Source organism: Saccoglossus kowalevskii, chromosome 6 (genome assembly GCF_978046115.1).
Source record: "Saccoglossus kowalevskii chromosome 6, keSacKowa6.1, whole genome shotgun sequence".
Classification (NCBI taxonomy): Eukaryota; Metazoa; Hemichordata; class Enteropneusta; family Harrimaniidae; genus Saccoglossus; species Saccoglossus kowalevskii.
The window spans coordinates 25,698,884-25,764,963 of record NC_140646.1 but is presented as its reverse complement, the minus strand read 5'-3'; the positions used below and the strand labels follow the sequence as shown (position 1 = coordinate 25,764,963).

General features: G+C 36.9%; 3 protein-coding genes and 2 long non-coding RNA genes across 6 annotated transcripts; 2 read left to right on the top strand and 3 right to left on the bottom strand.

Annotated features, from left to right (window-relative positions):
- Positions 1–11,734: 11,734 nt before the first annotated feature.
- Positions 11,735–19,560, top strand: LOC146742191 (15-hydroxyprostaglandin dehydrogenase [NAD(+)]-like). Of its 2 annotated transcripts, none has more exons than XM_085500263.1 (8): positions 11,735–11,810; positions 11,895–12,121; positions 13,898–14,024; positions 14,826–14,932; positions 16,515–16,611; positions 16,832–16,911; positions 17,077–17,210; positions 17,716–19,560. In XM_085500263.1, exons 2-8 carry the CDS (start codon positions 12,029–12,031, stop codon positions 17,852–17,854), a joined length of 777 nt encoding a protein of 258 aa, XP_085356389.1. In that variant the 5' UTR covers positions 11,735–11,810; positions 11,895–12,028; the 3' UTR covers positions 17,855–19,560. The 2 variants fall into 2 exon arrangements, with proteins under 2 accessions (XP_085356389.1, XP_085356390.1); XM_085500264.1 differs by having other exon boundaries at positions 11,757–11,815.
- On the bottom strand, positions 19,197–20,095 carry LOC146742190 (uncharacterized). The gene is made up of 2 exons (XR_014929697.1): positions 19,861–20,095; positions 19,197–19,370 (listed from the first exon to the last, which is right to left on the bottom strand). It is a non-coding gene; the product is annotated as an uncharacterized LOC146742190 (long non-coding RNA).
- Positions 20,096–26,283: 6,188 nt separating this feature from the next.
- LOC146742189 (uncharacterized) lies at positions 26,284–26,646 on the bottom strand. Its single transcript, XM_085500826.1, has 2 exons — positions 26,572–26,646; positions 26,284–26,464 (listed from the first exon to the last, which is right to left on the bottom strand). The coding sequence occupies exons 1-2, from the start codon at positions 26,622–26,624 to the stop codon at positions 26,290–26,292; spliced, it is 228 nt and encodes a 75-aa protein (XP_085356952.1). The 5' UTR covers positions 26,625–26,646; the 3' UTR covers positions 26,284–26,289.
- A 30,362-nt stretch (positions 26,647–57,008) lies between these two features.
- LOC146742188 (uncharacterized) lies at positions 57,009–59,372 on the top strand. Its single transcript, XM_085500825.1, has 3 exons — positions 57,009–57,358; positions 57,721–57,870; positions 58,427–59,372. Exons 1-3 carry the CDS (start codon positions 57,142–57,144, stop codon positions 58,798–58,800), a joined length of 741 nt encoding a protein of 246 aa, XP_085356951.1. The 5' UTR covers positions 57,009–57,141; the 3' UTR covers positions 58,801–59,372.
- Positions 59,373–61,940: 2,568 nt separating this feature from the next.
- Positions 61,941–62,225, bottom strand: LOC144343561 (uncharacterized). Its single transcript, XR_014929822.1, has 2 exons — positions 62,143–62,225; positions 61,941–62,029 (listed from the first exon to the last, which is right to left on the bottom strand). It is a non-coding gene; the product is annotated as an uncharacterized LOC144343561 (long non-coding RNA).
- Between the last annotated feature and the right edge of the window lie 3,855 nt (positions 62,226–66,080).

The window sequence follows — 66,080 nt, the reverse complement described above, 5'->3', positions numbered from 1 at the left end:
TTCCAATGATACCATTAAAACAGCTTCATCCACGAGACATTCATAATTATGTATTATTGATGGTTCGGTATTGAACAATATTTTAATCTGATAACACAGATAGAAAGTACATAATCTTTTACTAGGAATGGACATAGTATCCACAATGAACATATCGTAGACCTCTAAGTTTTATGTATTTACATTTCGCATGACGCAGATAACTTGATTCAAATATCCAAAGCTGCTTGACCAGAGCTTATAATAAAGATATATTGATCATTGTGAACATATTGTGCTTTACTGGCGGGTTTCAAATGGATACATGATTTAAACAAAATTCTCTAGAACCAACACCACTGAAACACTTTTTCTTTCAGATAACACTTCACATTATAGATTGGTGATAATAATATAAAAAACAGGCAATTTGCAACTCATTAAGCATAAAAAACTATTGTGGGAGCATCGTGAACATTACAAGATCAAATATTATGTGCCCAACCTGCCACAATGATATGGAAGCCGAAGTTTACCTCTGTCCTCACTGCGATGATTTGTGTTATCCAAATTGCTCTCATGGTGTCGCCTTTGTCACAATATAAATTCACAAACCCCATTTATTTTAATTCTCTCATTAACGGGACATTTTGATTGATGATCAATTTCTTTCGTACTCCCTGCCCAGGAGTTTAATTCAATTACAAGAAACCAATTATGCAATGTCTATGTAAAAATATAAGTTTGTTACATACATAATGTATAGTTTTATGAGCATATTTTATACTTTTTTGGAAAGAATTCAACGTTTCGATTAACCAGCTGCATGTTATAGAATTATATTGTGAACACTAGCGTTGTGTTCGGGGAATTTTGTCTCGCTTGGCTGATAACAGCAAAAGAATACACATTAGTTCATTACAGATAGTCCAGCTTTATTCATTCAAACCGTCAGCTGAGGTCACGACTCGCTGATCATTTCTCTCCTTGTTCTCTTACGAAATCTAAGAAACTCTCTTGTAAAACTCTAAGGCGTGGCATGCAAACAGCCAATCGCTGCAGCCGTTAGCATGATCGAGTGATTTGGGAAGTGATTACCAGGTATGTGTTCCACGGTTAAAGCCTTGCGAAGTTTTCACTACTAAATACAATTGGTAAACAATCTATTTATAACATCCTGTAATGTATGTTTATAATGTATATGCAAGGTGTTGATCCTAAACAATACTGCATCGTCGTGTGAATCATTTATGCGTACGTGACGTCGTTGATAACAATTTAACAAACAATACAAATACTTAAATGCTTGAATAACGCAAACATGAAGTTGTCTTTGATTAGAGATTTCTGTGATTTAGTACATTCACAAGAAATGTACCTGACAGATTGTATACGTTTCTTGCTCAGTTGTTTTTCATATGATAAATCCATAAGAAATCTACATTATATAGTATTCCATATGAAGAAATTGTACGGGTAATATAACAGTCTGAGACCCGTGAGCCGAAGACGTTTACTAAAGCCGTGATTTTAGTCTGAGATACGTGGTGCCGAGGACATTTAGTACAACCAAAACCCTAAAGAAGGGTTAACTACAGGTAACGTAATGTTGCCATAGTTTAAAGGGCGACAATCGTCGTGCCGCGTCCTGTTCGATATGGGACTCATAGCGACGTATACAACGTGTGTAAAATACATTGTTTATTTACAAGAAATTCGAACACGCGCTGCGATAAAATGGATATAATCATTGATAAAATAGACAAGGTATATACGAATTCGCTGCTTTAAAAAATACAGTCAACTCTAACTTATATGCAGAGCCGGCTAAAAAAAAGCAAGACACACACTAAAAGAATACTGTTTATATTGGAATTTAGTTCTCAATTTGTCAAAGGAAAATGTAGTTATTTACAGGCAAATCAGTTTAAACAGCGAAAATCAATATTATTGACTATTTGTTATTTACTATTTATGTCAAACTAATTTAACTTATTTCTGAAATGTCAGGATTAGAAATGTCTACAAATCGAAGAATGTGTTTTATTGACTTCCACGTGACCGCGTTCTATCCAATCAAGTTGAAGATCTTACACCTGGGGTATAATAATCCCGAATTAACTACATTGAAATTCTCATGTCATTTTATTATTAAACTTTCATCAAGGAATGATTAATTTACTAATTTCTTCTACTATGTCATCAAGGACGTGGGTTCAGTTGGATACCACTCGTTTTCCGCTTCTTTTGCAGAAGCCATCAATATTGATATGGATTATTCTTTAACTGAAACCAGGAAAAGATTAACAGCTATGATACAGTTACCGTCTCACGTAGGCTAGTCAGTAGATTGTGAACATTTGTTATGTAAAGCACACCTGGTTGTTTCCAATTGTCCTTCCATAGTTGTAAACAAATATGACCTGCCAATCACATTGATTATATAACAGTATCGCACGGCAATGCACCCCGTTTCTTCCCATGATTCCATGCACACTTCTATTTGCAGGGTTTGGGGGTAATAAGGCCAAAACATAGAATAAAGGATACTGATAATAACATGAGAGTTTTAATGAGACACAACCATTGGATATGTATCGATATCACTTATAACATGACAGTTTCAATGCGATACGGCCATTGCATATATTACGATATCACATATAACATGACAGTTTCAATGCGATACGACCATTGCATATGTTACGATATCACATATAACATGACAGTTATGACGAGATACAACCATTGCATATGTTACGATATCACATATAACATGACAGTTATGACGAGATACAACCATTGGATATGTTACGATATCACATATAACATGACAGTTATGACGAGATACAACCATTGGATATGTTACGATACCACGTATAACATGACAGTTTCAATGCGATACGGCCATTGCATATGTTACGATATCACATATAACATGACAGTTTCAATACGAGACGGCCATTGCATATGTTATGGTATCACATATAACATAACATTTATGACTAGATACAACCATTGGATATGTTACGATACCACATATAACATGACAGTTTCAATGCGATACGGCCATTGCATATGTTACGATATCACATATAACATGACAGTTTCAATGCGATACGGCCATTGCATATGTTACGATATCACATAAAACATGACAGTTATAACGAGATACAACCATTGGATATGTTACGATACCACATATAACATGACAGTTTCAATGCGATACGGCCATTGCATATGCTACGATATCACATATAACATGACAGTTTCAATGCGATACGGCCATTGCATATGTTACGATATTACATATAACATGACAGTTTCAAAGCGATACGGCCATTGCATATGTTACGATATTACATATAACATGACAGTTTCAATGCGATACGGCCATTGCATATGCTACGATATCACATATAACATGACAGTTTCAATGCGATACGGCCATTGCATATATTACGATATTACATATAACATGACAGTTTCAATGCGATACGGCCATTGCATATGCTACGATATCACATATAACATGACAGTTTCAATGCGATACGGCCATTGCATATGCTACGATATTACATATAACATGACAGTTTCAATGCGATACGGCCATTGCATATGCTACGATATCACATATAACATGACAGTTATAACGAGATACAACCATTGCATATGCTACGATATCACATATAACATGACAGTTTCAATGCAATACGGCCATTGCATATGCTACGATATCACATATAACATGACAGTTTCAATGCGATACGGCCATTGCATATGTTACGATATCACATAAAACATGACAGTTATAACGAGATACAACCATTGCATATGCTACGATATCACATATAACATGACAGTTATAACGAGATACAACCATTGCATATGCTACGATATCACATATAACATGACAGTTTCAATGCAATACGGCCATTGCATATGCTACGATATCACATATAACATGACAGTTTCAATGCGATACGGCCATTGCATATGCTATGATATTACATATAACATGACAGTTTCAATGCGATACGGCCATTGCATATGTTACGATATCACATATAACATGACAGTTATAACGAGATACAATCATTGCATATGCTACGATATCACATATAACATGACAGTTTCAATGCGATACGGCCATTGCATATGCTACGATATCACATATAACATGACAGTTATAACGAGATACAACCATTGCATATGCTACGATATCACATATAACATGACAGATTCAATGCGATACGGCCATTGCATATGCTACGATATCACATATAACATGACAGTTTCAATGCGATACGGCCATTGCATATGTTACGATATCACATAAAACATGACAGTTATAACGAGATACAACCATTGGACATGCTACGATATCACATATAACATGACAGTTATAACGAGATACAACCATTGCATATGCTACGATATCACATATAACATGACAGTTATAACGAGATACAACCATTTCATATGCTACGATATCACATATAACATGACAGTTTCAATGCGATACGGCCATTGCATATGTTACGATATCACATATAACATGACAGTTTCAATGCGATACGGCCATTGCATATGTTACGATATTACATATAACATGACAGTTTCAATGCGATACGGCCATTGCATATGTTACGATATTACATATAACATGACAGTTTCAATGCGATACGGCCATTGCATATGTAACGATATTACATATAACATGACAGTTTCAATGCGATACGGCCATTGCATATTCTACGATATCACATATAACATGACAGTTTCAATGCGATACGGCCATTGCATATGTTATTATATTACATATAACATGACAGTTTCAATGCGATACGGCCATTGCATATGCTACGATATCACATATAACATGACAGTTTCAATGCGATACGGCCATTGCATATGTTACGATATTACATATAACATGACAGTTTCAATGTGATACGGCCATTGCATATGTTACGATATTACATATAACATGACAGTTTCAATGCGATACGGCCATTGCATATTCTACGATATCACATATAACATGACAGTTTCAATGCGATACGGCCATTGCATATGTTATTATATTACATATAACATGACAGTTTCAATGCGATACGGCCATTGCATATGCTACGATATCACATATAACATGACAGTTTCAATGCGATACGGCCATTGCATATGTTACGATATTACATATAACATGACAGTTTCAATGCGATACGGCCATTGCATAAGCTACGATATCACATATAACATGACAGTTTCAATGCGATACGGCCATTGCATATGTTACGATATTACATATAACATGACAGTTTCAATGCGATACGGCCATTGCATATGCTACGATATCACATATAACATGACAATTTCAATGCGATACGGCCATTGCATATGCTACGATATCACATATAACATGACAGTTATAACGAGATACAACCATTGCATATGCTACGATATCACATATAACATGACAGTTTCAATGCGATACGGCCATTGCATATGCTACGATATCACATATAACATGACAGTTTCAATGCGATACGGCCATTGCATATGCTACGATATTACATATAACATGACAGTTTCAATGCGATACGGCCATTGCATATGTTACGATATCACATATAACATGACAGTTATGACGAGATACAACCATTGCAAATGTTACGATATCACATATAACATGACAGTTATAACGAGATACAACCATTGGATATGTTACGATACCACATATAACATGACAGTTTCAATGCGATACGGCCATTGCATATGTTACGATATCACATATAACATGACAGTTTCAATACGATACGGCCATTGCATATGTTACGATATCACATATAACATAACAGTTATGACTAGATACAACCATTGGATATGTTACGATACCACATATAACATGACAGTTTCAATGCGATACGGCCATTGCATATGTTACGATATCACATATAACATGACAGTTTCAATGCGATACGGCCATTGCATATGTTACGATATCACATAAAACATGACAGTTATAACGAGATACAACCATTGGATAAGGTACGATACCACATATAACATGACAGTTTCAATGCGATACGGCCATTGCATATGCTACGATATCACATATAACATGACAGTTTCAATGCGATACGGCCATTGCATATGCTACGATATCACATATAACATGACAGTTTCAATGCGATACGGCCATTGCATATGTTACGATATTACATATAACATGACAGTTTCAATGCGATACGGCCATTGCATATGCTACGATATCACATATAACATGACAGTTTCAATGCGATACGGCCATTGCATATGCTATGATATTACATATAACATGACAGTTTCAATGCGATACGGCCATTGCATATGTTACGATATCACATATAACATGACAGTTATAACGAGATACAATCATTGCATATACTACGATATCACATATAACATGACAGTTTCAATGCGATACGGCCATTGCATATGCTACGATATCACATATAACATGACAGTTATAACGAGATACAACCATTGCATATGCTACGATATCACATATAACATGACAGATTCAATGCGATACGGCCATTGCATATGCTACGATATCACATATAACATGACAGTTTCAATGCGATACGGCTATTGCATATGCTACGATATCACATATAACATGACAGTTTCAATGCGATACGGCCATTGCATATGTTACGATATTACATATAACATGACAGTTTCAATGCGATACGGCCATTGCATATGCTACGATATCACATATAACATGACAGTTTCAATGCGATGCGGCCATTGCATATGCTATGATATTACATATAACATGACAGTTTCAATGCGATACGGCCATTGCATATGTTACGATATCACATATAACATGACAGTTATAACGAGATACAATCATTGCATATGCTACGATATCACATATAACATGACAGTTTCAATGCGATACGGCCATTGCATATGCTACGATATCACATATAACATGACAGTTATGACGAGATACAACCATTGCATATGCTACGATATCACATATAACATGACAGATTCAATGCGATACGGCCATTGCATATGCTACGATATCACATATAACATAACAGTTATGACTAGATACAACCATTGGATATGTTACGATACCACATATAACATGACAGTTTCAATGCGATACGGCCATTGCATATGCTACGATATCACATATAACATGACAGTTATAACGAGATACAACCATTGCATATGCTACGATATCACATATAACATGACAGTTTCAATACGATACGGCCATTGCATATGTTACGATATCACATATAACATAACAGTTATGACTAGATACAACCATTGGATATGTTACGATACCACATATAACATGACAGTTTCAATGCGATACGGCCATTGCATATGTTACGATATCACATATAACATGACAGTTTCAATGCGATACGGCCATTGCATATGTTACGATATCACATAAAACATGACAGTTATAACGAGATACAACCATTGGATAAGGTACGATACCACATATAACATGACAGTTTCAATGCGATACGGCCATTGCATATGCTACGATATCACATATAACATGACAGTTTCAATGCGATACGGCCATTGCATATGCTACGATATCACATATAACATGACAGTTTCAATGCGATACGGCCATTGCATATGTTACGATATTACATATAACATGACAGTTTCAATGCGATACGGCCATTGCATATGCTATGATATCACATATAACATGACAGTTTCAATGCGATACGGCCATTGCATATGCTATGATATTACATATAACATGACAGTTTCAATGCGATACGGCCATTGCATATGTTACGATATCACATATAACATGACAGTTATAACGAGATACAATCATTGCATATACTACGATATCACATATAACATGACAGTTTCAATGCGATACGGCCATTGCATATGCTACGATATCACATATAACATGACAGTTATAATGAGATACAACCATTGCATATGCTACGATATCACATATAACATGACAGTTTCAATGCGATACGGCCATTGCATATGCTACGATATCACATATAACATGACAGTTATGACGAGATACAACCATTGCATATGCTACGATATCACATATAACATGACAGATTCAATGCGATACGGCCATTGCATATGCTACGTACGATATCACATATAACATAACAGTTATGACTAGATACAACCATTGGATATGTTACGATACCACATATAACATGACAGTTTCAATGCGATACGGCCATTGCATATGCTACGATATCACATATAACATGACAGTTATAACGAGATACAACCATTGCATATGCTACGATATCACATATAACATGACAGTTTCAATACGATACGGCCATTGCATATGTTACGATATCACATATAACATAACAGTTATGACTAGATACAACCATTGGATATGTTACGATGCCACATATAACATGACAGTTTCAATGCGATACGGCCATTGCATATGTTACGATATCACATATAACATGACAGTTTCAATGCGATACGGCCATTGCATATGTTACGATATCACATAAAACATGACAGTTATAACGAGATACAACCATTGGATAAGGTACGATACCACATATAACATGACAGTTTCAATGCGATACGGCCATTGCCTATGCTACGATATCACATATAACATGACAGTTTCAATGCGATACGGCCATTGCATATGCTACGATATCACATATAACATGACAGTTTCAATGCGATACGGCCATTGCATATGTTACGATATTACATATAACATGACAGTTTCAATGCGATACGGCCATTGCATATGCTATGATATCACATATAACATGACAGTTTCAATGCGATACGGCCATTGCATATGCTATGATATTACATATAACATGACAGTTTCAATGCGATACGGCCATTGCATATGTTACGATATCACATATAACATGACAGTTATAACGAGATACAATCATTGCATATACTACGATATCACATATAACATGACAGTTTCAATGCGATACGGCCATTGCATATGCTACGATATCACATATAACATGACAGTTATAATGAGATACAACCATTGCATATGCTACGATATCACATATAACATGACAGATTCAATGCGATACGGCCATTGCATATGCTACGATATCACATATAACATGACAGTTTCAATGCGATACGGCCATTGCATATGCTATGATATCACATATAACATGACAGTTTCAATGCGATACGGCCATTGCATATGTTACGATATTACATATAACATGACAGTTTCAATGCGATACGGCCATTGCATATGCTACGATATCACATATAACATGACAGTTTCAATGCGATACGGCCATTGCATATGCTATGATATTACATATAACATGACAGTTTCAATGCGATACGGCCATTGCATATGTTACGATATCACATATAACATGACAGTTATAACGAGATACAATCATTGCATATGCTACGATATCACATATAACATGACAGTTTCAATGCGATACGGCCATTGCATATGCTACGATATCACATATAACATGACAGTTATAACGAGATACAACCATTGCATATGCTACGATATCACATATAACATGACAGATTCAATGCGATACGGCCATTGCATATGCTACGATATCACATATAACATGACAGTTTCAATGCGATACGGCCATTGCATATGTTACGATATCACATAAAACATGACAGTTATAACGAGATACAACCATTGGACATGCTACGATATCACATATAACATGACAGTTATAACGAGATACAACCATTGCATATGCTACGATATCACATATAACATGACAGTTATAACGAGATACAACCATTTCATATGCTACGATATCACATATAACATGACAGTTTCAATGCGATACGGCCATTGCATATGTTACGATATCACATATAACATGACAGTTTCAATGCGATACGGCCATTGCATATGTTACGATATTACATATAACATGACAGTTTCAATGCGATACGGCCATTGCATATGTTACGATATTACATATAACATGACAGTTTCAATGCGATACGGCCATTGCATATGTAACGATATTACATATAACATGACAGTTTCAATGCGATACGGCCATTGCATATTCTACGATATCACATATAACATGACAGTTTCAATGCGATACGGCCATTGCATATGTTATTATATTACATATAACATGACAGTTTCAATGCGATACGGCCATTGCATATGCTACGATATCACATATAACATGACAGTTTCAATGCGATACGGCCATTGCATATGTTACGATATTACATATAACATGACAGTTTCAATGCGATACGGCCATTGCATATGCTACGATATCACATATAACATGACAGTTTCAATGCGATACGGCCATTGCATATGTTACGATATTACATATAACATGACAGTTTCAATGCGATACGGCCATTGCATATGCTGCGATATCACATATAACATGACAGTTTCAATGCGATACGGCCATTGCATATGCTACGATATCACATATAACATGACAGTTATAACGAGATACAACCATTGCATATGCTACGATATCACATATAACATGACAGTTTCAATGCGATACGGCCATTGCATATGCTACGATATCACATATAACATGACAGTTTCAATGCGATACGGCCATTGCATATGCTACGATATTACATATAACATGACAGTTTCAATGCGATACGGCCATTGCATATGTTACGATATCACATATAACATGACAGTTATGACGAGATACAACCATTGCATATGTTGCGATATCACATATAACATGACAGTTATAACGAGATACAACCATTGCATATGCTACGATATCACATATAACATGACAGTTTCAATGCGATACGGCCATTGCATATGCTACGATATCACATATAACATGACAGTTTCAATGCGATACGGCCATTGCATATGTTACGATATTACATATAACATGACAGTTTCAATGCGATACGGCCATTGCATATGCTACGATATCACATATAACATGACAGTTTCAATGCGATACGGCCATTGCATATGGTACGATATTACATATAACATGACAGTTTCAATGCGATACGGCCATTGCATATGTTACGATATCACATATAACATGACAGTTTCAATGCGATACGGCCATTGCATATGCTACGATATCACATATAACATGACAGTTATAACGAGATACAACCATTGCATATGCTACGATATCACATATAACATGACAGTGATAACGAGATACAACCATTTCATATGCTACGATATCACATATAACATGACAGTTTCAATGCGATACGGCCATTGCATATGCTACGATATCACATATAACATGACAGTTTCAATGCGATACGGCCATTGCATATGCTACGATATCACATATAACATGACAGTTTCAATGCGATACGGCCATTGCATATGTTACGATATCACATATAACATGACAGTTTCAATGCGATACGGCCATTGCATATGTTACGATATTACATATAACATGACAGTTTCAATGCGATACGGCCATTGCATATGTTACGATGTTACATATAACATGACAGTTTCAATGCTAAAACAGCACTATTTTAATGTTCCTATCGACTCGTACAAAAACGTTCCTTGATATTCTAGCTAAGTACGTATAATAAACGAGAGTTTTATTTCTCTCGACCACGTTGTCATAAACAGAGGGGCTGGACTATTACGTGTCTGTTGGGATAAACGTTAGTGGTAAAGTACCATCGTTTCAAAAATGACCTATTTGAGGGCGCATTTTGCGCATGTGCAGATGACTAATTTATGATTTCCGGTATCATAGAAATTTCCAGTCTCTGATTTTTGTGGAAATTTCTCAAAAGTATGGTAAAATGTTTTGGTGATTTCATCGACAATTTTAATTGATATGTTTTCAATTAATAATTAATATATCGGTTAATTTCAGGCAATGACCTCTCGAGCTGAATACGTCAGATGATCTAATTAGAAGCGTCTATTACTGTCGTTGGATTGGAGATCGTACACCGTATCTAGCTATAACTGTGAATAGTTGGTAACAGATCTATAAGATAACCAATAATGGATTGTCGAGGGAAAGTGGCAGTGATAACCGGAGGAGCAGAAGGCATTGGGAGAGCAGTTGCAAAAGCACTATTGGACAAGGGTGCAAAGGTAAAGTATGACAATCTGAAGGACAGACGCACTATAGACATTTATGGGTTAGGTGCACTGATAGGGATCGTTAACTAGACAATGTACATTTGGGCGTACTGTGTAATTCACCTTTTAGCTCCCGTGTGCGTATCACAAACGGTCGCTTCAACTATGGTTATGGCTATGGCTTCGTCTCACATTTGCCATGAATCCCCCTTAACTCGTTATCATTATGACCTTTAAAAAAAACTACAGCTTTTCTCAACTTAAAATATATTAGTATACTAGTACATAACAGTATTTATGGTAAGTCAGCTGAGATGCATATTGAGGTGCATGCGTACTTTTTTCTCAAATCTTTTATAATTTTTCCTCGAATGATTGAATTGGTTTGTACACTGTCGCTGGGACGATGGTGACTTGTGGGTCGGTTGTAAGAAAGCATACGATGTTGTATTTATGATTTATTTTAATCTGAATAGTTTTTCTCGCCAATGTAGTGTATATACGTAATCATGCACCAACAAAAGTCTAGAATTAGCCATTGTTGTTGCGCCAGGGCTATCTAATAATCAATGCACCAGTACAAAATTGCTCGCGTGTACTCCCAAGTCACGAGAAAAGAGTTGTAGCTATTTTCAGGACTAGCACAAACACTATAAGATCGCATGGAAACTGGGAACTCGATTTCTTCCGTACTTATCGGGTTCGACATTGGTAGGTGGTGACCATTTGGCTTATCAGATACCACCGGTGACACGCCGCTGTTACAATTTAGTACATGGGCTGTATAGAGAATAGTGAAATTACGGTATAAGCATAGACTCATTTTAGGATCTATGGTATAAGTAGTTGTGGAACTAGTTTTCTATGGCGATTATTTGAGTCAATATTTATTTTTTCCTGTGATAAATGATAGTCCATGTACTCATTCACTTATGGGTACTTTTTATTACAGAATTACCTAACACCCTATATTCTTTTATGTCGTATTTTGAATTCCACGTAGGACATGTACACTACCTCCCATCTGTGCATCAAAATGTTAAACACTTGACTTGGTATTAATGGTTCGAAATAGTGATAAACATGCATACAGCTCCAGGAGGATCTTGTTTGCTTTTGCTGCAGTACGCTCGTTATCAATGATATTATTTAATTTGGTCATTACACAAACAACTGCGAAACCTGTTAATACACCCAAAATATCTGCATTCCAATTATCAAAACAATCGAGCTAGTAGTTTTCAAGTAGAAGTAGAAAATAATATAAATTACAAATATATTTGCTAAAAAATAGAGAATTGGCGAAGTCATCACAAAATTTTCTCAAATGAGCAAATCTAATAAATTTCCACCCATGATAGTAAATGTATATTGAGTATCAAAACAACCGAGCTTGTAATTTTCACAGAATACAGAATAATTGTAATAGTTTATTGTCTGTTTTATGTCACTGGCCCACTAAGCACATCATACACACAGGAAATAATACAATAAATACAGGTGAATGAAAACAATTGGATATGTTTTCAGTTGTTCTCGAGAAATCCAGAAATCAAACTAGAACCGATTCATATTTATCAAACATAACTAAGTATGAACAATTTGCAAAAAACAAAAATGTTAGCCTGTATTCGATTCTGGCATTAGAAATTAAAACATTTTCACCATTGCCATTTGATTCATACAAAATCATTAGGACAAAAAAATGGACAGCAAAACTCTTAACTGCATTTAAAAAAACATCAACATTGCAGCCTAACCAATATGACAACTTCTGTTCAATACTAGGGAGTTACACTATTCGATATTAATGGTGATCTTGGTAGGTCCACCTGCAATGAACTACAAGAACAATATGGTATAGGAAGAACGATATTTGTGTACGGGGATGTAACAAAAGAGGAAGATCTGAAAGGTAATGTGTAAGTTTCAAAATATTTCAAATAATGTGGGTGACAATTTGATTATAATAAACATTCTCTCATATGAGTTATAATATGTTCTATAGCGGTGTTTGGAAAATAAGTTCATTTCGTACTAATTAAACATTATGTCAATGAACGCATGGGAGTTGTAAAGTGATAGTTTTACCAGCATTTCCGAATTACCGACAGCAAACGCGAAACAATTTATAAAAGTGTGGGTACAGAAAGGGACAGCTAGAAATAAAAGATTATTTTTGCACAGAAAATGAACTGAAAAAGAGGAGTTACTATGTGTTACGCGGAATATAGCCGTGGCGTAGTTTTTTACCCCGAAATTACCGAAAACATCTGAAAATATTTCGCTATTTCCAAAATGTTCGTTTTCCTTGTGCAGACAAGTATTGTGTGAAAATTATCAGAGGCTAGCACAAGTTCGTTCAAAGGCACTTTTATTTTATCTTTTATCGAGATTTGTTTACGCGGCGACCTGGAAACACGGATGAGCATTTTTGGTTTAAACATTCTGTTCTCAGTTTAACTTCTAGTGTCGCATATCTATGTTCTATTTTGACACGCCTGACGAAAAAACAAAGTGAAAATCGATTCCCAGTTAAATCATTAAAGAGGATGTTATGTCATCACGAATTTATACCAGACGTGTTCCTGTATAAGAATTACAGTTGAATATACATCCTGTGACAAACATATATTTCATTGGGATTACGAATCCTTGTAGTATGACGTATTATCACATACACAACAGGTTGTATTTATGTAATTGTTTATATTAGCTTGTTTTCAGCACACTGTGGATACATTTGGTTGCTTAGATATATTACTCAATAGTGCAGGGATTATAGATGAATTTGACTGGAACAAAATGCTACTGATCAATTTGGTAAGTAAATGAGAAATAACATACCCAACCACAGGTAATTTAACGTAAGTCGTATAAAGAAACTTATCAGTCCGAGATCAAAACAACAATATCCTCAATAAAAGTACATTACACAACATAGTCAAATCAGTAGGGTAAAAAAACACGGACGGTACTAACCATTAAATACTACTAGTAAACACCACAACAGAAATTCTGGCCTCAATAGGTTTAATTTGTGTTTCATTTAACACTTTCATTGCATATAGTTTTATAAATTACTACCGGTAACACCTGAGCGGAGCGGAATGACTACTCAGGGTAGTCACCAATAGCTCAGACGATGTTTACAATTGTTCAACAATGTTTATGTTTATATGGCGAACTCGGTGGTTATTGGCGCTCACATTACCTGCAGCTAACATAGTGATTTTATATAGAAGTTTGAGTTCAAATCAAAACCAAATCGTGGAAGCCGAGTGAATCTGCTTGGGAGGGAATATCGTTTTGGCAAGCCTCGCCAATGCAGATTTTATTCTCTCTGGGAAATAATGGGTGAAAACTCACTTTGTGCGACATATATAGACAACTTAGTGTGCTTGAGTCCATTATTATTATTTTGTATCGTTTTCAATACTAGTGGATTTGCTGCCAATAAAAGGCGGAGATAGTCCACAGTGAACGGAACAGTTTCCCGTGAATTTGAATAATTGTTTTCACAATTTTATATGGCAAACTAAGAACGAAACTAGTTATTTATAATCCATCAAATATTAAAGATATATACATTTCGAGTGGATGAGTGACTGAGTGACTGAGTGACTGATGTGTGGTGTTGAGTAACATTGTAGTGATGCCCGAGCGAACGACACATTCTGACTGGAACGCCGTTTCGGTGTCCGCCGCGGCCTTGTACTACTACCCCAGATCGCTGATGTGGACCGGCTGGATTGACTGTGCGTAGGGGTGTGTACCGGGGAACATGTATCGTTAGCCCCATCCACGAGTGTTTACAAACCATCAAGGTAGATGTTATTGGCAACTGTCCTGTCTGTGTAATAGTTATTTTCAAATTCTACGGGAGGCCGGTGATTTGACGAATACGTTGAAGCCAAACAAAACTTACAGGCGTAGCGAGCGAACGAACATGGCTGGAAATCTAGTGGGTGTTAGTTACCCTAGAAGGAGAACCAACAGAGGTTCTAATCTGGCCGTATAGATAAAAAAGACACCTGAGTACACGTGTACTTTCATTTGTTTATGCAAACTGTACCCCCGGACTGTGACATTTACCAGGAAGTCGACGTTGAGAAAATAAAAGTCACGTAGGTCTTTCGACAATCTCGTTTGGCAAATAGTGTGATACTTCTCACTACAAAAACAGAACGATTTCATCTCTGTACTCGCACTCTGTAGACATACCCCCACTTAGTTTGTCGCATTTTCTTGGATAATTACCCCTGTAAATTCTAGAAGGAAGTTCATCTTTCCATAAACGGGCGGGTTATAGAGACGTCTAGGAATTTATCAAGCGACAAAACATAATTTATAACATAATTTACAGAGTAAAAATAAACGTACATGTCTCTGCACAATGTTACAGCACGGGACTATCATGGCGTCCTACACGAGTGTTCCATATATGGGCAAGATGCACGGTAACCATGGAGGCATTATTATAAATGTATCATCACTTGCAGGTATTTTACTATATTGTTAATCCTATTACAAAAAAACACAAATAAAATAACACCTTTTATTTCATTTAAAGGGCGGTGGTCGTGGCGCCGCGTCCTGTTCGATATGGGACTCATAGCGACGTATACAACGCGTGTAAAATACATTGTTTGTTTACATTAAATTCGAACACGCGCTGCGCCACCCTTCAACTTATAAGGTTGCTCAAACATCCATTTTCAGGTGTTATTGGAGGTAACAGCTGGGCACCTGTTTATACTGCTAGTAAATTTGGTGTGGTTGGATTTTCTAGGGCTGCATGTGTAGGTATTACATTGTATGATACAGTTGAAATCCCAAATAAGGAATGATCACAGTTTTGAATTTGGGTATTTTTGTTTGATATGCAAACAATAGACTCGATATCAATACTGCTAACAAGCAATACGTACACTGATGACCGGTGCTTATAAATCTTCATTTTCCAGAATGAACGCTTGATGGCCGAGAATGGCATTAATATATGCGTAATTTGCCCATGGGTAGTGGAAACTAGAATCAAGGTAATATCACGCCAGCCTGATGATGTCAACTCTATTTATCTTAATAGTCGGACAATAACGTAAGTTAAATCTAGACGATTGTGGTGTTTACGCGACACGCACGTTTTCGTTCATTTTTTTTTTACACAGGATATGTATTTATTCGAATGTGTGACATCAGGGTTTAATTTTAAAGATATTTATTAAGAAACAAAACACTGGGCCTGTTGCCCTAATTCAAATCATCGATCCTCAAAATTCGGCATTTTGGGGGGTCGTAGTTAGGACTACTCCAAATTGTGTTGGATAATTAAAATATTGTTGTGAATTGTATAATGACTGAATTTTTATCAGATCTGATGACATGCGGAAAAATATGATCATTTCACTGTTCATTCATTCGACTCGCTTATGAATATTAATGTTTTAAACTCGTGTGGTGTAAAATACCACATATTATCGCAATGCTACAACCAAGTTGTAAAGTGTACAAAGGTTTTTAATTTCACAAATCACTGTTTTTAATCTCAAAGACAAAGGTGCAGGTCAAATACTATATCTGTTCGAAAATGTGTATTCTTACAGGCCTGCAGAAGTTGCAAATGCAGTTGTTGGAATGATAGAAGACAATTGTAATGGAAGTGTTATGTTGTTGATGCCTGGCAGAGCACCAATTGAGGTTCCCAGGAGAAGACTGAAAAGTTTACTAGAAAACAAATTATAAACAATGTAATCATCAAAACAATTATATGAGGTTAATTGTATGTTAGCGTGTTCTGCCTCGCCTCAGAGAGGCTGTGGCTTCACAGAGACAGAGTACATGCTGCCCTGTATCCGGTTTGCAAAACTGGTTCGCACGTGCTCTTGCTCTTAACACCAAAAACACTCCCCCTAAACAGAACAGGGAGAGGGAGACCTGAATGTTGGCACATCTAACAAATAATAATAAAAAAATAATCTTATAATTTCTTGTACAAGCATTAATACATATTGGAAACATCTTACTCTGATAACACAGATAGAATGTACATAATATTCTACTAGGAATTGACATAGTATTTACGATGAACGTGTTGTAGACATAATATACTTACATTTGACCTAATGCACATAACTTGATCTAAATATCCAATTCTGCTCGACCAGAGCTTACAATGAAGATCCATTGGTCATTGTGAATATAATGTGCTCTACATTATATTCACATAAACGGCATCGTCATATTTAAAGGATATCGAATGGATACATTAAAATTAAACATAACTCTCGACAACCAATATCATTGAAACAGTTTTTCTTTCAGAGAACACTTCACATTGTATATTGAATATAATAATATAAAGCCATGCAATTTGCAATTCATTAGACATAAAAAAAAAACAATTTTGGAAGCATTATGAACATTACAAGATCAAATATGATATACCTAACCTGCCACAATAGTATGGAAGACGAAGTTGACCTTTACGTATCTGTCCTCACTGCGATGATTTGCGTTACTGCGTGTTATCGAAATTGCTTTCACGGTGATGTCTTTGTCATAATATAAATTCACCTACCTCATTTATTTCAATTCTTTCATTTACAAGAAATGTTGATGGATGATCTATTTCTTTCACAATCCCTGCCCCGGTAGATTTTTCCTTCATGAAGCCTTATGAAAAAAACCGCCTGTTTTTTTTCCTTTTCGCTTCATTTTCCCCGTTGCTTTTGGTTATACTCATTGATTCCATCCATGATGGATTTGAATGTACCCAATCTGATTAAAATCTGATGTAGTGTACGGGCTTTAATTATTTTAGCTATGAAGTTATTTTAATTTTATTTTTCATTACTTTTGTTATTAATGCCCTTTTATTTTATTATTTTACTTTGATTTGTTTTTAAATTCCGCCCTACCTACATCTGATCCGACGCCTATGTAAGTCCCGTTCAAATCTCGCGTAAGTAACAGCCAATCACAGACCCCCTTTTATACAGGCTGTCGGTTGCTTATTTTTCAGTGTATACGGGCAATCTTTCTGTACATTATATTTTGCCCACTTGAATAAACCATTAATAGAAAATTGCTAGTATATTTTTATTTACAAAAGAAATTCCACAGCATTTTACAATTTTTGTCATTACATTGAATATTTTTTTCACTTCCAACAAATGTGTACACTTCCAGATACATCTTCGCCAGCCAAGGTTCGTTCATTCAGTCATCGCTTCAATTTTACATCACTGAGCATAATTATCTAGAATGGAAGCAAAAAAATAAGTAAATCGTAATGATTAGAACACTGTAAACAGCTATAGAAAACAATGCAAACTGATTTTAAATTGTATAACGGCCCACGGCATCGACGCAGACAAGTGGAGCAAAATAATATTTCCTGATCAATTGCGATGTGTTCCAAATAAAAAAATATTTTATTCCAGTCCAAATCAGCTCAATTACTTTAATAAAGAGTTATTGTATAATGTACAAAACATTGATACAATTTGATGAATATTTACAGCTACGACTTCAATACCGTAGACGATTTTGGCCCGATCGTCAACAAAACATCACCCATCTCCAGGGCAGGCGACTGGAAAAAGACACCGCTGTTCGGTCGAACCGGTGGAAAACAAAATCGTCACTCCCAGAATAACTATGCAAAATAACGATCTAAAGTCGAACCATTCGAGCCACAATATTAACATAAAAATGACTTTCGTTGCATTTTACAATGATAAACTTACCGAAAAGCCGTGTCATTCTCGGTCGCTAACGTCGGTATAATCCGCCATTTTATTTGAGTCTGTTTGCTACCTGACTCTGCCCGGTGACGTCATCATGTGCGCTATAGAAGGAGGTCTGTGATTCGTTGACTAAAATCGTCGATAGTGGGTCTCGTTGAAATCTCGTTACATAGGCATCGGCTCAGATGTAGGTAGGGCGGAATTAAAAAAAATCACAAAATCAAAATCAAAGTAAAATAATAAAATAAAAGGGCATTAATAACAAATATAATAATAAAGAAAATTAAAATAAGTTTATAGCCAAAATAATTAAAGCCCGTACACTACATCAGATTTTAATCAGATTGGAATGTACCCAGAGTAGTTGAGAACATTTTTTGGGTATCTTCCTAAACTCAACACAAATACAGCTTTCCTATATTTGGATATATTTAGAATGAAACTTTCTTAATTGTTTAATTCAAATAAAAAAAACAATAATGCAATGTTTGTGTAAAAATATAACAAGTCTACGTTTGTTAAATACATAATAATGTATATTTCTTATGAGTATATTTTATACTTTTGTGGAAGGAAGTCAACGTTTCGATTAACCAGCTGCAGGTTAAAACATTATATTGTTGTGAACACCAGCGTTGTGTTCCGGGAATGTTGTCTCGTTTTGCTGATATCACCAACGGAATACAGATAGTTCAGTTTGATTCATCCAAAGCCTCAGCTGAGGTCACGCCTCGCTGATTATCTATCTCCTTCTTTTACAAAATCTTACAAACTCTCTCATAAAACTTAGAACAGTGGACATGAGACAAAGAGCAGTATAGCTAGTTTGATATCCATTAGCCAATGCGCATTAACAGGCGATATAGTCTTCGGAATAGATATCGGTTCAAATATATTAATTTTAGAAATAACTGGGTTTCCGAAAATAACTGAAATTACACCGAATGCGTCATGTGCAGTAAATTTGGACATAATCATAATTTTTTCTCTCGCTTCCTCCCTTAACACTGTATATATTCTAAATTTTAACAACGGATGGTTTGATTGAGACTCGTGGATTACATATGAAGTACAAAGTCAAATTAAATCTTGGTTGAAATAAAAACCTCCACATCGTTACATGTTTCGTAAGACCTCTGTACATAAATGTCTGAGGTGGATGAGTTTCTGAAAATTGAGTATCGTGTTTTCTGGCGATATTCGGGCAAATTAATATTGACAATGTTTCTTTAAAATTCTGCCATATAACACTTCACTACTCGTTCAATCAAATCTATTGAGGTGATACAGCAAGACAGTCTGTTCCGGCGCACTCTCGTAAAATCAGTAGGCCCAACTTTGTACATTATTCGAGCATAATTCAAACCATTTTTACCTTGCCCGTACCATCAAAGATGGAAGGGAAAGGTATATTAAGGGAAAAATTGTGTCCGGCGTTGTCGTTGTTGTTGTCGTTGTCGTTGTCGTTGTCGTCGTCGTTAATAATTGTTATTGTGTGCATAATAACTTTACTAATTCTATTCCAAACTTCATCAAACTTGGTCACCTTATTCATCAGTATAAAGTCTTCCCTGAGTTTGAACAACAGATGTCCTGTATGAAAATATCATGCAAAAATTGAGAAAATCTGATAAAATATTTTGACTGTTTTTACTTGACTGATCACTGGTGATACACATCAAAGGTCACTGATCTCAGTGGAAATATGCATTGTTGTATGCGTTCAATGAAGCAAATGATTTATCTTGTAATACTATCCTTGGTAATGTATCTCAGAATCCCATACTGGGTTTCAAAACCAACTCATGGAGAGATTGCACAGTCTGATACACATTTGCAAACCTACCAATAAAATCTTTACAGAAAACAAGATGTCAGAAAATCAATATAAGCACTCCTATGAACTGGGTGCCAAACTTTGATCAAGATCTGAAGCTAATAGAAAATCTGTTTAGTTCAAAGTTATCAAATCAAAAACAATACATAAAAAATACATAAAAAGCAAAACATTTCATCCACATTTTAAAAAGAAAATTGTTCTAAAATATATGTATTCTGTATTTGACAAACAGTTCATTCGACAAATGAAAACTCACAGGAATATGTTTCAGCTATTAGAACAGAATGATAGAGTTTTTATAATACTGGTTTAAAAACGCACTTCAAAGATTGCAGTGTTTGAAGATGTAGATTTTCAGGAGGCAACAGTACTGTTGACTTCTCCCTCCACTGAACACCAACTAACTAGTTAAGGTGATTTGCATATAAAGCAGAGCTTGCAACATGATAGCTATTCATAAAGGGTGTTTTTTTTACTTTTCATATAATACAGTAGTAGTCACACAATGAGGCAGTTCATATTTGTCTCAGTGAATCATTAATTTTTGACAGACACCTGTACAAAATACTTGGATAAAAGCCAGCTAAGATTTTCTGTTATCTTGCATGTTTTATGAATCTGTTCACGTCTAAATGCAGCACTTTTTTTGCGATAAGGCATTTGTTTTTATACTAAAATATCTGAATTACTTTGAAGCTGGAAATTATGTCCCTTAAAATAATTAAACAAATAAGGCACCAATGTTTTTGTAAGATATTTACATCTTTAAAGGACATTCGGTAGACTGATTCCCCACTGTTGGTTCAACCCCAAAACTTGTTTGTACTCAAAATTAATTATGACAATGCATATTTATATTGAAACAAAATATGTTAAAGGGAATTATATTATATAACAAAGGGCAAGGTCACCAGAGTTCAACTATGTTATTAAATCCACTTGTTACAATAAATAATCTAGTTCTTGATAACACAGCCTCTCCTGATTTATGAAAAATTAGTAATATAACTCACATTTATATAAAAAGATGACAAACTTAGTATTAATATTTTAGTTTCAATTTGCATTTAGAAAAGTTCGTCATTGTATTGTTAATGTTATAATATAATAACATTGTAAAATACAATAACGTTGAGGAGAATAAAAACAATTAGGAGGGATTTAAAAAAAAGGACAATATACCAAATATTTTGTTGATTGATTTTGCTGGATTTGTTTGTATACAGTCAACTCTTAACTTATATGCAGAACCGGCTAAAAAAAGCAAAACACACACTCAAAGGATACTGTTTATTTAGAAAATTTACAGTCAAATTAGTTTGAAAAAATACCTTTTTTCTTAAACAGTGCAAATCAATATTATTTACTATTTATTATTTACCATTTATGTCAAACTAATTTTACTTATTTCTGAAATGTTGGGATTAGAATTACAAAATGTCTATGAATCGAAGAAAACAGTGATAATCCGAGTCAACGTGTATTATTGACTTCCACGTGACCGCGTTCTATCCAATCAATTTGAAGGTCTTGCACCTGAGGTATAATAATCATGAATTAATTACATTGAAATTCTCATGTCATTTCATTATTAGATTTTTATCAAGGAATGATTAATTTACTTATTTCTTCTACTATGTCATCAGGGACGTGGGTTCAGTTGGATATCACTCTTTTTCCGCGTCTTTTGCAGGAGCCAGCAATATTGATTTGGATTATTCTTTAACTGAAATCAGGGAAAAAATTAACTATGACACAGTTACTCGTAACAAGTCTCAAATGTTCAGTTTTCATTGTGAGCTCGAGTGACCCACTGATCATAACATTAAGTTGAATGTGCGGGAAGAGATGATGGTATGTTATTTGGTATGTTATTTCCACGTTAAAGCGGGGGGGGGTCGTCATCTGCGCACGCGCGGCAATTGAGTCCCAAGCGACGATAACAACACATGCTAAAAACGCAAAGGCCCTTGGGTAGACGCTTGTTTGTAAACAATTACACGCTATGGCGATCTGCATGCACAGGTGACGACCCCCCCCACCCCCACCCCCGCTTTAAACCCAATCGGATAGGAAGATATTGAAACTCGTTACTCGATCTTCTACCCCAAAAAATCTAAATATTAAACCTATAGTTTTGCTCGATACAGGCACATTGAGGAGTTTGATAGCGACGCTAATGGCGGTCCGAATCAAACTTTTAAGCATAAGTTCTAACATTTCCCCTAGTTATACAGCATCGAACATTTTTGTCAATCTAGAATCCCTTTGAAGCCATTAGAAATCTGTTTGAACTGGTCGAATATTCCTAAAAAAGGGATGTTTCAAATATCACCATGGTGGTGTTTGTGTTCATTGTGAATAAAATTATATTCCCAATCTAAACCCGAATGTAACAGTGTTACAATACTCTCAGTAATTATCTGAGACAGCTTTTATAGAACAAAAAATAGCACCTGTGGCACAACACCCAACTCACCCACTTATATGGGTTCCAATGATTGAGCATGTACCATGGCTACAGTTGATACATATGCATCTTTTCTTGAAATATATGTGGAAGTATGTTCAGCACCCGTCCACACAATTATTATGATTTTGTACTTTCTGGGTGTTATAGTAAAATCATTCGCAACCCTTACACATTTGCTATCATTCCTTGGTATAGAATTCAACACACAGTGAGACTTTGTAAGGCCATTGCTTGCACATCAAAGTCAGATAAATGACTTGCATGCTATGCTCAAAATCAATAGTGAAGTTGAGGAACGAGCAAATGTGCAAATGACTGTAAAAAGTTGTTTCCCAATCAGAATACGCCCAGTTTAGATGTTGTTAATATGTTCTTAGCAGTAAGAGTCATTACTTTGATTACATACACCATTAACCTTACAAGACGAGACCCCGAGTGGTGGCCAGACATAATAAGGAATTTGATTCGTGATTGATCAGTATATCAGTATATCAGTATATCAGTAAACTTGGTCATGGACACCTGAAAAGTAGAACAAGGTGCCCAACTCATGGACTTGAAATTTGAGGGGGTGGTACCATGGGATATATTTATTTGACTCAAGCAGAAAATTCAAAACTGTATCGATGTGTGACATCATCCTCTGGATCTATAAGCATAAGCAAAATACGTAATGACTGTATCTTGGTGAACTTGGGCGCATATGCGTTTCCATTATTCCTACTGATTCGTGCACTACTGGGGAAAGAAGCAGCTACATCAAACGTGATAATTTCAGTGATGATCCGTAATTGTGAATGTGGTTTCCACTCCAACTGCCACATCTAGTAGCAAAGCTGATATGCTTACCAGATGACAGAACTCGCCTCTCAGGCGTGACTTTGTATGCTCAAATTTCCCATCGAAATCTTTCTATCAATAAGGTGTAAAGTGAGTATCAAATTCATAGAAGGGACAATTTGAAATTTTACATATTGAAGCCTTATTTACAACACCTCCTCCCGTCATCTGCGCATGCGTCAGATGGCCATAGCGTGTCATTGTTTACAAACAAGCGTCTACCCATGAGCCTTTGCGTTTTAGCGTGTGTTGTTATCGTCGCTTGGGACTCAATTCCCGCGCGTGCGTAGGGGACGACCCTTCCGCTATAATTTTTCGCAGTCTATGAAAAACGAATTCTATAAGACCTGGTTTGGTCTGCTGTTGGGTGCAAACCTCTCAATAAACTGGTGATGTAAGTAATGCCCAAGAACTTCATTGATTGGGTGTAATTACGGCTTCACTATGTAATATGTAAAATTATTTGATAATTTGGGTATTTTTTGTATTTGTTATGTGATGTGTCATGGCTGTAAGAATACATAAATGAACATAAAAACTCACTTTTATATATGACTGGACTGGTTTCATGAATACTGTATCAAAGCCCATTGATATTTTTTCTTCTTTTTCAACTAGTATAGAAACACTCTGAAACACTGCACTGTATTGGTTTGGTGTACGATATATAGTCGGATTGTCCCCAACGTGAAGATTACCTAAAAAGTATAAAGACTATTATTATATATACGTATATTTTAATTAATACATAATTTGAAATAATTGAAAATTCTGAAAATTTATTCCTCTATAAGCAATTTAAAGTCGAAGTTTACATGAGCTACATATACAAGGCATGTTATATAGATGTCTGTACCTCCTGGATGGAAGCAAGATTCCCTGAAAAAGAAAAATCCGTCTTCTTTCAGCCAAGATAAAATATTGATAGCTAATTTATAAACATCACCATCTGCCAAATACATCAACAACCAGTTAGAAAATATGAGATCAGCCCTATATAAAAAGGAACACAAAACTGTCAACAAACAAAAGTTATATAATATATTTTTCTTCTCAGTTTTATTAAGTCAACTTTATAAAATAAAGTTGTGTCTACCATCAAATGGTGATATCAAATACATTGTGACATTGACTGTCCACGAAACGATGTCAAAATTAAATTTGCATAAGTCAATAGAGCTTGGAAAAGTGTAAATCATATTACTTTTTAGTGTGACATCGATGCTACATGTGGGATGTGATCCCACTTTTAAATATGACTGAACATAACATTTATTTATTTAGCAACATCTTGCCTTGACTCGGAGAGTTCCAAGTTGGTGACATCATTCAGTATGAAATCTATATGTTTGTGGTGACCATTCAACTGTTTGTTCTTCTCAAGAAATGTGTCCACGAACTCAACAGCTGTAACATGTCTAGCTGTCCGCGCAAATACACCGGTAAAACGGCTGAAATTAAAGTACAATGTTAAAAAAAATGATAAATGAATGCAATAATTGGGTTTGAGTATAATATGTCTGACATCAGTTTATTTGTGTAAATAAATGATACTTACCCAATACCAGCGCCTAATTCAACCACATCCATGCCAACACATGGTGGTAACATGGAGAGTATTTCAGGTTGTTCGTCCACTGTTAAAACATTAGCTTCTGTGTCCAACATCATATTTTCCAAGGTTGGGTCATTGCTGTGGTTTGCCCAGTACTTTCTCATTTGCAGACGAGTATTATCAACTGTATCAGATCCTGAAGATTCTATAATGAGTAATAAAGTGTCATTGCATTTCATATCTTCCTTCGTGCAACTTTTCAACTATGTCCAAAATTTCGAGTTACTAAAACTAAAATCTGATATAATTGTCATGTTCATAACTTGTATGACGAGAAACAAAATATTATACATTAATGTTTTTAAAAAAACGCTCTCAGTCACGGATTCTGAATACTAATCAGAGATGTTGTAGTCATTCGTGCTGCACCTGGCGGCGTCACTAACGGATATTTGCCTAGCAACACAAAAAGCATCTATATGCACTACCAATTACTTCATTTGTTTAGGATTCCAAGTATTTTTTGTTTATCTTATAATGGGATTGTAAGTTATACGCAGATTGTCACTGTTCAAGAACTACGAAGTCCCCAAAATATTACATTATCCATTCAACATACATTATGCCTGTGGACTCGCGTTACATAGTGGTGTAGTGAATGTGAAGACACATTGAAATTGGCGTGAAATTCACATTTTCATGAGAACTAGATAAATCTGTATTTTGAGAACTATATAGCCCATATGTACTCAGGAGGAAGTTTCTTGCTGTTGAAAGGGCATTCACCTTTCCTTCACCATATTTCTCTATAAGAAAAGTGTAAAAATATTCCTATGTGTAAAAAAGAATATAAACCAAACGCAGAATCTTTGTATGTTTTATTGAAGGTTGTTTTTTTATTCCACATTTATCCAATAAATTAATTATTTGAGTGACAGTGTATTCGAATTAAAAACCAAGTCATTTTAGACCGCCAATAAGCCCTGTGTGTATTCTATTTACTTACAGGGCGGCAGTCGTCGCGCCGCTTCCTGTTCGATATGAGACTCATAGCGACGTATACAATGCGTGTAAAATACATTGTTTAAATGTTGTGGTAAATGTGTTCATGTGGGATACATTCAGTACAACACTCTTGCCAAAACGTTGTATCATAGTACACACATCGGTTTCACCCAGAATGTAATCGTACAGACCTCCGACAAATAAATGTGTGTGTATGTTTATTGACACTAATTATTAGTTCAACAAATCAAAATAGTCACAGTTTAGTGTAGAAAAAAATAGAATTTCAGGTATGGATTATAAACGATTACGATTATGTGTACATATTAAATCGTAGTAAGTGAATTTTCAAGTAAGTCTCATGTATTCTCTTGTTGATCTTTTCTTGGTGTGTTTGTTTATGCTGCCTTAGTTGTCGAATGTCCACAGCGATTATAACATAATTTTCACATCTGTAATTAAAGTAGTAATATTTACGCGTTTCATAAGAACTTTATTTTACTTTCTAAAAAAATTCTGGTGCAGCATTAATGTGCTCAATGATGTGTGTTCTCATTTCCGAAGTGTTTATAACTGGTACGACAGCTGGGAAATGTACTGATTATCTGATTGAAATTTACAGCTCTGAGTGACAGTAGTAGGGCGTCAGGAATTAGGCATGTCTAACTATTGAGAATAATTATTAGCAATTTAATGTTGACTGACTGTGTATTGCGCATGCGTGGTAATATCCAACGCATAAAACATGTTTTGTGAAGAGATCTTCTAAATCAGTCAATTGCTGTGAGAAACTTCGATCTACAGACGTAGAATGGAAAACGCCAAGATGCAGTTTACAATTGCAAGTCACACAGAATAAAGACGAGTGTGCACTCTCGCTAATTATACATAAGACATGTATAAATAGCAAATATTAATTATTATTTTATGTTGTCAAAGTGAATTTTCATCTCCGTGTTAACGAACTGGGAACTATAAATAAATAAATAATTTGTTGTCCATGTATAGTTTGCTTTGAGTTGTTATCTACAAGTCGAATATGTATATGACCTTTGACTTCAAAGTAAGGATGGCAATGAAATACTGAAATAGCGCTTTTGCCGTATACTGGTATCCTCGGGGGCGGACATCCGGGCGTTTCTCACCGCTTGGCAACCCTGGCGGTGAAAATAAAGGCCAAAAACTCGCAGAAAACGGTACTTTGGGATGGTTGTTGAGACCCCCCTGAACAGTGTAACAAGATTAGCCCATGTGTGTAACATAAGTAAATTTGGTTGTTCAGGATTACTTCAAAGTTGAGTTTGTGTTGTTTTCTCGAATTTTCACCGGCTCGACCGGCGTTCCACAGCAGCGCACACAGAGCCCATAGAAATACATGTACAGTGGTGCGCGTCTTAGCAACCTGGAACGTCTTGTGACGTAGCTCCGCCCCCGAGGACGTAAAGTATTCCCTCAACGAACACTTGATATTATCTGATGTGAATGGCGCCCTACAGTGTTGAATGTGTGTTAATGTTTGAGGCCATGACGAAATGTTGAATAATAGTACATATTTGGATAGGGTTTATTCAAAAAGCATTCTTTATATTAAAACTCTGTAAGACAGTATGCTTGGATTATCTTTTGTTAAAATATTTCAAATTAACACTTTCAATTTTAAAGAGCATGTCTTGTTCATTAACGTGGAAAACGTATAATAACAAGTTTATTACTATTGAAACCTAGTCATTCTCATCTTCAATAGGTTCCTACAAACCTGTACTGATTATAGAGAATACAGTATATTTTAGCAACTGGAAATGTGCATCACAGCTTTTGTCAGCCATGAAATTACCGGTTGGGCAAAGATGTTCACAAATGAATGTCTATACTCACCATGTAGAAGGCTATACTTGTTTTCCGTGTGTTCCATTGTAACTATACAGCTGTTTCAGTATTCACTTTTAATTCTCCAGTCCACGACACATCTCCAGTTATGTTAATTTCACTGTTTCAATTTCGAAAGTAACAAACATCTGGTTCTACTAACTCTTCTACGTTTGAGGATTATGTTTATTTTTGGAACCATTTATGCATATTCATGAAATCATTAATCGTGATAACACGGTTAATAATAATGAAATTAGAATCAATGAATTCGTGGTCTGTATATATTTATTAGTCCCCGAAAACGGGGACTTTATAATTCGGTCCGTGCGTCCGTGCGGAGTCATATCTCAGAATCCCTTGGACCGATTTCGTTCATTCTTTGCATGTGCCTAGTACTTTATGTGGGACATATGCACATGCAGTGGTTTAGCGATTTGATTCAACATGGCCGACTGGCAGCCATCTTGTTTTTAGAAAATGTTGTATTTTGCACATGCTTTGTCAGTTTTCATTCAAACTTGGTACATAAATTATACCTATTAGGATACATGTCCATGACGATTTATTTCACAATTGGATCGAAGATGGCCGACCGGCAGCCATCTTGTTTTTTGAAAATGTTGTCTTTTTGGACATGCTTTGTCAGTTTTCATTCAAATTTAGTACATAGATCATACATGTTAGGATACATGTCCCCGACCGTCCGTGAGTTCCTGAGTCTGTCCGTCCATCCGTGTATCAGTCTGTCCAGAGTCATATTTCAGAATCCTGTGGACCGATTCCGTTCATTATTTGCATGTGCCTAGTACCTTATGTGGGACATATGCACATACAGTGGTTTAGTGATTCGATTCAAAATGGCCGACTGGCAGCCATCTTGTTTTTTAAAAATGTTGTATTTTGGACATGCTTTGTCAGTTGTCATTCAAACTTGGTACACAGATTATACATGTTAGGATACATGTCCATGACGATTTATTACGCAATTGAACCAAAGATGGTCGACTGGCAGGCATCTTGTTTGTTTTTTTATGTTGTATCTTGGACGTACTCTGTCAGTTTTCATTCATATTTGGCACATCATACATATCAGTGTGTTTCATAATCAGATCAAAGATGGCCGAATAACGGCTGTTTTTATTTTTGGCCATATTACTACTACACGGAACACGTGTTTTGATGTATTCTGTTGTATACGCCACTTGGAACTCAAGTTTCAAGGACACGCTCGCGACAACCCCCTCCGCTTTAATATGACGAGCACAAAGAGAACTTTCAAAAACGGGAACTGTGTCATTTTCAATGACTTGTTGCATTTTGATTTGTCATCCATGATTTCAACATTATGTCTACAAACTTGCAGGGGCTGCCATGAGAGAGTCCCATAAATGGTCATGTCACTCATACATAATCTCAAATGTTGTTTTCCTGAACTGAACTGTCCTGTTTAGATAATTAAAATTACCAAAGTAACTACCAAATAATAATATAGAACTGTCAATCGTTGTTAAAAGTGGGGAATCAGCCCGGGGGCAATACATAGAACCTGCCTAATGGGGACGTGCCCCTAAATGGGTCTCGTTTTTTACTCCCATGTGCGAAGCACAAAATGGGAGTCTTTGCGGTTAGTGTGTTTGTGTGTGTGCGTGTGTGTGTATGTGTGTCCGTCTGTTCCACTGATATCTCAAGAATCATACATCAGTTTTTGATGAAACTTGGTGCATAAATGCTCTGGGCTAATGCGCAGATTTGATTAGGTTTTGGTGAAATTTCATGCATATTAATTACCTAATTTGCATGATAATAAGCTAATTTTTAGCTGTTCCATGACTGTTCCATTGATATCTACAGAACCACTGATTGCATTTTGATGAAACTTGGTACATGGATGCTCTGAACTAATGCTTGGTTTTGATTAGTTTTTGGGAAAAATTACCTAATTACTAATTACCTAATTTGCATAATGATTAGTCAATTTTCGGTTTTTCCACTGATATCTTAAGAACTAATCATCACATTTCAATGAAACTTGGTACATAGATGTCATAGGACACTGCACAGACCTGATAGTTGTTTGGGTAATGTCAGTGCATATTAATTACCTAATTTGCATAATTAATTAATTTTCAGCTTTTGATGTTTCAAGAAGTATGCATTACATTTCAATGAAACTTGGTACATAGATACTCAAGGACTATGCAGAGATTGATTCTTTTGGGATAAATATTTGTGCATATTAATTACCTAATTTGTATAATTAGTTAATTTTCAGCTTTCCCACAGATATCTCAAGTACTAATTATCACATTGCAATGAAGCTTGGTACATAGATCCTTTAGGACAATAGACAGACCTGGGTAATTGTGGGTTAAAATCTGTATATATTAATTACTAATTTACATAATTAACCACTTTTAAGCTATCACACTGATATATAAAGTACTAATTATTCCATTTCAATAAAACTTAGTACAAAGATGCTCTAGGACAATGTACAAACCTGATTAGTTTGGTGTTAAAATCTGTTTATATTAATTCCCTAAATAGCATAATAATTCAAAATTTTTCTGGGTTCCAATCACATTTCAATAAAACTTGATACATAGATGGTCTGTTACATTGCGCAGACCTCGTTAGTTTTACATTCAAATCTGTTCATATTAATTTTCTGATTTGCATTATTAGTTTTCAGATTTTTCATCACTATCTCAATCAAGTACAAGTAATTTCGAAATATTGTTAATGTGTCTCCAATACTCTCAGCACATGGGAGTTCGGTCTTATTTCTGGTCAAGATATGTATAAATATCGATAATATTTTTCCTATTTGGGATACTCATAGGTCCGTGTATAAGCGAATATCTCCACCTCATATCCATATATACATCAACCCGGAAATTAAACAAGGAAATCAACATTTGGGTTAATATTATGCTCTTATATAAGTGACAGAGGTGCCTCTATGGTCAAAATATGTATTTTAATAAATCAATATACAATGCAACTGTTGGCTAACAAGTGCTTCTATTGGAGATGCTCTTTTAATAGAGCAAATACGGTAACTGTTTTATTTGGAATAAACAGTGATGGCAGAAATAGTACTTTGATATAAATATGGGTATAGATTTTGCCACTATCGATGTATAAAAACGGTCACACTTTTGAGCACTCAGGGGCACCTCCCTACCCAGCTATCTATCAACTTCTCCCGGGGGAATCAATTGATGTTGCGTCCTAGGAAATTTATTTGTCCCTAGGTAATAAGCGAAATACTAGGTTCTGCCGTTAAGATCTGTATTTGCTACCAGCAGATTCTGCGCTTTGCATAATAAACAGTGGAATAAACAGTGATGACAGGAATAGTACTTTGGTATAAATATAGGTATAGATTTTGCCACTATCCAGGTATAAAATGGTCACACTTTTGAGCACTCAGGGGCACCTCCCTACCCAGCTATGTATCAACTGCCCCCGGGGGAATCAGTTGATGTTGGGTCTTAGGAAATTTATTTGTCCAAGGAAAGTTTGTTTCGGTCACCCCTCCAAACTAACCCTTGACAAATTGAACCACTACAGTGTGTATTTAATGAGCGCCCTTGACGACAGGAAGGGGAGATGCGACAAAAATATACAATCAGCTATGTTGTATCAAAATACAGTAGAGCAGTTTTTAATGGCAGCCTACGCAGTTTTTCAAGATAAAAAGCTTCAGCGATCACCAAAACCATGCAATTGAGGCATTACAAGATGAATAAACTAGTTTTTTGCAACGAGGACAGTGAAAATCACGGTAATTGTGCAACAGTTCAACTCTTGAATAATCGAGTAGAGCTTTTGAAATTTTCTTCCAGAGTTGACAGAGCTGACGAAGTATGCCACAAACAGCCTGCAACGTTGGCATAAACAATTGTGGAACTTGGTGGAAAAATGCTGCGCCGTTTTTTTTTTTTTTTTTTTGGAGTAACTGTGCTACGTATCGCCATTTCCGACACTTTGTTCTTTAGGTTACACATCGTTTGAGAGGGCGCTTTTCCAACTTGAGCATCATAATATAAAATACGCGTTTACCCAGGCTGATCCCGCTCGGGTTGGTGGAGTCGGCGATGAGTCAATGCCAACAAACCGTGCGATTCGGACGATTGTAATGGAATTTCGTCTTAACATAACCCCGAAATCTTCTGTCAGAACACTTGTATGCATAAACTTAAACAAAACACTTAATAAGTCATTTTAATCGTCATATTCAAACTCCATTTACACCTTACGAATCAATGGCGACCATTTCTATACTATCATCATCTATCAGTCGACCAGCAGAAAACTTTAGAGAGCGAACGTTATGGAGATAAAAACAAGATACGAACACATGCAGTTGTTTGTCTGGCAGAGTAAACGGTAAAAATGGCATAGGTGATAATGTCACAGGGGAAATGGTCTAGGCGTTAATAATGGCACCTTGTTTTGTTTTGTGTTTCCTATTGGCACCTATAATCAACTTTATCAAGACAGATCCGACGCCATCCACTACTTTTTGGCCAGTATTTGTGTTTTATTTTTATATATTGTTATTTACGTTTCAAGAAGGATCAAGTATGAGTTACAGTATCTTGAATTTACATCATGTAATATACGGCACCAGGGAACACCATTTGTTGTAATGTCTCATAGTATTGTTTCGTTTTGCCCATAAAGCTTTCTATTATGTGATAGATTCAGAAGATGAATATACTTATGTAAATGCATTTTAGCAACATAAACGCGTTTTGTTACCAGTAGGCAGATAAAATTGACTTGCCTGCAATATTCTGGATATCCAAAGATCATGCACAGTTTACTAGGGTATGTTGCCAGTTGCACTGGTATTCCCAGCGTAAATAGTAAATCTTACAGTTATTGAAAAGATGTACATGATCTTCAATACTACGCTTGCTTCTAGATCTAGCGAGGACTTGACCCACTAGCTCCTGCTTCAAACCCTTCTTTTTCACATTGTCAGCGTTTGTGTTTTGTATTATCAGCTTTATTCTGTCTACTTGTGGATTGTGTTTTAGATCCCCAGGAATTACCCGAATTATTCCAATCCATGTATGTTTATCTATCATTGCCTTTCTGTTCATAGTCCCCCATGGTTTGAATCTTACATTTTATTTTGATATGCATTACATTCCGAGTGCATTAAATGTTTGCTGATAGAAGGATTTTCAGATCCACCTCATCGTGTGTAATATCGGTTTTACTGTTGATTTCAACGTTAAATACAATAGTAACAAGAGAACTGGTAATGGTTGTAGAACCATAACTGCCTCAGTTCAAAGACTGTTATGTAATATAAGGGAATGTAAAGGGAAATGTATTGTAGTGTTACCTCTGTGTAATTTACAGTATATCTGCATTACCATTCACTGTTAAGGACAATGTGGAGTTCTGGTAGAAGCAAGGCTGGGCAAATTTTGCAAAAACAAATAGTTAGTTAGAATTACCAGGCACGCAATCGACACATTGATATCGAAATATGGATGATAAACGGCAAATGATATTTCTAGAGATATAGTTGGAATTGAAGCAAGGAAGTGGCCTATTATCCCATGAAACATACTCGCGCATATCCGTACATATCACCCTGTCTTAACGTGTGTATGTGGGGGGGGGGGGCATGTACCCAATCATAATAACTGGAAATGGTTTCAGAACGGAAAAGTGTTTTATTACTGTAAATAATTATGAACAATAAAACCTGAAATTTAGAAAAACTATAGACAATAAATAATGAAAATCTGTGATTTGCTGTACAGTTTCTAGAAAATTATTACAAGTCTCAGAAGTATTTAGACAGCTCGCTAGCGAATTGGCAAACTGTTTGAGATGCTGAATTGTTCGAGTTACGGACATCGAGTTACGAAAACATCGTGTTACAAAAATGACCACGCCCATATTTTTGAAACCACGCCCAAATTGTAACTCGATATTCAATCATTATTAACAGTTAAAAGAACTTCGAGTTACGGGTAACATACATTTTGGTTTGTGTTGCACGTCCACATTCAGTAACTTTCAATTTTTTTTAACTTTAATTAGCAGTTATTCAAATTCGAGTTGGTAACTCATGTGCGTGTCTGTAATGTCGCAACAATGTTACTGTTATTATTGCAACAAAACGCGCCAAAATCGAGTAATGTGAAGATTGAAAATATGTTTGCCTGATTTCACACGTTGAACTAGTGACATGGAAGACATTCGTGGTTTTTTTAATTTACAATGAATCGTTATATAATAAAAGAGAGAGAGTCTGAGATGATGAAAATATGGAATGACGCCGATGAGGAGGTATCTCGACTCTGGCCTCTGTAAAGTTATGAAGATGTACAGGGACTAAGCCCAAAAGTTGAAACAAACAATCTCATTGCGTGGTAAAAAATGAAAGACAGTATCTGGATGAACAATAACTACAATCTACGTTGCTTACTGTTAATTACAATTCGAGTTAAAAAAATTAGAAAGTTAAACAAAACAAAAAATATATGTTGCCCGTTACTCGAAGTTTGGTTAACTGTTATTTAAAGTTCCAAATGTATGGTGCCCGTAACTCGAAGTTCTGTTAACTGTTAATTGAAAGCGTGGTGGTCGTATTTTACACGCGTTGTATAGTCGCTATGAGTCCCATATCGAACAGGACGCAACACGACGACTGTCACACTTGTTACAATTACCTGTTACAATTTGGACGTGGTTTCACCAAAGTGGGCGTGGTTTCAAAAACATGGGCGTGGTCATTTCTGTAACTCAATGTTTTCGTAACTCGCTGTTCGTAATCGATGTCCTGATGGCTACCTCCAAAATGACGAATGAGGTTGAATATTATTAGCGGTTGGATGTGAAAATTTATTTTCTCCTTCTTTTTGGGAAACTGTTTCTCAACTTTTCTCTTTATTCAAACCGCGTAAAAGCTTTTTATATCACCTAAGCAATGTGGACTCGCCCCGAGTAGACGCGACTACAAATCGGCGCCAGCGAGATTCGAAAGCCAAGCAGTTAGCCAATTCGCTAGCGAGTTTGAAAATTGGCTGCCCCAATACTTCTGAGATTTGCTGTAACAGAACCATAACATTTACAAGATAAACGTTTTGTTTACTAGAAGGAAATGTCTTTTGGCAGCATTTCTTGTATTAATTTTCATTGCACAAAAAAGCAGCAAATACTCTTACTGAAGCACAGAATTTGCATGTTTGTTTTTTCCGGCCATTCACGCAAACTGCAAATCAAGTCTTTTACTGCATCCATAGTTGTTGTCACTTTGCAGCCGCAATGATGAATGCATTGTGGCGTATTTTGACCCCCGGAATTTGACCTTGCATTCTAGCTACATTTACCTCCCTTTCATACCAGTTCAATTTCTTTTCATTATTTCATCCAGATTCCATGACCAACCTTTATTTCACAGTCACTCTAGTTTTCACTTTTCTAAAATTATTTTATTGATCAAAAGAATTTTCACTCCCATCATGCAATCTCCCATAGTACTTCCGCAGACACAGATGCGATCGCCAACATAACTACAAATAACCTCGCTCTCAGGAGCTGAGGAATAAAACCAGTTCAATTTCTTTTCATTATTTCATCCAGATTCCATGATATTTAATATTTAAAAGCAACCTTTATTTCACAGTCACTCTAGTTTTCACTTTTGTAAAAATTATTTTACTAATCAAAAGGCTTTTCACTCCCATCATGCAATCTCCCATAGTACTTCCACAGACACAGCGGCGATTGCCAACATAACTACAAATAACCTCGCTCTCAGGAGCTGAGGAATAAAAAGGTATAAATCAAAAGAGTAAAACACACTGATTAAGTACAATGATTATAATGTCTCAAACATCAACGGTTATGAATCTAAAAACAAGGGAAAGGCTACCAATCGACTCGCTTTTCTCAAACAGTCCGTCGAGGGTAACCCTTTGCTGCACTGTCTTCGTTACTAAGGTTACAAACTCTATATCAAAAGGTCAAAAAAACTAAGGCGTGGCGGTGTAACTAAGCGATCGGCCAATCGCGGCCGTCGACAGCACGATCACGTGATTACCAGGGATGCGTCTCTCGGTTAAAACATTGCAACGCGGTCACTAATAAACAATGAATAAACAAGCTATTAATCAAACTCCTGTCAATACGCTTATAAACTTCAACTGAACTCACAAGTCGTTAATCTAACCCTCTGGCAAAAAAGACGGGGAAAGGCTAAAACGATAGACACTACTAAGTTACATATAATCCGGTCAATCAATGTTTTCGTAACTCGCTGTTCGTAATCGATGTCCTGATGGCTACCTCCAAAATGACGAATGAGGTTGAATATTATTAGCGGTTGGATGTGAAAATTTATTTTCTCCTTCTTTTTGGGAAACTGTTTCTCAACTTTTCTCTTTATTCAAACCGCGTAAAAGCTTTTTATATCACCTAAGCAATGTGGACTCGCCCCGAGTAGACGCGACTACAAATCGGCGCCAGCGAGATTCGAAAGCCAAGCAGTTAGCCAATTCGCTAGCGAGTTTGAAAATTGGCTGCCCCAATACTTCTGAGATTTGCTGTAACAGAACCATAACATTTACAAGATAAACGTTTTGTTTACTAGAAGGAAATGTCTTTTGGCAGCATTTCTTGTATTAATTTTCATTGCACAAAAAAGCAGCAAATACTCTTACTGAAGCACAGAATTTGCATGTTTGTTTTTTCCGGCCATTCACGCAAACTGCAAATCAAGTCTTTTACTGCATCCATAGTTGTTGTCACTTTGCAGCCGCAATGATGAATGCATTGTGGCGTATTTTGACCCCCGGAATTTGACCTTGCATTCTAGCTACATTTACCTCCCTTTCATACCAGTTCAATTTCTTTTCATTATTTCATCCAGATTCCATGACCAACCTTTATTTCACAGTCACTCTAGTTTTCACTTTTCTAAAATTATTTTATTGATCAAAAGAATTTTCACTCCCATCATGCAATCTCCCATAGTACTTCCGCAGACACAGATGCGATCGCCAACATAACTACAAATAACCTCGCTCTCAGGAGCTGAGGAATAAAACCAGTTCAATTTCTTTTCATTATTTCATCCAGATTCCATGATATTTAATATTTAAAAGCAACCTTTATTTCACAGTCACTCTAGTTTTCACTTTTGTAAAAATTATTTTACTAATCAAAAGGCTTTTCACTCCCATCATGCAATCTCCCATAGTACTTCCACAGACACAGTGGCGATTGCCAACATAACTACAAATAACCTCGCTCTCAGGAGCTGAGGAATAAAAAGGTATAAATCAAAAGAGTAAAACACACTGATTAAGTACAATGATTATAATGTCTCAAACATCAACGGTTATGAATCTAAAAACAAGGGAAAGGCTACCAATCGACTCGCTTTTCTCAAACAGTCCGCCGAGGGTAACCCTTCGCTGCACTGTCTTCGTTACTAAGGTTACAAACTCTATATCAAAAGGTCAAAAAAACTAAGGCGTGGCGGTGTAACTAAGCGATCGGCCAATCGCGGCCGTCGACAGCACGATCACGTGATTACCAGGGATGCGTCTCTCGGTTAAAACATTGCAACGCGGTCACTAATAAACAATGAATAAACAAGCTATTAATCAAACTCCTGTCAATACGCTTATAAACTTCAACTGAACTCACAAGTCGTTAATCTAACCCTCTGGCAAAAAAGACGGGGAAAGGCTAAAACGATAGACACTACTAAGTTACATATAATCCGGTCAATCAATGTTTTCGTAACTCGCTGTTCGTAATCGATGTCCTGATGGCTACCTCCAAAATGACGAATGAGGTTGAATATTATTAGCGGTTGGATGTGAAAATTTATTTTCTCCTTCTTTTTGGGAAACTGTTTCTCAACTTTTCTCTTTATTCAAACCGCGTAAAAGCTTTTTATATCACCTAAGCAATGTGGACTCGCCCCGAGTAGACGCGACTACAAATCGGCGCCAGCGAGATTCGAAAGCCAAGCAGTTAGCCAATTCGCTAGCGAGTTTGAAAATTGGCTGCCCCAATACTTCTGAGATTTGCTGTAACAGAACCATAACATTTACAAGATAAACGTTTTGTTTACTAGAAGGAAATGTCTTTTGGCAGCATTTCTTGTATTAATTTTCATTGCACAAAAAAGCAGCAAATACTCTTACTGAAGCACAGAATTTGCATGTTTGTTTTTTCCGGCCATTCACGCAAACTGCAAATCAAGTCTTTTACTGCATCCATAGTTGTTGTCACTTTGCAGCCGCAATGATGAATGCATTGTGGCGTATTTTGACCCCCGGAATTTGACCTTGCATTCTAGCTACATTTACCTCCCTTTCATACCAGTTCAATTTCTTTTCATTATTTCATCCAGATTCCATGACCAACCTTTATTTCACAGTCACTCTAGTTTTCACTTTTCTAAAATTATTTTATTGATCAAAAGAATTTTCACTCCCATCATGCAATCTCCCATAGTACTTCCGCAGACACAGATGCGATCGCCAACATAACTACAAATAACCTCGCTCTCAGGAGCTGAGGAATAAAACCAGTTCAATTTCTTTTCATTATTTCATCCAGATTCCATGATATTTAATATTTAAAAGCAACCTTTATTTCACAGTCACTCTAGTTTTCACTTTTGTAAAAATTATTTTACTAATCAAAAGGCTTTTCACTCCCATCATGCAATCTCCCATAGTACTTCCACAGACACAGTGGCGATTGCCAACATAACTACAAATAACCTCGCTCTCAGGAGCTGAGGAATAAAAAGGTATAAATCAAAAGAGTAAAACACACTGATTAAGTACAATGATTATAATGTCTCAAACATCAACGGTTATGAATCTAAAAACAAGGGAAAGGCTACCAATCGACTCGCTTTTCTCAAACAGTCCGCCGAGGGTAACCCTTCGCTGCACTGTCTTCGTTACTAAGGTTACAAACTCTATATCAAAAGGTCAAAAAAACTAAGGCGTGGCGGTGTAACTAAGCGATCGGCCAATCGCGGCCGTCGACAGCACGATCACGTGATTACCAGGGATGCGTCTCTCGGTTAAAACATTGCAACGCGGTCACTAATAAACAATGAATAAACAAGCTATTAATCAAACTCCTGTCAATACGCTTATAAACTTCAACTGAACTCACAAGTCGTTAATCTAACCCTCTGGCAAAAAAGACGGGGAAAGGCTAAAACGATAGACACTACTAAGTTACATATAATCCGGTCAATCAATGTTTTCGTAACTCGCTGTTCGTAATCGATGTCCTGATGGCTACCTCCAAAATGACGAATGAGGTTGAATATTATTAGCGGTTGGATGTGAAAATTTATTTTCTCCTTCTTTTTGGGAAACTGTTTCTCAACTTTTCTCTTTATTCAAACCGCGTAAAAGCTTTTTATATCACCTAAGCAATGTGGACTCGCCCCGAGTAGACGCGACTACAAATCGGCGCCAGCGAGATTCGAAAGCCAAGCAGTTAGCCAATTCGCTAGCGAGTTTGAAAATTGGCTGCCCCAATACTTCTGAGATTTGCTGTAACAGAACCATAACATTTACAAGATAAACGTTTTGTTTACTAGAAGGAAATGTCTTTTGGCAGCATTTCTTGTATTAATTTTCATTGCACAAAAAAGCAGCAAATACTCTTACTGAAGCACAGAATTTGCATGTTTGTTTTTTCCGGCCATTCACGCAAACTGCAAATCAAGTCTTTTACTGCATCCATAGTTGTTGTCACTTTGCAGCCGCAATGATGAATGCATTGTGGCGTATTTTGACCCCCGGAATTTGACCTTGCATTCTAGCTACATTTACCTCCCTTTCATACCAGTTCAATTTCTTTTCATTATTTCATCCAGATTCCATGACCAACCTTTATTTCACAGTCACTCTAGTTTTCACTTTTCTAAAATTATTTTATTGATCAAAAGAATTTTCACTCCCATCATGCAATCTCCCATAGTACTTCCGCAGACACAGATGCGATCGCCAACATAACTACAAATAACCTCGCTCTCAGGAGCTGAGGAATAAAACCAGTTCAATTTCTTTTCATTATTTCATCCAGATTCCATGATATTTAATATTTAAAAGCAACCTTTATTTCACAGTCACTCTAGTTTTCACTTTTGTAAAAATTATTTTACTAATCAAAAGGTTTTTCACTCCCATCATGCAATCTCCCATAGTACTTCCACAGACACAGCGGCGATTGCCAACATAACTACAAATAACCTCGCTCTCAGGAGCTGAGGAATAAAAAGGTATAAATCAAAAGAGTAAAACACACTGATTAAGTACAATGATTATAATGTCTCAAACATCAACGGTTATGAATCTAAAAACAAGGGAAAGGCTACCAATCGACTCGCTTTTCTCAAACAGTCCGCCGAGGGTAACCCTTCGCTGCACTGTCTTCGTTACTAAGGTTACAAACTCTATATCAAAAGGTCAAAAAAACTAAGGCGTGGCGGTGTAACTAAGCGATCGGCCAATCGCGGCCGTCGACAGCACGATCACGTGATTACCAGGGATGCGTCTCTCGGTTAAAACATTGCAACGCGGTCACTAATAAACAATGAATAAACAAGCTATTAATCAAACTCCTGTCAATACGCTTATAAACTTCAACTGAACTCACAAGTCGTTAATCTAACCCTCTGGCAAAAAAGACGGGGAAAGGCTAAAACGATAGACACTACTAAGTTACATATAATCCGGTCAATCAATGTTTTCGTAACTCGCTGTTCGTAATCGATGTCCTGATGGCTACCTCCAAAATGACGAATGAGGTTGAATATTATTAGCGGTTGGATGTGAAAATTTATTTTCTCCTTCTTTTTGGGAAACTGTTTCTCAACTTTTCTCTTTATTCAAACCGCGTAAAAGCTTTTTATATCACCTAAGCAATGTGGACTCGCCCCGAGTAGACGCGACTACAAATCGGCGCCAGCGAGATTCGAAAGCCAAGCAGTTAGCCAATTCGCTAGCGAGTTTGAAAATTGGCTGCCCCAATACTTCTGAGATTTGCTGTAACAGAACCATAACATTTACAAGATAAACGTTTTGTTTACTAGAAGGAAATGTCTTTTGGCAGCATTTCTTGTATTAATTTTCATTGCACAAAAAAGCAGCAAATACTCTTACTGAAGCACAGAATTTGCATGTTTGTTTTTTCCGGCCATTCACGCAAACTGCAAATCAAGTCTTTTACTGCATCCATAGTTGTTGTCACTTTGCAGCCGCAATGATGAATGCATTGTGGCGTATTTTGACCCCCGGAATTTGACCTTGCATTCTAGCTACATTTACCTCCCTTTCATACCAGTTCAATTTCTTTTCATTATTTCATCCAGATTCCATGACCAACCTTTATTTCACAGTCACTCTAGTTTTCACTTTTCTAAAATTATTTTATTGATCAAAAGAATTTTCACTCCCATCATGCAATCTCCCATAGTACTTCCGCAGACACAGATGCGATCGCCAACATAACTACAAATAACCTCGCTCTCAGGAGCTGAGGAATAAAACCAGTTCAATTTCTTTTCATTATTTCATCCAGATTCCATGATATTTAATATTTAAAAGCAACCTTTATTTCACAGTCACTCTAGTTTTCACTTTTGTAAAAATTATTTTACTAATCAAAAGGCTTTTCACTCCCATCATGCAATCTCCCATAGTACTTCCACAGACACAGCGGCGATTGCCAACATAACTACAAATAACCTCGCTCTCAGGAGCTGAGGAATAAAAAGGTATAAATCAAAAGAGTAAAACACACTGATTACGTACAATGATTATAATGTCTCAAACATCAACGGTTATGAATCTAAAAACAAGGGAAAGGCTACCAATCGACTCGCTTTTCTCAAACAGTCCGCCGAGGGTAACCCTTCGCTGCACTGTCTTCGTTACTAAGGTTACAAACTCTATATCAAAAAGTCAAAAAAACTAAGGCGTGGCGGTGTAACTAAGCGATCGGCCAATCGCGGCCGTCGACAGCACGATCACGTGATTACCAGGGATGCGTCTCTCGGTTAAAACATTGCAACGCGGTCACTAATAAACAATGAATAAACAAGCTATTAATCAAACTCCTGTCAATACGCTTATAAACTTCAACTGAACTCACAAGTCGTTAATCTAACCCTCTGGCAAAAAAGACGGGGAAAGGCTAAAACGATAGACACTACTAAGTTACATATAATCCGGTCAATCAATGTTTTCGTAACTCGCTGTTCGTAATCGATGTCCTGATGGCTACCTCCAAAATGACGAATGAGGTTGAATATTATTAGCGGTTGGATGTGAAAATTTATTTTCTCCTTCTTTTTGGGAAACTGTTTCTCAACTTTTCTCTTTATTCAAACCGCGTAAAAGCTTTTTATATCACCTAAGCAATGTGGACTCGCCCCGAGTAGACGCGACTACAAATCGGCGCCAGCGAGATTCGAAAGCCAAGCAGTTAGCCAATTCGCTAGCGAGTTTGAAAATTGGCTGCCCCAATACTTCTGAGATTTGCTGTAACAGAACCATAACATTTACAAGATAAACGTTTTGTTTACTAGAAGGAAATGTCTTTTGGCAGCATTTCTTGTATTAATTTTCATTGCACAAAAAAGCAGCAAATACTCTTACTGAAGCACAGAATTTGCATGTTTGTTTTTTCCGGCCATTCACGCAAACTGCAAATCAAGTCTTTTACTGCATCCATAGTTGTTGTCACTTTGCAGCCGCAATGATGAATGCATTGTGGCGTATTTTGACCCCCGGAATTTGACCTTGCATTCTAGCTACATTTACCTCCCTTTCATACCAGTTCAATTTCTTTTCATTATTTCATCCAGATTCCATGACCAACCTTTATTTCACAGTCACTCTAGTTTTCACTTTTCTAAAATTATTTTATTGATCAAAAGAATTTTCACTCCCATCATGCAATCTCCCATAGTACTTCCGCAGACACAGATGCGATCGCCAACATAACTACAAATAACCTCGCTCTCAGGAGCTGAGGAATAAAACCAGTTCAATTTCTTTTCATTATTTCATCCAGATTCCATGATATTTAATATTTAAAAGCAACCTTTATTTCACAGTCACTCTAGTTTTCACTTTTGTAAAAATTATTTTACTAATCAAAAGGCTTTTCACTCCCATCATGCAATCTCCCATAGTACTTCCACAGACACAGCGGCGATTGCCAACATAACTACAAATAACCTCGCTCTCAGGAGCTGAGGAATAAAAAGGTATAAATCAAAAGAGTAAAACACACTGATTACGTACAATGATTATAATGTCTCAAACATCAACGGTTATGAATCTAAAAACAAGGGAAAGGCTACCAATCGACTCGCTTTTCTCAAACAGTCCGCCGAGGGTAACCCTTCGCTGCACTGTCTTCGTTACTAAGGTTACAAACTCTATATCAAAAGGTCAAAAAAACTAAGGCGTGGCGGTGTAACTAAGCGATCGGCCAATCGCGGCCGTCGACAGCACGATCACGTGATTACCAGGGATGCGTCTCTCGGTTAAAACATTGCAACGCGGTCACTAATAAACAATGAATAAACAAGCTATTAATCAAACTCCTGTCAATACGCTTATAAACTTCAACTGAACTCACAAGTCGTTAATCTAACCCTCTGGCAAAAAAGACGGGGAAAGGCTAAAACGATAGACACTACTAAGTTACATATAATCCGGTCAATCAATGTTTTCGTAACTCGCTGTTCGTAATCGATGTCCTGATGGCTACCTCCAAAATGACGAATGAGGTTGAATATTATTAGCGGTTGGATGTGAAAATTTATTTTCTCCTTCTTTTTGGGAAACTGTTTCTCAACTTTTCTCTTTATTCAAACCGCGTAAAAGCTTTTTATATCACCTAAGCAATGTGGACTCGCCCCGAGTAGACGCGACTACAAATCGGCGCCAGCGAGATTCGAAAGCCAAGCAGTTAGCCAATTCGCTAGCGAGTTTGAAAATTGGCTGCCCCAATACTTCTGAGATTTGCTGTAACAGAACCATAACATTTACAAGATAAACGTTTTGTTTACTAGAAGGAAATGTCTTTTGGCAGCATTTCTTGTATTAATTTTCATTGCACAAAAAAGCAGCAAATACTCTTACTGAAGCACAGAATTTGCATGTTTGTTTTTTCCGGCCATTCACGCAAACTGCAAATCAAGTCTTTTACTGCATCCATAGTTGTTGTCACTTTGCAGCCGCAATGATGAATGCATTGTGGCGTATTTTGACCCCCGGAATTTGACCTTGCATTCTAGCTACATTTACCTCCCTTTCATACCAGTTCAATTTCTTTTCATTATTTCATCCAGATTCCATGACCAACCTTTATTTCACAGTCACTCTAGTTTTCACTTTTCTAAAATTATTTTATTGATCAAAAGAATTTTCACTCCCATCATGCAATCTCCCATAGTACTTCCGCAGACACAGATGCGATCGCCAACATAACTACAAATAACCTCGCTCTCAGGAGCTGAGGAATAAAACCAGTTCAATTTCTTTTCATTATTTCATCCAGATTCCATGATATTTAATATTTAAAAGCAACCTTTATTTCACAGTCACTCTAGTTTTCACTTTTGTAAAAATTATTTTACTAATCAAAAGGTTTTTCACTCCCATCATGCAATCTCCCATAGTACTTCCACAGACACAGCGGCGATTGCCAACATAACTACAAATAACCTCGCTCTCAGGAGCTGAGGAATAAAAAGGTATAAATCAAAAGAGTAAAACACACTGATTAAGTACAATGATTATAATGTCTCAAACATCAACGGTTATGAATCTAAAAACAAGGGAAAGGCTACCAATCGACTCGCTTTTCTCAAACAGTCCGCCGAGGGTAACCCTTCGCTGCACTGTCTTCGTTACTAAGGTTACAAACTCTATATCAAAAGGTCAAAAAAACTAAGGCGTGGCGGTGTAACTAAGCGATCGGCCAATCGCGGCCGTCGACAGCACGATCACGTGATTACCAGGGATGCGTCTCTCGGTTAAAACATTGCAACGCGGTCACTAATAAACAATGAATAAACAAGCTATTAATCAAACTTCTGTCAATACGCTTATAAACTTCAACTGAACTCACAAGTCGTTAATCTAACCCTCTGGCAAAAAAGACGGGGAAAGGCTAAAACGATAGACACTACTAAGTTACATATAATCCGGTCAATCAATGTTTTCGTAACTCGCTGTTCGTAATCGATGTCCTGATGGCTACCTCCAAAATGACGAATGAGGTTGAATATTATTAGCGGTTGGATGTGAAAATTTATTTTCTCCTTCTTTTTGGGAAACTGTTTCTCAACTTTTCTCTTTATTCAAACCGCGTAAAAGCTTTTTATATCACCTAAGCAATGTGGACTCGCCCCGAGTAGACGCGACTACAAATCGGCGCCAGCGAGATTCGAAAGCCAAGCAGTTAGCCAATTCGCTAGCGAGTTTGAAAATTGGCTGCCCCAATACTTCTGAGATTTGCTGTAACAGAACCATAACATTTACAAGATAAACGTTTTGTTTACTAGAAGGAAATGTCTTTTGGCAGCATTTCTTGTATTAATTTTCATTGCACAAAAAAGCAGCAAATACTCTTACTGAAGCACAGAATTTGCATGTTTGTTTTTTCCGGCCATTCACGCAAACTGCAAATCAAGTCTTTTACTGCATCCATAGTTGTTGTCACTTTGCAGCCGCAATGATGAATGCATTGTGGCGTATTTTGACCCCCGGAATTTGACCTTGCATTCTAGCTACATTTACCTCCCTTTCATACCAGTTCAATTTCTTTTCATTATTTCATCCAGATTCCATGACCAACCTTTATTTCACAGTCACTCTAGTTTTCACTTTTCTAAAATTATTTTATTGATCAAAAGAATTTTCACTCCCATCATGCAATCTCCCATAGTACTTCCGCAGACACAGATGCGATCGCCAACATAACTACAAATAACCTCGCTCTCAGGAGCTGAGGAATAAAACCAGTTCAATTTCTTTTCATTATTTCATCCAGATTCCATGATATTTAATATTTAAAAGCAACCTTTATTTCACAGTCACTCTAGTTTTCACTTTTGTAAAAATTATTTTACTAATCAAAAGGCTTTTCACTCCCATCATGCAATCTCCCATAGTACTTCCACAGACACAGCGGCGATTGCCAACATAACTACAAATAACCTCGCTCTCAGGAGCTGAGGAATAAAAAGGTATAAATCAAAAGAGTAAAACACACTGATTAAGTACAATGATTATAATGTCTCAAACATCAACGGTTATGAATCTAAAAACAAGGGAAAGGCTACCAATCGACTCGCTTTTCTCAAACAGTCCGCCGAGGGTAACCCTTCGCTGCACTGTCTTCGTTACTAAGGTTACAAACTCTATATCAAAAGGTCAAAAAAACTAAGGCGTGGCGGTGTAACTAAGCGATCGGCCAATCGCGGCCGTCGACAGCACGATCACGTGATTACCAGGGATGCGTCTCTCGGTTAAAACATTGCAACGCGGTCACTAATAAACAATGAATAAACAAGCTATTAATCAAACTCCTGTCAATACGCTTATAAACTTCAACTGAACTCACAAGTCGTTAATCTAAGCCTCTGGCAAAAAAGACGGGGAAAGGCTTAAACAATAGACACTACTAAGTTACATATAATCCGGTCAATCAATGTTTTCGTAACTCGCTGTTCGTAATCGATGTCCTGATGGCTACCTCCAAAATGACGAATGAGGTTGAATATTATTAGCGGTTGGATGTGAAAATTTATTTTCTCCTTCTTTTTGGGAAACTGTTTCTCAACTTTTCTCTTTATTCAAACCGCGTAAAAGCTTTTTATATCACCTAAGCAATGTGGACTCGCCCCGAGTAGACGCGACTACAAATCGGCGCCAGCGAGATTCGAAAGCCAAGCAGTTAGCCAATTCGCTAGCGAGTTTGAAAATTGGCTGCCCCAATACTTCTGAGATTTGCTGTAACAGAACCATAACATTTACAAGATAAACGTTTTGTTTACTAGAAGGAAATGTCTTTTGGCAGCATTTCTTGTATTAATTTTCATTGCACAAAAAAGCAGCAAATACTCTTACTGAAGCACAGAATTTGCATGTTTGTTTTTTCCGGCCATTCACGCAAACTGCAAATCAAGTCTTTTACTGCATCCATAGTTGTTGTCACTTTGCAGCCGCAATGATGAATGCATTGTGGCGTATTTTGACCCCCGGAATTTGACCTTGCATTCTAGCTACATTTACCTCCCTTTCATACCAGTTCAATTTCTTTTCATTATTTCATCCAGATTCCATGACCAACCTTTATTTCACAGTCACTCTAGTTTTCACTTTTCTAAAATTATTTTATTGATCAAAAGAATTTTCACTCCCATCATGCAATCTCCCATAGTACTTCCGCAGACACAGATGCGATCGCCAACATAACTACAAATAACCTCGCTCTCAGGAGCTGAGGAATAAAACCAGTTCAATTTCTTTTCATTATTTCATCCAGATTCCATGATATTTAATATTTAAAAGCAACCTTTATTTCACAGTCACTCTAGTTTTCACTTTTGTAAAAATTATTTTACTAATCAAAAGGCTTTTCACTCCCATCATGCAATCTCCCATAGTACTTCCACAGACACAGCGGCGATTGCCAACATAACTACAAATAACCTCGCTCTCAGGAGCTGAGGAATAAAAAGGTATAAATCAAAAGAGTAAAACACACTGATTAAGTACAATGATTATAATGTCTCAAACATCAACGGTTATGAATCTAAAAACAAGGGAAAGGCTACCAATCGACTCGCTTTTCTCAAACAGTCCGTCGAGGGTAACCCTTCGCTGCACTGTCTTCGTTACTAAGGTTACAAACTCTATATCAAAAGGTCAAAAAAACTAAGGCGTGGCGGTGTAACTAAGCGATCGGCCAATCGCGGCCGTCGACAGCACGATCACGTGATTACCAGGGATGCGTCTCTCGGTTAAAACATTGCAACGCGGTCACTAATAAACAATGAATAAACAAGCTATTAATCAAACTCCTGTCAATACGCTTATAAACTTCAACTGAACTCACAAGTCGTTAATCTAACCCTCTGGCAAAAAAGACGGGGAAAGGCTAAAACGATAGACACTACTAAGTTACATATAATCCGGTCAATCATGAACAAAAGCTTGCGATATCAAACAATACGCATACAGGCGCACCACCTCTATTTCAAAAAGACATTAAAACACGTTACAAAGGTGCTCTCAACTCAAAAAGTATTCCGCAAACAACACGTAAACAAAAACAAATCTTAAAACGTCGATATCTCTGTACATCGACAAATCTCAAACTCTTAAAAATACGTGGGGGCATCATTCCTCCCATCATATTCCGTACTCATAAACTCATTAAAACACCATAAAACTTCACAAAACTCATAACACTATGTTGCAAATACTTGTCCACTGAAACGCGCTTAAATCGTTATAAAGTACCTCGAACGTCACTAAATATCATTTCAAACAAAGATCTGGGCGCTTAAATAACATACAATTCAATATCACAAAAAAAAACGTTCAGAAAAACGATAGTAAAAGCAAGCAATACATTACATACTGAACAATAAATAGTGTTGGGATTCTGGAAAAAAGAGTTCAACGTCTTGAGTTACAGTGTCAGTTACAGTGCCCAGCGAGCGATTCTCTACACAGTATACAATAGCTAAAGTTCTAATTCAAAGTCTCTATAGCGTCTCTTCGCTTTTCGTTGTGTTAGTCCGGGTCGTTCTTTATCATCTTGCGTCCGATGTCTTTCGCTACACAAGTCCTATTCGATACTCATCCTTCATAAGGGGCTCCGGAGTCTTCATGTCTTCAGCGTTGTTCATCGGTGCCATACTGTTAACGGCGTTAGTCGTCAAGCGCGGTTAACGAGTCGTCTCTGCCCTCGAGCTGTTAGTTCGGTTCACAAGAAAGACACCTCTTCTTCATTTCACTTTTCTTCACAGGATGTCAATGTGCGTAAGACGCAATGCCCAGGGTTCTCACACCACGTATCAGGGGGAATATCGTCTCGTCTCTATATCTCGTGTCCCCTTGAGGTACGGGATCGGGAAAGTCGCTTAAACTTTACAGTCAAACAAGACACGCACAACGAAATACTTTTCAACTCTCGTCTTAGTCGGTCAGTCGAGCACTCTGTAAGATACAGCGCCCTGGGGAAAGGTCCCCAAGACTATCGCAAGGCTGACCCAAGACTCGCCCAAGACTGCGTCTCAAGACTCGTCCCAAGACTCTCCAGGACTGGACTGCGTCTCAAGACTCGTCTAGCCTCTCCAAGACTGCGTCTCTCGTGGTGTACTCGCAAAGACCAACTCAAACAACTTTATTCATTTTCAAAACCTTAACCAATTACAATGCAGTAAAAAGACTCTAAGGCGTAACCTTCAATCATAAAGCCAATCACACTAAGTACTGAACACGTCATATCTTTTGATTAATCGTTCATTACATTAATAATTGCGAATACCAAACGGTCAGAAATAGTAGTCGGAATAGCGACGGTTATATCGTAATTAGTTCCAAATCACTGAGCCAAGTTCCGTCCAGAATCTCAAATGGGCCTAAACGATGACAGACATAACACAGCCATTCGCTAGTAATCAACTAATTAAGTCGATCAACAGATACGTGCAAACAATTTCATCATACTGGAAACAGTCTGGTCTTAAACTAGTTACACTTAAAGACTGCAAGTCTTTCCTTCTTCTTCCTTCTTCTGTCATTTTCCTGAAAACCCTATGCATAATGAATGTAGTAAATGAATATGAATATTCCCCTCCTACTGCCCAGCCCGCCTATCATAATCTTTCTTGCGATTGTGTCTCTCTTTCTTGTTGTACAAAATCTTGTTCACTTCTCTAATTTCGTTTAGAGGTACAGATGTACTGTTCATAATACATGAAAATTATGACAGTTTTGTGAACAGTGTAAGTTTTCTGCAAGTTGAGTATTTTCAAATTTTCTAGCGGTTTGGTAATATTTTCAGGTAGGTATTATTTTTGAAAATTGTAGACGTGGTGAGACAATTCATCCCAAACATAGTTTGCATTCGCTCCTTACACTTCTCCAATCAAACTGATTCAGTTATATCTACGTTGACTTTTAATCCTGAACCCCGACAAGAGCATCCCAATAAATGCTCAGTTGGACAGGATGTGATGTTATGTCGTCCCCTTGTTTTTTCACTTGTGTTGTGTTGTTACACTTACAATTCATTATCCAGAATTATATCATAGCATCTTCAATGCCAGTGAATTTTATGACGTCATTAGTGCAGAGTATTCGCAATAATGTATCCCATTATTGAGCATCAAGGCCCTGTACCATGGATATGAATACAATAGTGTTTTCGGTAACGAATAAAGAAGGATGTATTACACGCTGGATTATGAGGTAACAGGTATTTAATATTAAAATCGGCATCAAATAAAATGGTCTATTGTCAGTATTAAAATAAGACAAACTTATAAGGACAACAACCATTCCTGTACTGTACTGTATATGTTCACTTATATTTTCGATGGGTGTATGTGATTTGCGATGAAATCAATCAGTCAGTACTAGTAATTATATTACATTCTCCACTTTTGACAAACATTATCCAAAACACGGCAATAGTGTTTACTTTCTGCACCTTCATAGTATGCGTAGGAGATATTATGTCAAAACAAACACACACATATGCATTTTAAAAAGAGGTTGTTTATCTCTGCTCGCATGCATGCTATTGGTCTCTGGCAATTAACAACCTCTCGCATGTACTTTGAGCCACATTTGGTTTGTGCTTAATCCTCATAGACGTAGTCGATTTCCTACATGTCGAACAAAGGTCTAAATGTATGTTTAAATCGTACTCAATATTAAAATATATGAAATACAATAAACCAGTTACACATTCAAAGTTGTGTAATCAATAGGGGTACCAGCACTGGGTGGTTTAATCTGCATAAAGGTGTAAGACAAGGTTGCCCTCTGTCAACTGCACTTTTTTGTTACTAGCTGTCCATATTAGAAATAACGACCTTGTTAAAGATATTATTTTACCCTCTGGTCGTCAACAAAAATACTATTATACTGCTTATGCAGATGATACAACACTGATTCTTAGAGATAGTTCTTTCATTATAGTTTCTCTAAAGATTTTGTCAATTTTAGCGCTCAACTTAGATAAAACAGATATGGGAGCTTCCACGGGGCCTATTACCAACAAATAATCTACAAAAAATGAAAAATAAACTAAACATTTGAAAATCGCGGGAATTGACCATCCAAGAAAAAGCTATTTTAGGAAAGTGCTTTCTTGCATCCCAATTAATCTACATTATGAATAGTTTATCAGTACCAATCCAAGTAGTTAAACAAGCCAGTTCGTTTCGGTGGAGAGGTAAAAGCATCATGTTGAAAATTCAACTATGTTTGGAGACAATTCACAAGGTGGTGTAAAAATGATGGATCTTGAATAATTATAGTAGTACCAATAAGCCATTCTCCAAATATCAGTAGTCTAGAAACAAATATACTGACAAAATCGATGGAACCGGAACATCACAAACCCCCACAAGGGAGTCAGACCAGGTGTACGTGAAGGGTAAGCATCTGCTGCTGGCATGCCACACCCGCCGTGATGTTTCAAAGTAATGTCAAATGCCAAACCAAGTTCACTGGACAAACAACCACACCAAGTCACAAGGACAAACATGACCACATACATCAATCACCAAACAAAACTGCAACCCTGTTACAGACAGTAATCCCATAGGAAGCCACCAAATCATGATGGTGACCAAAAAACTTCTTAAATGCACGTTTAAGTCGAGGAATCAGAAACCCTTGACTTATCAACTTGGCAGTCAATAGTGGAATAATAAAAATATACTCGTGGGAGGAAAGTATGTATTCTATCGCGACTGGGTAAATGGAGGAGTAAAATTCATAAGCAATTTGGTTGACAATGACAGAAATATCCTAACTTACAATCAATTTAAAAGTAAATATAATATAAAAGTCGATTTTCTCACTTACAATAGCATTATAGCTTCTATACCCAGCCAATGGAAAAAGAATGTAAAAAGTGACATCTTACCCGTGAGACAGAATGTAACCTCTAAACTGTCAAAATATAAATGTCAACATTTTTATAACGATATGAAAACTAATAAATTTGAAAAAAGCATCTGCCATAGCATTTTCAATACTATATAAGGAATTCAATCAAAGGCCTTGTGGGAGCATCTAATACTACTTGGAAAATATGAATTGTACAGAGTAAGATTTAACAATCTCAAACCAAATTGTAATACTTATATTGGGAGTATAAAACAAATAATAGACCTGGAAAAACGTATGGCAAAAACAAACCAACAATATGGAGAGTTTATAGATAAATGGAAGAAAGCTTTATTGTATTTTAAAATCGCACACTAATTTAAAAAATCTGATTTCTTAAATTCAATTTTTCTTTATCTGTCTGTTGTCAAATGGGTATGTACTTCATTCTTTTGACCTTGTGTTTTGTAGTGTTTATATAGTTAAAATTACATAGTGCAAATTTTATAAGTTGCGGTTAAGAACAACTTTGGTATCATTTGGATGAACATTTACCTGGATATTAGCAAAGAAATCGAAATTAAGTATGCAAATGGAATTGTCGATTAAAATTGAAACTCAAAAATTCATAGTGCATATTAAATATTAAATATTAAATATGCTTATAGCAAGTTTTGGTTATTTTTTTTAAAGTTAATTTCTCGTTATCTGTCGTCAAATAGATATGTGCTTTACTGTGACCTTGTGTTTTTCTTTGGGGTTTTGTAATGTTGTATATAGTAGAAATAAACAAAATTATTTTAAAAAAATAAAATAAAATAAACCTGTTACTAATTTGGAACTATGGGGATATACATTATCGAGAACATAGATGAGAACGACTGACAGTAGATATGCAAAGTTCACGCCATGAGAGGGCGCTCACTCAAACTTCATCTGTGTTGATGAAATCATGCCTGTATTTCCATCTTCCTATTTGTCAAGCTTAGACTGAACGCACTGTAGTAGCCAGGTGTCTTTCGTCGCTCTGCGAAAAAAATTACCGTCATCTGCTGTTGCCGTCTTATTTATTTTAATTGTTTAAATTTTTTCAATAGATTTCAATTACTAGGTATATTTAGCCAACGTATATATATAAGTGCGCCGTCTCCGGCAATACTAAAGATATTTTCTTCAATGTATTGCCCAGTTTGTTCGTTATAACCGCACCACGGACACAACTCTACAATAGAAGAATTTCTTGGCAGACAGAGATTTAGCTGACATTTTACAAACTGTTAGTTGAGGACAAAAAACAACTAATTACATCAATCCAATCTATTATTTTTTATTTTTTTATTTTTACAACACTGAAAAAACACAGCCATGAAATATTGATGCAAGCTGTATGCTCACAGTTGGAAAACATAGCAACTGTATTTACGGTATGTCTATGTGGTAAGAACAGTGAATTGATAAGACTTTAGGATTTTCAATATTTTGCACAGACCGACCCATGCTTTATGCGGTGGCTCCTAGCTGCCCTGGGCTCCTTGCTATACGCCGAAGGAACGGCCACTGTGACATGTAAACGACTGTGGTGTCTCAGAGGCGGCGACACGGAATTTTGCATGGGAGCGATATCTGCTCACCATCCCTCGCACTCAAAGCTCGACCTTATCATGGGGGTCTGAGGGCATGCTCCCGCTTAAAATGTTAAAATCTATACCCTCTGAAATGCTATTTCCTGCATTTTGAGGGGCAAATTTTGCTGACACAAAGGGTTTCAGCTTAATTTCTGGGGGCGCAACATTTTTTTTCGAGGGGCGACCGCCCGCTCTACCGACCCCCCCCCCCCGTGCCACCGCCACTGTGTTTGCGTTCGACCAACTATAGTTTGTTTGTATGTTTGTTTTTCAGTACGCGCCGTATACCGAAGACAATCCTGGCAAGTGGGAACTGCCATAAAAATTCATGAAACTGTGGTTGTTGTCTACGATTCTCTTGAAGTAGGGTTGTTATACCTAAACTTGTCGCCGGGTAACCGCTCAATGTCTTGTTTTTCTAACAGGCCTTTTTTATTTTAATGTAAACAACACGGTCCTTGTTTTTTTTAATGTCATAGGTCAAATTTGACTCCCATGAGACTTTACTGCGAGTATACAATACAAAACGAAAAAAGTCAAAAAAGCATGTAATGAACTTAAGTGAAAAAATTTACCCAAGCCCTGGATAACTGCCAAATAACAAAACTCTGTTTCAACACTTTCATACAGAAGGGGGCAATTGATCATTCAAAGTTCGGCAGTCGTCGCGCTGCGCGTGTTCGACATTTGATTTTCCCACAATCCGATGCGCTCTTTTAATGGAATCACAAGTATGAGGTTTTTTCCTGGGAGCGACTTGCACTGATTACCGATGGTAAATACTTCGATACCTTCCAACTACCTAAAAATACATAATTAAAGTGTCATAACGTCTCAGTTTTTACTCGTTGGTATGCGCAACAGTCAAAGTCGCCATCTTTGTTTATATGAGACCCATATATCTCGCGCATGCGTGGCGCGAGGACTACCGCCCTTTAAGTTATAACCACTGATATTTGAACACTATCGCGTAAAGCAATGCACTGTGATACACCGAGCAATTATATACACCCAATGTGTATAACGCGATGCGCAAGTTATACTGTAATACTGCATTCTTAATACCTGCTGATATACTAAGTAAATAAAAAAAAATACCACTGAACTGACGGTAATGTAAATACCATGTCAAATCAAAGTAAGCACGTCTCCGTCTCGGCCACCCCCGAAAAGATGCTGAATAACGAAGAAAACGTGTCGTGACGTGAAGTTAAGCGATTAAGTGTCGTACGAGCGTCGATTCTAGTCACGCACGAAGTGCATGTTTACTTTCATTTCACTTTTATTATTTCATCCTGTCGATTATTATTTACGTAATGTGTATAGCTAGTGTGCACGTGTATAACATGGTACACATCATAGTAGTCATAGTGCAAAATAACGTTCTACAGTGAACTGTCATCACCAGAAATTCATTTAAAGTTTCACGTCTGTCGCATTTCATTATTGGGGGCGTTATTAGTTCGAAGAAAGGCGTGTGTTGTTCACTGCGCTGGGCACTATTACGTGTGCATTGTAGTATTTCAAAAGTGTTGCAGTTGAGTGCATTCGCATTAATCATTCTTAAATAACATATGCTTTCAGACCGTGTTTACGCGGTGGCGGATATGTTATCAGGACATGGCTTCAGTAAACAACTAACAATGATGATCACTAGGGTAACAAAAATACACGCATGAGTAATTGCGACATTTGTTTGTTAGAGTGAATTGTGTAATTCGTAGAACCGTGGTCTTGTTGCCGGGGATACCTTAACCGTACAATTAGGCAACGCGGTTCAGAAGATCAGGTCTCGCATGTTACAGACTTTACCTAACAGTCCCATTCTGCAGAGTAACTGAGTAGGTACTGAGATTAACTGTTGTTGATCAATCAAGGATTCCACAATGGATAGCAAGCCTCTGAGAGAGCACAATTGGAGCGAACTGCGTCTATCGGTGGTCGGCTACGCTTTAGTTTCCCTGGCCGCTCTGTTATACATCGTGAGCACAGCAACACCTCACTGGATATCGGGACCAGTGAGCCTTCAAATCGGGTTATTTGTGGTGTGTTCAAGTTCCCCAGGGGTAGAAGATGTTTGTGGAAGTGTATTCCCAGTGTCAGGTATGCACAATTTTTATTACGTTTTTAATATTAAAGGGTGGCAGTCGTCGTGCCGCGTCCTGTTCGATATGGGACTCATAGCGACGTATACAACGCATGTAAAATACATTGTTTGTTTACATCAAATTCGAACACGGGCTTCGCGACGACCACCGCGCTTTAACTTTATTGTTTAAAGGGTGGCAGTCGTCGTGCCGCGTCCTATTCGATATGGGACTCATAGCGACGTATACAACGCGTGTAAAATACATTGTTTATTTACATGAAATTCGAACACGCGCTGCGCGACGACCAACCGCGCTTTAACATTCTTGAGCAGAAACGATTTATTTATATAATACTCATATCTAATTGTATTCCAGTATATGTACATATTACCAGATTCTGTATGATATCAGCCTGTATTATTGGGTGTGTCACCATCATAGCACCTGCCGTGGCGTATTCTGGCAAAGTAGCTCAAATAGGGAAGAACGAGGTTAGAAAGACGGCACATGCAGTCCTGGTAGCAGGTACGTCACATATACAAATCAGCGATATTACAAGCAATCGTATGTATTCGGGGAGGATAGTCCATTTATTCTGATTATAACATCTTATAAGACCAGCTCCACTAATTTGAAACAGGCCAACGTCATGGCAACGTCATTCAAATACAGGGCTAATCTGCACTGGCTCGGAAGGTTGTAAATGATTAGCTAGTTTGAATTTCTTATTTGCATAACATTACTGAGAATGAACGTGCATTCAACGCCACAAGTTTTTTGTTTTTTTAGCCAATCAGAATTCATCTTCCGAGCCAGTGCAGATCAGCAGCAAATACATTCTTCAAATCCAAGATGTCTGAATTCGATAAACTTTAACATGGGGAAACATGGTAAAATGAAATAGTGTGTGCATTCACGCAGCCATTTATATAAATTCATATAGCAGCAGTATTTACATGTGGGGAATAGTTGTCAAGCTCGCAAATTGAAAACCAAAGTGTACCTGCAAAGCGAAGTGTAGTGCTTCATTTACTGTGTACGGGAAATGTATATAGAATTGATATTATCTTTTTTTTAATAGCTTCCCTGGTGGTCATAGGAACCATAGCATATACAATCGGAAGTGCCGTCAATGATTTTTTAACCTTATACAAGCTGGATTACTCCATTGTTCTGGCCTGGTTAGCTGCCATAGCAGGTTACGTTGGTGGGGGTATGTTAGAATCCCAGTTCAGGGAACCACCGTCCGCCAGCACGACTATAATGGTTATGCCCCAGCAAACCACTGCCGGCGTCGATCAAACTACTGGTCATGGTATGGTTACCTCGTCTCCGAATACATTTGTCGATCCTTCTGCACCACCCTCAGTTTATCCCGGAGTTATGGCTGGCCTTGGTGGTCCGAATTACCCAGCACAAGTACCCGGAATGCCTCAAGTTCAAGATAAACGTTAAGCGACAAACTATTTTCTGGTGGCCCTTTTTATTATGGGATTGATTGTATATGCCGATCAGTTTTGTATTTAAGTTTTACGTGCGTGCCGTATGATTATATATGTATATATATTGATGATGTAGTTACAATTACTGACTAACTAAACTTGGTCATCGCGATTGCAAATATATACCCATATGTCTCCATATATAACTCTACTCAAATCAAGGCATACTAATTCCAACTCTGTTGAATCTAGCATGCTTTATCAAAAAGGTTTACCAACGATCTGCCTAGATATAACCACCAACATATGAATAATTATATTCATTTACTGAGTTGTCCACAAATTGTATTTGTTTCTATGAAAAACCTGTTTTTTGTTAATAAATATTTTAATAATATAAATGAAAAAAATTGAACCCAATTTATATGAATTGTTTCACCAACTGTCTACTTATTGAGAAACTGTTTATCAATATCGAACACAAATTGCAGAACACTTGATTGAATGAAACCATTGACATTTTAGTACAGTTTATTGTAGTTATTGTATCCACAATACAATAGAAGTTAAATGTGTACAACTTTGTTTCAAGCTGTGCAAAAGTGATTTTTTTTGTTTATATGAGACCCATATATCTCGCGCATGCGTGGCGCGAGGCCTACCGCCCTTTAAGTTATAACCACTGATATTTGAACACTATCGCGTAAAGCAATGCACTGTGATACACCGAGCAATTATATACACCCAATGTGTATAACGCGATGCGCAAGTTATACTGTAATACTACATTCTTAATACCTGCTGATATACTAAGTAAATAAAAAAAAATACCACTGAACTGACGGTAGGGTAAATACCATGTCAAATCAAAGTAAGCACGTCTCCGTCTCGGCCACCCCCGAAAAGATGCTGAATAACGAAGAAAACGTGTCGTGACGTGAAGTTAAGCGATTAAGTGCCGTACGAGCGTCGATTCTAGTCACGCACGAAGTGCATGTTTACTTTCATTTCACTTTTATTATTTCATCCTGTCGATTATTATTTACGTAATGTGTATAGCTAGTGTGCACGTGTATAACATGGTACACATCATAGTAGTCATAGTGCAAAATAACGTTCTACAGTGAACTGTCATCACCAGAAATTCATTTAAAGTTTCACGTCTGTCGCATTTCATTATTGGGGGCGTTATTAGTTCGAAGAAAGGCGTGTGTTGTTCACTGCGCTGGGCACTATTACGAGTGCATTGCAGTATTTCAAAAGTTTTGCAGTTGAGTGCATTCGCGTTAATCATTCTTAAATAACATATGCTTTCAGACCGTGTTTACGCGGTGGCGGATATGTTATCAGGACATGGCTTCAGTAAACAACTAACAATGATGATCACTAGGGTAACAAAAATACACGCATGAGTAATTGCGACATTTGTTTGTTAGAGTGAATTGTGTAATTCGTAGAACCGTGGTCTTGTTGCCGGGGATACCTTAACCGTACAATTAGGCAACGCGGTTCAGAAGATCAGGTCTCGCATGTTACAGACTTTACCTAACAGTCCCATTCTGCAGAGTAACTGAGTAGGTACTGAGATTTACTGTTCACTGGGCAAAATCGTTGGTATACGGCGGGTACATTAGCGTATTCGCACACGTATATTCCCGATATTCGAAGATATACGTTAGTAAGCGCACACGTACATTCAACGTATGTACGGGGAATACGCAACGTATATTCACACATTCGGAATATACTGATACGTAAATATACACACCAGTATATTTACGCAGACCGGAAGTATACAGTGCGCACATTAACGTACACCTAATGCAGAACAATGCTGCCTAACGTATTCCTACGTATACGTAGTATATACGGACACGTGATAAACCACTGCACAGAGTTAATACTGACGCAGATGGACGTATACGTAGCGTATACGGTCACGCAATAAACCAGTGCACACAATTAACATCGGCGTAGATCTACGTATATTTTGTGTATACTCGGCATATTTAAAGCGCATGCTATTGGCTGATTTTTCAGGAACATTTGCATACAGGTCACATATTTTAGGTCATGCTTCATTTCCGGTTAATCATTCACGCAGTAATTTGGTTCTTGGGCGCCGCACGTGCATGTAATTTTTCTAGGTACTAGTATTTTGTTTATAAATAAAGTATCGATAGTAATACTCGTGTTTGCTACCGCAACACATTTATTTATAAACACAATTTAACAACCTAGCAATATCACGAGCTCCTGTTACAGTCATATACATGTAAAGATAAAGAAATGGTTATTGCCACACCCATGGCCATCCCAGTGATCAGACGTTTTTTTTATGAACACAGGACCAGCAACGAGGCATTAACCCTTTTTTTATCTGTAAGTTACAAGTGACTGTTCTCCCGTGACTTGCATCAGACTAGATCGCATACCACAGGAAATCAAACGCGGGAGGTGATTCACAATGAAATATTTGGCCTCTCGATGTTCAACACAAGTAGGACCAGGGCAACGTGAACAGTTCATAATCGGAAATAACGTTTACAGTAGATCTACGGTCAACGATAACATATTGCATCTAATGCAATTTCGTGTTAATTAATACTGAGGAGTTGTTTTTGGGTAATTGCAAAGGTGGGAATAAAATACAGACATTTGTGATTCAAGTGATTAAGTATTTATTTGTAATAACAATACACACACTTACAAGTACACAAATCATACATAAATAAATCATATGGGGTTTTAATTTCAATTTAATTGAAGGTGAAAAATAGGTTCATTTCAAGTGGTTTAAATTTAGTGGATTTTTTTAACAGAAATAACGAAGTTCAACAATTAATGCATTTAATGTCAAGTAATTTATAAATTCAATGAAACAAAAGAAATAAAATTCCAGTTATAAGCTAAAAATATTGAAAGGGTTCATTTGGGTAGGAATCAGAAAAAAAAATCACGCTGGTCATCAACACTTAGGGCAATCACGTGGGGTTTGACAGGTACATGGTGGTCCTATTTATTTCTGGAGCATGCGGGTCGGTTGCCTCCTTGCCACTCGGTTGTCTTAATCCAAAATCAAGTCGTTCAGTGCCATGACCTGAATGTCGGAGACCTCACAACGAACATTCCTTTCCGATCTTCTTCGCCGTCTTCCTCATCTGACATGTCCACAACTTTCGTCACCATCTCCTACATCTCTTGTTCTTCCTCTTTAACTTCTTTTCCCGACATTCCGTCAGCTGCAATGATAGAAATGTTATTTATAACTAACACTATGTTTATTATTACTGCTATTTTAACAAGCTTGAATAAAACGAATTCAAAATTATAAAAACTATAAATTAACACATACTCATATCCTCCTTGGTTCTTTCTTTTTTTTCAAGCTGTCTAAAAACACTCTCGTCTCTCTCTGTCATTTTCTGGTAACAGTACCTAAAATAGAATATGTAACAGTTTAATTGAGATTTGTCAAGCAAATTTGAATAGGAAAAGGTGTTGTATTATAATGTTTGGTGACCTGGACAGTTTTTACTCAATATATTACCGACTCAACAGTGGGCAATGAGATTCAAACTTACCTCCCGCTCGAAATCAAAACGTGCTAATCATTGTAGTAATAACTTATGTATTTTATATTTAAAATTATAGGGGTGGAACATTTGTTAAGAAAACGCAAGCCAATCACCAAGAATAAAAAATGCACGCGAGCTTTAGCTGGAACAAACGTTGACACATTCAAGAAAAAAAAAATAAAAAAAATAATTGCAATGGTCATATCCAGTGATTTCAAATGTTTGCCTCAAATATTATGCCACATAAAACTGTTGTTAAAATGCAAGTTGGTATGAAGTATTAGTGCTATATGACTACATCCACCCACACTTGCTTACAGGAAGTCAGTAGAAGACAAAAGATTTTTTCGTTAGTGTGGGGAAACGTTGGTTAGCGTGGGGGGGGGGGGCAGAGGTGTTAATCCGAAAATTCATTGTCTGTTCTTGTTTGTGATTGGTTCAGGCAACGTTTCGAGGATCGCGTCGTAGCTCCTTCGTTGGTAGTGGGAGCGTGTAAATGGCGAGAGCCGGGTTACCACGAAAGTTGGGTTACCGCTATCGCCATTTATACACTACCATATTTTATTTAATAAATAAAAGAGACTGTATGCAAGTCTTTAACGCCCACTTTACACTAGCCTGTATCGGTTAATTGCTGAACAGCCTGAGCTCTTTGTCAATTTGAGTAGAGCCCTTTGAAAACAATGAAGGATCAGACAAAAGCATGGAACAACGGACATCACATGGTATAACCGTGGAGCTAAAATTTTTTTAGCTCCATGGTATAACCAACATGAATTACTAGTAATTTGGGTGAAGAAGTCAATTAATTAGATCGGATATCAATGTTCGACTTTCGCATACTTACGTTTTTTCTGACACATAAAATAAAATTGCGTATATAGCGATTTACAGGCTATAATCAAAATCGATCCACTGAATACAAGTTATAATAGTTACAATGAAATGGTATGAACCACGTGTGAAAAATTGAACAATGACATTTCCATGCCTGTTTGAAATGACACGGCTAGACACGTTACATCGACTGAAAGTTAAACACAACTTACACAAATACTGCAGGTTTAATCCGGACACGCTGATTTTCAGAACTTCTAAAAGGGTTGATATTATTCTCTTGTGGTGACTTGGTTTCGGTTTTTAAAATAGCACGCTTTCTTCTGTCTGTTTTGATGTAGCCATGACTTCCTTGCGCAAACGATTTACTGTTGTAACTAAAGATCGCATAATGTTGGTGATCCGAGATGCTTGAAGACTGTGGGCGAGATCTATCAAAACTTCCGAATAAACTTCGACTTGGTGAAGATGAGATGGGGATTGAGATCAGCCTGAACGTCAGACAATCGACAACTACGATGGAAATGGGACATCTTGTTCCTGGATTAATGCAACAATTACGTAACTGATTTCAAAAGGGCTCATCACTTCAGTCACGTTAGCGTATAGCATTTTGTTAGTAGGGGTGTGCGATTGCGAAATTCGACATTTCACAGTTTCATCATGTTCGATTATTATTTTATTTCCACCAGTAATATAGATATTTGTTATTTTACTATTCTGTACGTACTAAAAACGTGATGTGTTAGTGACGACGGTTGCAACTCAGCCCATAATGATAACGTCCAACCAGTGTATTGCGCCCTCATTATTTTGGACAGTGTTCTACGGACGCCCGTTCGCGCAATAAATTGTGGGACACTCTACCACGAGTATCTCTCACGTACACCATATGGAAAACGGAAAATTTCTAGTAAAATGTATTTAGGAATTCAAATGATAGTAAGAGACAAACATTTATTTACATTTATAAATGAAACCTGACAGATTCGGAAAAAAGTCGTCGTGACCCAAGTATAAATAGGCTTCTAAACAATATGAATTATTTCTTTGCAATTCTCGCTGCAGTAAACAGTAGATGTATGTGACTATGAATATCACTGCAGTTATTCAATGTTGTATTTATGACAATAATTAAAGTTAAAATTAAGATTTTGTTGAATAAAGGTACAAAAAAAAAACATGAACCGGTAAACCGTTGCGCTGCTAAGCATGAATAATTAACTGATGTCAATCGATGTCACGTGATGTGAATGCACTAAAACATGAATCGTCAGTCTAGTTTTCACAAACATTTACACAGTTCCTAATATGTTGCCAAGTACCACATAGCAGGTTCAACCATAGACTGTCTATGGTTCAACGAAGACAATGAGAATTGTGTTCGCAAATCTGAAACGTCACTGCAAAGAATACTAGCCAGAAATATCCATAGTTGTTTGAAATGAAAATGCGATGTTTAGCGTTGTTCACTGTATGTGTTCCGACTACTAGTAGAGTGACTGTGGTGATATAGATCGTATTCTGAAAATAACGCAGCGTACGATGGTAAATGGAATAGAAATGAAACTCCGTAATCAAACGATCCATAGAAATGGCGATGACGGCAAATTCGACCAATTTTGTTACATGTGTCTCAGTGAGAATTCATTTCACTTTCTTGGTATGGACTTTGTGGCTATTCTTACCAAAATGCCGATCGGCCAACATTCACGTGTATGAGACCACAAGCCGGCCCCGAGAAACACGTACACGACCCGAATGGAAAGTATTTTAACACTCGCCAACATATTCACACCTGTATTGTTCGCATTCATTCAGGCTTGCGAATGATATTGCAATTAATCAACGTATACTCAACGTATTGTGCAATTTCCTGTCTTGTGTTCGAATTCACCAGTGTATAGTGAGACAAATGAAGACGTCACGTTAATATCAAAGCGATGGTACACTTCAGTCAGGAAATGTTTGTTTGTTTTTATTTAGAAATTAGTAACAACCGTTTCTAAATTGTACCTGTACGTAGCCATTTCTCAATTACCTGTACTCGGCAAAACAGGAGACGTTTTTAGATCGATTCAAGACGCCATGCGAGTCGACAGTTCCGGTAATTATTTATTATAAGTACTGGCGGCCGCGGCACCAAATAAAACCGGACAATTTCACGCGCACAGTATTCTCCACGTATGCGTAAATATACAGACTTCGTAAAACAACGTTAATTGTACTACGAGAATGCATGTAAAATACGTACGTATACGCTGCGTGCCACCCAAGGCGGGCATGTGTGAAAGAAACCATAAAAATACGTAGCGCATATGTACATATATTCCACGATTTGTATACGTAATCATATCTGCGTATACTAAACGTATACCGTGAATACACACAAAATGTATATCTGCGTATACAATCGTATATCAACGATTTTGCCCAGTGTAAACATAACTAAGTCTGAACAATTTGCAAAAAAACAAATGTTAGCCTGTATTCGATTCTGGCATCTTCACCACTGCCATTTGATTCCCACAAAATCATTAGGATGAAAAAAAGGACAGCAACAACTCAATTAAAAAAACATCAACATTGTAGCCCAACCAATATGACAACTTTTGTTCAATGCCAGGGAGTTACATTATTCGATATTAATGGGGATCTTGGTAGGTCCACCTGCAGTGAACTACAAGAACAATATGGTATTGGACGAACGACATTTGTGTACGGGGATGTAAGAAAAGAGGAAGATCTGAAAGGTCTTGTGTAAGTTTCAAAATAATAATGTGGGCGATAATTGGAATATAATAAACACCCTCATATGAGTTATGATTTGTTGTATCGTGGCGTTTACGTCTGTGGAGAGTGATTTCATTTAATTGTT

Coding starts and splice junctions, on each gene's coding strand:
- LOC146742188 (XM_085500825.1), top strand. CDS start 57,142: ATGGATAGCAAGCCTCTGAGAGAGCACAATTGGAGCGAACTGCGTCTA. Junction 57,359..57,720: donor AAGTGTATTCCCAGTGTCAG/GTATGCACAATT, acceptor ATTGTATTCCAG/TATATGTACATATTACCAGA. Junction 57,871..58,426: donor ACATGCAGTCCTGGTAGCAG/GTACGTCACATA, acceptor TTTTTTTAATAG/CTTCCCTGGTGGTCATAGGA.
- LOC146742191 (XM_085500263.1), top strand. CDS start 12,029: ATGGATTGTCGAGGGAAAGTGGCAGTGATAACCGGAGGAGCAGAAGGC. Junction 14,933..16,514: donor AAATGCTACTGATCAATTTG/GTAAGTAAATGA, acceptor ACAATGTTACAG/CACGGGACTATCATGGCGTC. Junction 16,912..17,076: donor GATTTTCTAGGGCTGCATGT/GTAGGTATTACA, acceptor TTCATTTTCCAG/AATGAACGCTTGATGGCCGA.
- LOC146742189 (XM_085500826.1), bottom strand. CDS start 26,624: ATGTTACCACCATGTGTTGGCATGGATGTGGTTGAATTAGGCGCTGGT. Junction 26,465..26,571: donor GAATTAGGCGCTGGTATTGG/GTAAGTATCATT, acceptor CTTTAATTTCAG/CCGTTTTACCGGTGTATTTG.